This window comes from Anoplopoma fimbria, chromosome 19 (assembly GCF_027596085.1).
Source record: "Anoplopoma fimbria isolate UVic2021 breed Golden Eagle Sablefish chromosome 19, Afim_UVic_2022, whole genome shotgun sequence".
Taxonomy (NCBI): Eukaryota; Metazoa; Chordata; class Actinopteri; order Perciformes; family Anoplopomatidae; genus Anoplopoma; species Anoplopoma fimbria.
Genome location: NC_072467.1, coordinates 26,812,606 through 26,884,694, shown reverse-complemented (window position 1 = coordinate 26,884,694; position 72,089 = coordinate 26,812,606). Strand labels below are relative to the sequence as shown.

Here is a 72,089-nt window from a genome sequence, read left to right as displayed (position 1 = left end):
ACAAACTTCTCTTCATTCTGAAAAAAAGGTATTTTTAAGAAGTGACTCGAATATAAGCGGTCCAAAATGTCTTAACAAATTGTTAAAAAATGAACAAAAATAAAGATTTCTCTACTTAGAAAAAGAGATTTTTAAACTTCTTACTTGACAATTAAAGAAAAAAACTTTTGTAGTGCGTTTGTATTAACCTAATAATAGTTATGTCAAAAACCACAAATACTGATTTTCATATTAAATTAAATTAAGTAAACCACTCCTAATAGGCCCATAATAATAATAAATAAAATTTAAAAAAGAAATTCTCATATATACCAACTTAATATAGTTTTAGAAATACTTCATAAATACACACATTTATAAATAACCCAGATTTTACCGTGTAGGCTATTTGTCGTACAGTATTTGTACACAGTAGTATCCCTGCGACGTGTATTATTTTAGAGTATTATTAAAGAGTTTGAATCAATCAATCATCAAAAATATACCAGCATGCCTCCGCAGTTTCTGCAGAAATACAACACAAGTTCAACGAAATATTCGAAGGGAAGTTCAATGAATTCGATGTCGGAGCAAAAATACTCACAGGTTTTGTCCTCCATCGAGCTCAAAGTCTGGGTATTACACCAACAGTCTGCTGCTCTGGTGTGATCTGTAACAGTAAACTACAAGAGAACATTTGAGAGTTTAACTGAAGAGAAACAGATTTTAAATTTTATAGAATTTGAATCTCTCATGACTAGTGGCAAGTGACTAAGTACTTCTGTTCAAATATTGTACTTAGATATATGAGTAAAAAGTACTTTACTTGAGTATTTCCATGTTATGCATTTTCATACTTCTCCTCCACTAAATCTCTCTCCTCTCCACTACATGTACTTTTTACTCCACTACATCTCAGAGGTACATATTGTACTTTTTACTACATTTGTCTGACAGCTTTAGTTTCTTCTCAGGTGACAGTTTTTCATCCCCTTCCTGTCCAGGTAAAACCACGTATCTCCAGATGTGTTGATGTTGAATGTTTGTGATGAACTGAAGGATGAAGTGTTTCCTTTATGTGTTGAGAAAATCCTCCTACTTCTTCAGATAAATAAACTCTTTAAAAAGCCTCTTGGATCAGCTGGAAAATGCATCGTCACAAAGCTGAAAACAGGCTGTTTGTTCTTTTTAGAGATACGAGGTTCTCACACAAACAGATGATCTTATAGAACATGATGATCTTATAAACATGATGATCTTATAGAACATGATGATCTTATAGAACATGATGATCTTATAGAACATGATGATCTTATAGAACATGATGATCTTATAGAATATGATGATCTTATAGAACATGATGATCTTATAGAATATGATGCATTGATGTAGATTAAACTAACAAACAGGATATAAAGGAGTTAAAAACATGCAACACACACTTTAATACAGCAGGAATATTAATCCAGAACATCAGATGTAACAATAAAACATTTACAGGGAACATTTTACTGCTCTACAAATAGTTTTTCTTTTCATACTACAAGTACATTTAGCTGATAATACTTAAACTTAAGTTAGGTTTAAATGCAGTAAGTACTTTCACAGTGTGGTATTAGTACTTTTACTTCAGTGAAGGATCTGCATACTTCCTCCACCCCTCCCTCACTGAGAGGAGGAGCAACACTGAAAGAGGAGAGCTGCAGAACCACATTTCCTGAAATGAAAGTTAAAGTTTGTCTGATCAACAGCAGAGCTGCAGTCGAGACAAGTCTCTCTGTTTCTCTGTAAAGAAACATTCAACTGAATCCAGCAGCTTTTTCTCAACAACACAGCAGAATCTCTGACAAACACTGGTGAGTACTCTGTTCTACAAAGACACAATACACTAACTAAATATTTGATCCAAGTTGAGTTCAAACTATATCTGAATGTTTAACATCTAGTTTTATCATATAAAGAATATTACATCATAGAAATGTGTCATTTTAGATAAAAACAGAGGTAGAAACCAAACCACAGTGACTGAACTCTGTCTAGTTAAAGGTTAGACAGAATACAGTCACAGCTAGCATTAGCTTAAGATAATTCAAAGATCTGTTTCCTGTTTGAACTCAAACCCTCAGCTCTATTCAAACAGGACTTTGGACAGAGAAAGGGATTTTATATTGCTCTGCTCCTTCAGAGGCTGCAATAAACAAACAATAAAGTCAGATACTGTCTCTATATTTAATTATAGTTCACTGTGATACATAATGTGTTAAGTTGAATATTTGAAATACTTCCCATACTTTCACTTTCATAACAAAATAAACAGCAGGGTAGCAGTAGTATTCTATTATTTACAGCGTGATGTAACAGTAGGTGAGGGATCACATTGTAGGTTTCTTTTGGGTTTAAATCAAATTCTTTGGTGACTTCACAAATTTAAGTTTAGAGAGTTTAGTATGTTATCACTGCAATGCTTAAGACATCAGATGAGTTTAACATTGTGATCTTATTTTTTTTTTCTTACTATTCTTTGAATAACAAACAAGCAGCTAATTCCCAAATGCAACAGTCATATAAGTGACTGGCAGCAGGCAGAGATCAGCCAGAGGCAGCCTTAAGAAATGTTGTTAAACCAGTTTGAACAAAAGGCAGAGTGATCCACCTCCACTAGTTATATGCTACCAATCCTAGTATGATTTTATGTAACAAATAATCAAAAGATATGTTGTAACAGTTTTTCACACCTTTTGTCCTCAGAGTGTAGACATGTCTGCTGCCAGCTGTCTGCTGACTGAAGATCAGTTTCTGTGCTCCATCTGTCTGGATGTGTTCACTGATCCAGTCAGCACACCATGTGGACACAACTTCTGTAAAACCTGCATCACTCAACACTGGGACGTTAAGGTCCAGTGTCAGTGTCCAAACTGTAAAAAGGTTTTTAACACCAGACCTGAGCTGCAGATCAATACTTTCATCTCTGAGATGGCTGCTCAGTTCAGACAGTCAGCTCAACAGAAAGCCAGAAACAGCAGCTCAGAGCAACAAGCTGATAAACCAGGAGAAGTTCCCTGTGACGTCTGCACTGGAACCAAACTGAAGGCCATGAAGTCCTGCCTGGTGTGTCTGGCCTCCTACTGTGAGACTCACCTGGAGCCTCATCTGACAATGTCAGGTCTGAAAAGACATCAGCAGATCGACCCTGTGGAGAACCTGGAAGACAGGATGTGTACGGAGCACGATAAACTGATGGAGCTGTTCTGTAAGACCGACCAGATGTGTGTCTGCATACTCTGCAGTCTTTCAGACCACAAGACACATGATGTTGTTCCTCTGAAAAAAGAATATGAAGGAAAGAAGGCCAAGCTGGGGAAGACTGAGACTGAAATCCAGCAGATGATCCAGAAGAGACGACTGAAGATTCAGGAGATCAAACACTCAGTGGAGCTCAGTGAGGAAGATGCAGACAGAGAGATAGCAGATGGTGTTCAGGTCTTCACCGCTCTGAAGGAGTCTGTTGAGAGAAGCCAGGCCGAGCTCATCGACACGATCAAAGAGAAGCAGAGAAAGACAGAGAAACAGGCTGAAGGCTTCATCAAAGAGCTGGAACAGGAAATCTGTGAGCTGAAGAAGAGAAGCACTGAGGTGGAGCAGCTCTCACGCTCTGAAGACCACCTCCACCTTCTACAGAGCTTCACGTCCCTTAAAGCTGCTCCACCCACCAAGAACTGGACAGGAGTCAGAGTCAGTCCACCTTCATATGAGGGGACTGTGGTGAGAGCTGTGAACCAGCTGGAGGAGACGCTCAGTAAACAGATGAAGAAGCTGTTTGAGGCCGAGCTGAAGAGAGTCCAGCAGTCTGCAGTGGATGTGACACTTGATCCTGATACAGCTCATCCCGATCTCATCCTGTCTGATGATGGAAAACAAGTATATGATAGTGATGTAAGGAAGAATGTCCCAGACAATCCAGAAAGATTTGATTATTGTGTTAATGTCTTAGCAAAGCAGAGTTTCTCTTCAGGAAGATTTTACTACGAGGTTCAGCTTAAAGGGAAGACTGAGTGGGTTTTAGGAGTGGCCAGAGAGTCGATCAACAGGAAGGGAAAAATCACACTGACTCCTCAGAAAGGTTACTGGACGATAAGGTTGAGGAATGAAAATGAGTACATAGTTTGTGCTGACCCATCAGTCCGTCTCTCTCTGAAGTCTCAGCCTGAGAAGGTGGGGGTGTTTGTGGATTATGAGGAGGGTCTGGTCTCATTTCATGACGTTGATGTTGCAGCTCTTATCTACTCCTTTACTGGCTGCTGCTTCACTGAGAAACTCTACCCATACTTTAGTCCATGTCTTAATGATGGTGGTAAAAACTCTGCCCCTCTGATCATCTCTCCTGTTAATCACACTGAGTAGAACAACCAGATGATTTTCTTCAGCAAGAATCCTTCATTTAATGTAACAAATTTATATTATTGGTGATGTACGAGGTAAACATTATTGATTTTTCACATTCTGATTAATGGGTTTTTGCTATTTTTTGCAAATGTTTTTCTATAAGTTGTAACATTGCTACTACTCCAACACACAGATTTTAACACAATGAATGATATTATCTAATGTTGTCTTAATAATTCTTATAACTGCATAACCTACCTTCAAGACTGTTTAATCAACAAAAACTAAATACTCATGAATAAGTACATTTGTACGTTGCTTATATATCCGGGTGCCAAATCCAAATGTTTTATTGTCTGATTATTGTAGATATAAGTTTTGCATGTATTGTTTTTTTTTTTACTTAATGGTTTTAGTTTTTATCATTTCCAATTGACATACAACTTTAGTGATCTCTGTCTGTTATGTATTTGGGGGTAAATATGAGATGAATTCTTAATTCATATTGGCACAAAATTAATCAACAAAATCAGATAATACAACATTCAGCTGCTGTGGTGTTTCAACGGAATAAAAAGTGAAAGTTTCCACTGGATTTGTCTCTTTTCTTTTTACTCAAGTAGATGCATTTACTTAACTTTAGTATTTCCATGTTCTGCTATTTTATACTCCTCCACTACATCTCAGAGGTACATATTGTACTTTTTATTACATTTGTCTGACAGCTTTAGTTTCTGACAGTCAGAGACGCTACAAACATGATGATCTTATAGAATATGATGCATTGATGTAGATTAAACTAGACAACATAAAGGATGTTAATGCACAATCAGTACTCTTACTTTATTTACTTTAAGTAGATTTTACTGATAATACTAAGGCTTTGTAATGCATCCATTAATAATATTTAGACCGACAGTAAATACTTTCTCTTTGGTTAATAATCGGTTTGTGCACCTTTAGACATTATTTTCTTAAAGGTTTACAAAACATTTGGCAATCATACAAACAAACAAATACATAATATAATATATTAAATGTTAGAATATGTGCAATAAACTGTTAATAAATAGTTGCTAATGTAATCAGAATGTTATCGTTAGCAGTTTATTAACTTGATAGAGATCAGAGAAGGTCCAACCTCCGGCCCATGAAGTTTCTGCTCACTCCGGAGCTGCTCTGAGGCCGAGAGAGCGAGGTGAAATGCGGAGTGAGCTCCGTCTGAGAGAAGGGAGAGGACCCGAGAGGAGGAGGAGGAAAGAGGGAGGGAGGGGGAGGAAGAGGACCCGAGAGGAGGAGGAGGAAAGAGGGAGGGAGGGGGAGGAAGGGGGAGTCATCTGTCAAACCTGCTCTGATCCTATAATAAACTGCTCAAACAACACTGAACTGTAATCTGTTTGGGATTATCATCATATCAAAACTGTTATTATCTTTTTGATCTGACAAACGTTTCTTCATTCAAAAGAATACATTTTGATGAAGTGACTCCAATATTAGCAGTCCTCACTTCCTAAACAATTTTAATAAAATAAGAAAAAGAAAGATAGAAGATTTCTCTATTTAGCAAAACACATTTTTAAACTTCTTACTTGACAATTAAGAAGTTTTAAGAGAATTTCAGTTTTGTAGTGCGTATAACCTAATAATAGTCATGTCATAAATCAACCAATACAAATTTTATATTAAATTAAGTAAACTGCTCCTACTGGGCCCAAACTAATTAAAAATAAAAATAAAATAATAATAATTCTTAATTTTATTTTTATCTCATATAAACCAATTTAATATTACTGTAGGTATACTTAAATACAAACATTTATTGATAAACTTGCGGCGTTTAGTTGTAAAGGCTACTCGTGGTACAGTATTTGTACACAGTAGTATCCCTGCAACGTGTATTATTTTACAAAGAGTTTACAGAGAGTTTGAATGAATCAATCATCAAAAATTTCCCAGCATGCCTCCGCAGTTTCTACAGAAATACAACACAAGTTCCAGTAACAAAATGTTCAAAGGGAAGTTCAATGAATTCAATGTCGGAGCAAAAATACTCACAGGTTTTGTCCTCCATCGAGCTCAAAGTCTGGGTATTACACCAACAGTCTGCTGCTCTGGTGTGATCTGTAACAGTAAACTACAAGAGAACATTTGAGAGTTTAACTGAAGAGAAACTTTATCTCCTGAACAACAGAGACAGATTTAGACTCAGTGTTTGTAAAAAGTACTTTTACTTTACTTGAGTATTTCCATGTTATGCATTTTCATACTTCTCCTCCACTAAATCTCTCTCCTCTCCACTACATGTACTTTTTACTCTACTACATCTCAGAGGTACATATTGTACTTTTTACTTAATTTGTCTGACAGCTTTAGTTTCTTCTCAGGTGACAGTTTTTCATCCCCTTCCTGTCCAGGTAAAACCACGTATCTCCAGATGTGTTGATGTTGAATGTTTGTGATGAACTGAAGGATGAAGTGTTTCCTTTATGTGTTGAGAAAATCCTCCTACTTCTTCAGATAAATAAACTCTTTAAAAAGCCTCTTGGATCAGCTGGAAAATGCATCGTCACAAAGCTGAAAACAGACTGTTTGTTCTTTTTAGAGATACGAGGTTCTCACAGGACAGAGACGCTACAAACATGATGATCTTATAGAACATGATGATCTTATAGAACATGATGATCTTATAGAACATGATGATCTCATGATGATCTTATAGAACATGATGATGTTCTTATAGAACATGATGGTGTTATAGAATATGATGCATTGATGTAGATTAAACATAAATATGATATTATGTAGTTAAAAACAAACAGGATATTAAGTAGTTAAAAACATCATTAATACAGCAGAATATTAATCCAGAACATGTTACAGGGAACATTTTACTGCTCTATGAATAGTTTTTCTTTTCATACTACAAGTACATTTAGCTGATAATACTTAAACTTAAGTTAGGTTTAAATGCAGTAAGTACTTTCACAGTGTGGTATTAGTACTTTTACTTCAGTGAAGGATCTGCATACTTCCTCCACCCTCCCTCACTGAGAGGAGGAGCAACACTGAATGAGGAGAGCTGCAGAGTCACTGTTCCTGAAATGCAGAGCTGCAGTCGAGACAAGTCTCTCTGTTTCTCTGTAAAGAAACATTCAACTGAATCCAGCAGCTTTTTCTCAACAACACAGCAGAATCTCTGACAAACACTGGTGAGTACTCTGTTCTACAAAGACACAATACACTAACTAAATATTTGATCCAAGTTGAGTTCAAACTATATCTGAATGTTTAACATCTTGTTTTATCTTATAAAGAATATTAAGCCATAGAAATGTGTCATTTTAGATAAAAGTTAACTGTAATTAACTGTAAAGATTAATATTTCAAATATAAATACTTTCACTTTCATAACAATACAAACATCAGGGTAGCAGTAGTATTCTATTATTTTATGTGTGATGTGACAGTAGGTGAGGGATCACATTGTAGGTTTCTTTTGGGTTTTAAATACAATTCTTTGATGATTTCATAAATTTAAATTATGATATTGTTACGTGTCAGGCAGGGCGAAGCGTCTGTGGGTGCATCCTAAGTCTCTTAAATTGCCTCCTCGATTCCCTCACTTGCGTCTCTTCATGCATTCCTGGTGGGAGGGACTAAGACGCAAGGAAACCAATCGAGGACAGAGGAAACAAGGAAATGTGTTTTAAGAGACATGAGACCTCCTTTCCTCTCAAGCGACACATAAAAGCGATGCCTGTTTCTGATGACGGCGGCCGCGGATCAGTCGGCTCTAACAGTTGGAGAGACTTCTGATTTTATGTCTGCACACATGATCTCTGTACTAATATTAATAATGACACAAAGTAATCATCACTGTACTAATGTTAATAATGAAACACAGTAATCATCTCTGTATTAATATTAATAATGAAACACAGTAATCATCACTGTACTAATATTAATAATGACACAAAGTAATCATAACTGTAATAATATTAATAATGACACACAGTATCATCACTGTACTAATGTTAATAATGACCCAAAGTAATCATAACTGTACTAATATTAATGACACAAAGTAATCATAGCTGTACTAATATTAATAATGACCCAAAGTAATCATCAATGTACTAATATTAATAATGAAACACAGCAATCATCACTGTACTAATATTAATAATGACACAAAGTCATCATCACTGTCAGAGTAGAAATGTGTTTTTCTCTGCAGCCTGTTACCTGTTTAACAAACTGCATTGAGTATTTATACTGTGTTCTGTGTATTTATACTGTGTTCTGTGTATTTATACTGTGTTCTGTGTATTTATACTGTGTTCTGTGTAGTTATACTGTGTTCTGTGTATTTATACTGTGTTCTTAGTATTTATACTGTGTTCTGTGTATCTATACTGTGTTCTGTGTCCTGCTCATAAGCGCAGGACCGATTTCTACCGGCGAAATACGTTTGTCTTATTTATTAATTATTAACGTCTGTATGTTTTGAAGTTTGGATTGTGATGTCATAATTAAATAATCCAGCATATGATTATGCTTTCTCCTAAACACTGGAATTAATTTATTAGGCTCAATGTTTCGGGGTAAATTGGAATTACATAACTCATCAAACCGACACTCAGGAAATATCAGCCTCATGGGACTGAATGGAAATGACAAGTGTTTCTACTGACAGACAGACAGACAGACTCTCCAACTCTTTAACTCTCTCTGACTGTTCAATCTGTGATCTGTCATCAGTCTGGTATAAAAACTCCAGTGATGATGAGCTATATCAGATCAGTACGATCGGCTGCAGCGTCCAATTAGATAACTGATGAACAATGAGGGGGCGTGTCAGCCCTCACAACACTTCCTGGAAGGATGATCTAGTGCATCCTCGCTCATGGCTCCTCGGAGATCCCTCCTCGCTCCTCGATCCTCGCTCCTCGCTTCTCGGTGCTGAAATAAGAGGTTCGTTCGAGTTGAGCCAGTCCTGATCAGAATCGATCACCGGCGATCGCCACACAATGCATGCTGGGTAGATTTGTGTCCGACTTGATCCCGACTTCATGAACACGTGGGCAACGATAACCTCACGAGAGCGAGGCGGCTGCAGGTTTTAGAGTCAGGCGCCGCAGTTGCTCTCCACCGACTGCATGGCCCACTGCATGATGGGAAATGCCTGGCTGTCTCCTGATCAAAGAGCTGATTGGCTCTTAGGTTTGACAACAAACACCACGTTTTGTTGAAAATTCTTATTTTCTGTGTAAATGTAAGATTTGATGCTAGATTGTTGGCTAGTGGACTCATGTTGTGCAATGATGTGGCTGATAATAATAATTAAGGTTATTTATTTAGTATCTGTAAATAAAGATATTTATTGAGAAAGCTTAATTCCAACTTGATGTCAACATGTTTTCAGTCCATAGATTAACGATGTGAAGCATCAGAAAACCTTTTAAAAGGACAGCACAATGGTCACTGATGGACACGCCATAGAATCCAAACGTAGTCTGCAAACTACAGGTAGCCTACAAATGTAACGAATAGGATGTAAACATTTCAATGACTTCCTGTGTTTTCATTGAAGGCGGCTGAAAACTGTCCGACTCGACGGCAGTTTCGTTCAACGCCCCCTGCTGCTGCCGCCTAGGTGAGTTTTGGGGTACCCTGTACATTCTTTCATTCACGTACCTCACTAGGTTTAGTTAGCCAGGCCTCCTTTTGTTATATTCATTTCTATTGGTTTGGCTCGACCATTTTTGTCCCATCCGCTCCCACATTTGTTTGAGAACCTTTGTTTGCACCTGAGTTTTTGAATAAATCCTATTTTTCTTCTATTATTTTCTCGTTATTTTTGGTTGTTATCATCACCACCTTTTCACCTAGACGTAAAAGGGTACGTAACACTATCAACAAAAAAACAGAGGGTTTAGGATGTTATCACTACAATGCTTAAGTCATCAGATAAGTTTATCATTGTAATCTTATTTTTTCTTCCCTTTCTTTGAATAACAAACAAGCAGCTAATTCCCAAATGCAACAGTCATATAAGTGACTGGCAGCAGGCAGAGATCAGCCAGAGGCAGCCTTAAGAAATGTTGTTAAACCAGTTTAAACAAAAGGCAGAGTGATCCACCTCCACTAGTTATATGCTACCAATCCTAGTATGATTTTATGTAACAAATAATCAAAAGACATGTTATAAAAGTTTTTCACACTTTTTGTCCTCAGGGTGTAGACATGTCTGCTGCCAGCTGTCTGCTGACTGAAGATCAGTTTCTGTGCTCCATCTGTCTGGATGTGTTCACTGATCCAGTCGCCATACCATGTGGACACAACTTCTGTAAAACCTGCATCACCCAACACTGGGACGTTAATGTCCAGTGTCAGTGTCCAAACTGTAAAGACGTTTTTAACACCAGACCTGAGCTGCAGATCAATACTTTCATCTCTGAGATGGCTGCTCAGTTCAAACAGTCAGCTCAACAGAAAGCCAGAAACAGCAGCTCAGAGCAACAAGCTGCCAAACCAGGAGAAGTTCCCTGTGACGTCTGCACTGGAACCAAACTGAAGGCCATGAAGTCCTGCCTGGTGTGTCTGGTCTCCTACTGTGAGACTCACCTGGAGCCTCATCTGACAACGTCAGGTCTGAAAAGACATCAGCTGATCGACCCTGTGGAGAACCTGGAAGACAGGATGTGTACGGAGCATGATAAGCTGCTGGAGTTGTTCTGTAAGACCGACCAGATGTGTGTCTGCATGCTCTGTACTGTTTCAGACCATAAGACACATGATGTTGTTCCTCTGAAAAAAGAATATGAAGGAAAGAAGGCAGAGCTGGGGAAGACTGAGACTGAAATCCAGCAGATGATCCAGAAGAGACGACTGAAGATTCAGGAGATCAAACACTCAGTGGAGCTCAGTGAGGAAGATGCAGACAGAGAGATAGCAGATGGTGTTCAGGTCTTCACCGCTCTGAAGGAGTCTGTTGAGAGAAGCCAGGCCGAGCTCATCGACACGATCAAAGAGAAGCAGAGAAAGACAGAGAAACAGGCTGAAGGCTTCATCAAAGAGCTGGAACAGGAAATCTGTGAGCTGAAGAAGAGAAGCACTGAGGTGGAGCAGCTCTCATGCTCTGAAGACCACTTCCACCTTCTACAGAGCTTCACGTCCCTTAAAGCCGCTCCACCAACCAAGAACTGGACAGGAGTCAGAGTCAGTCCACCTTCATATGAGGGGACTGTGGTGAGAGCTGTGAACCAGCTGGAGGAGACGCTCAGTAAACAGATGTTTGAGGCCGAGCTGAAGAGAGTCCAGCAGTCTGCAGTGGATGTGACACTTGATCCTGATACAGCTCATCCCAAACTCATCCTGTCTGATGATGGAAAACAAGTTAAACATGGTGATGTAAGGAAGAATCTTCCAGACAATCCAGAGAGATTTGATTTTTGTGCTAATGTCTTAGCAAAGCAGAGTTTCTCTTCAGGAAGATTTTACTACGAGGTTCAGGTTAAAGGGAAGACTAACTGGGATTTAGGAGTGGTCAGAGAGTCGATCAACAGGAAGGGAAGCATCACACTGTCTCCTCAGGATGGTTACTGGACGATATGTTTGAGGAATGAGAATGAGTACACAGCTTGTGCTGACCCATCAGTCCATATCTCTCTGAAGTCTCAGCCTGAGAAGGTGGGGGTGTTGGTGGATTATGAGGAGGGTCTGGTCTCCTTTTATGACGTTGATGCTGCAGCTCTTATCTACTCCTTTACTGGCTGCTGCTTCACTGAGAAACTCTACCCATACTTTAGTCCATGTAATAATGATGGTGGTAAAAACTCTGCCCCCCTGATCATCTCTCCTGTCAATCACACTGAGTAGAACAACCAGTTGATTTTCTTCAGCAAGACTCCTTCATTTAATGTAATAAATCTATATTATTGGTGATATACGAGGTAAACATTATTGATTTTTCACATTCTGATCATTTTTTTTTTTTTTAAATGTTTTTCTATAATTTGTAACATTGCTACTACTCCAACACACAGATTTTAACACAATGAATGATATTATCTAATGTTGTCTTAATAATTCTTATAACTGCATAACCTACCTTTAAGACTGTTTAATCAACAAAAACGAAATACTGATGAATAAGTACATTTGTACGTTGCTTAAATATCTGGGTGCCAAATCAAAATGTTTTATTGTCTGATTATTTTAGATATAAGTTTTGCATGTATTGTTTTTTTTTTTTTACTTAATGGTTTTAGTTTTCATCATTTCCAATTTACATACAACTTGAGTGATCTCTGTCTGTTATGTATTTGGGGGTAAATATGAGATGATTTCTTAATTCATATTGGCACAAAATTAATCAACAAAATCGGATAATACAACATTCAGCTGCTGTGGTGTTTCAACGGAATAAAACTTAAAGTTTCCACTGGATTTGTTTCTTTTCTTTTTACTCAAGTAGATGCATTTACTTAACTTTACTATTTCCATGTTCTGATACTTAATACTCCTCCACTACATCTCAGAGGTACATATTGTACTTTCTACTTCATTTGTCTGACAGCTTTAGTTTCTTCTCAGGTGACAGTTTTTCATCCCCTTCCTGTCCAGGTAAAACCACGTATCTCCAGATGTGTTGATGTTGAATGTTTGTGATGAACTGAAGGATGAAGTGTTTCCTTTATTTGTTGAGAAAATCCTCCTACTTCTTCAGATAAATAAACTCTTTAAAAAGCCTCTTGGATCAGCTGGAAAATGCATCGTCACAAAGCTGAAAACAGGCTGTTTGTTCTTTTTAGAGATACGAGGTTCTCACAGGACAGAGACGCTACAAACATGATGATCTTATAGAACATGATGATCTTCTTATGACTTTAGAATATGATGATCTGCTATTTTAGAATATGATACATCTTAGAGGAACATGATGATCTTTTTATCTTATAGAATATGATGCAGTGATTTGTCTGACAGCTTTAGATTTCTGCTCAGATGACAGTAGTTTTCATCCCCTTTAAGTACAGGTAAAAAGTATCTCCAGATTGTTGATGTTGAATGTTTGTGATGAACTGAAGGAAATGTTTCCTTTTGTGTGAGATCAATACTTTTACTTCAAAAAGAAGACAATAAACTGCAGCAGAAGTCTCAACATAATCTCAGTGGACAACAAACAGGACAGGGTGCTTCCTGCTTTAAAGGGTGTGTATAAATAAATATAATATATATAACAATATGATTTCAATGGACATCTACTTACCATTTGTGTTTGTCCTATTTATATATTATTCAAGGATGAAAACAAGTCTTATATGAAGTTCATCATGTTGTCTGATGACCAGCAGATGGAGCAGTAACATCACAGATTATCACTATAAAAGTACTCTGAGTGAAGAGTTTGTAGTAAAAAGTAAATGAGTTTATGGAAACATTTTTGCAGCAATATTTTTATGAACATTTATTTTTGTTTTCAGTAATAAATATAAATAAAATCCACAAAGAACAGTTTTTTCTTCTTCTTTCTCGCAGGACTCAACCGGTGACCTTTGACCTGCAGCTGGTTCAGGCGGGGTTGGAGTGCGTGGAGGTGGAGGTGGTGACGGTGCTGTTGCAGATCTGGTAGCAGGTTTGATTCTGTCCGGAGTCATCGTCTGCTCGGTACGAAGTCAGACACAAATCCATCCACGGACGCTCACCTGACCCAAACACAAGAACGACAAAATAATGATGAAAAAATATATATATATCATATATGAAGAAGAAGAATGAGTAGCAGCAGAAGATGGAAAAGAAGAAGAAAAAGGGGAAGAGCAAGGAGTAGAAGAAGGAGAAAAGGAGAAGAAGAAGAAGGAGCAGAAGGAGATGAAGAAGAAGAGGAGAAAAAGGAGCGGAAGGAGAAGACGAAGAAGAAGAAGAAAGAGATGAAGAAAAACAAGAAAGAGAAGAAGGAGAAGAAGAAGAAGAAAGAGAAGAAGAAGAAGCAGGAGAAGAAGAAGAAGAAGAAGAAGAAGAAGAAGAAGCAGGAGAAGAAGAAGAAGAAGAAGAAGAAGAAGAAGAAGAATGAGAATGAGAAGGAGAAGAAGAAGAAGAAGAAGAAGAAGAAAGAAAAGAAGAAGAAAGAGAAGAAGAAGAAGAAGAAGAAGAAGAAGAAGAAGAAGAAGAAGAAGAAGAAGAAGAAGAAGAAGAAGAAACAGTATGAGAAGAAGAAGGTTGAAAGTCTTGCTCCAGATGTTGGTGGGTTTGGACAGATGTACCTGTGCTGCCCCCTGGTGGACAGAGGGAGTCCATCGTTTGTTGGATGCTGTTCTGAGCCTCCTGATTGGTCGCTACGTCCTCCGCCGACACGCCAAAGAACAACTCCTGATGAAAGAAACAAACCATCATCATCATCATCATCATCATCATCATCATCATTAAACCTATAATCATGTTGTACAAACTGTTTCAGGAGGTTTCATCATGTCATGTTTCTTTACTTTTAAGATGTTTATTTGATGTCGGTGTTCTCAACACAATATATCAGAGTTCTGATAGACTTCATTTATCAAAAGTTTGAGTTTGAGCCACAGAAAATAATATAATTATATCAGATGAAGGATCGCTGCTGTTTTTTTTTCAGCTGAAACAAATGTTAATGTGCCTTTAGAAGTGTTGCTGATGGATTCAGGACACTTTGGTGCAAATTATTTTAACCTTTTTTGTTCTTCTTTTTTTATTTTGGAAACTTTTATGCTGCCTTCTTTTCCTGGACTCCCTCTGAAAAGAGATGTTTAAGTCTCAATGGGGGAAACCTGGTTATATAAATAATAATTTTAAATTATTCTGATGATATTTTTATATCTCAGTTATTCTCACATAATCGTGAATTATTTTAAACGTGAGAAAATACTATAAACTGCAGTAACAATTTCCAAAAGCCAAAATTGTTGCTCAAAAAGATGCAATAAACTGTTAAAAAAAGGCTCCTTATTATTGATTTACTATGAAACAAAACAAAGAATAACTGTACATATACAAAATTGAAATTACCTATTGTGACCTCATGTTTACAGATTACTTTTCAGATGATCCATCACTTGATTAATCGACTAATTTCAGCTCTGAATCACAATTTAAGGTCCAATAAAAATGCTGCAGTAACTCATATGTTTTTCTTTTTGAATCACCTGGTGTTTTATGAACTTTTATTTAAGTTTAAATAACATTATTAATCCCCAGAGAGGAACAATAGTTTGGTCACAAAAGTCATTCAGGTCACAGCAGACGTCTCATTAAAGACACTCTGCAGCCACAGCGGTAAAGTTCAGACAGATGGAAACAGACTCTGTGAAGTCTGATCCCCTCTGATCCAGAGTCAGCAGCTTTTTAAATCCCAAACTCACGGCGTCTCTGCACAGGAAGACGTCCAGCGTGTCGGTGGCGTCCTGCAGCTCCAGCTTCATCAGCAGGACGAACTGCAGCAGCTGAACGCCGAGAGCTGCAGACAAGAGACGGTGACACTGTGTGATTTATTTCAGAACAGACCCGAGATCAGCCAGGAGGCGTTCAGGAGCTTTAACAAAACCTGCTGAATCAGGAGGAAGGAAAAGGAGAAAGAGCTGCTTGAGGGTTTTTAAACGAAGACAACAGGACGAGACATCAGACATTATCTTAATTTCCCAAAGCTTAAAGGTGACGTCTTCAAATGTCCATAACCCAAACATATTCAGTTTAATGTGATATAAAAATTATATTTTTTAGAGACAGATGATTGATGATTGTTGACCGCCAGATAAAGCGTTTATTCTGTTCATTGGTTGTGGAAAGAAATAACGTGTAGAAGGTCGGATTCCAAGATGGTGACGCCTAACTCGAGGCTTCAAAACAGCAGTCCACAAAGACCACGTCCACTTCTACAGAGGATGTCGTGTTTTCTACAGATTGTAAAGCCCTCTGAGGCAAATTTGTGATTTGTATATATATGAAATGAATTGAATAGAAGATAAAAACACCAAACTTCCTGTATGTTCTCCAGTCTACACATTCACACCAAACTCACCTTCTGCAATGACCTTCTCATCCATCATCTGGACTCCTTCAGAACATGAAGGTTCCCTCACTGAGACATCGGAGCACCGCTTACACCTGGAAACACATATAATATAATATATATAATATAAAGTCAGTCTGTACTCTATTGTTCTCAGTGGCATTTTCCCCACACAGCTGGTTAAAATACAACGACCTGTCAATCACAGTAAGCCCCGCCCTAAAATACTCTGTTAATGGTTGTTAATTGGTTTGGAAACTGTTTATATTACTATCATATTATATTATAACTGTTGTAAATGGTAAATGAATACTCTGTAAACTGTCTATAAACATTATTTGGATGTCTATTATAATGTTGCAACTGATTACTTTGTAATGCATCCATTAATAATATTTAGACCGACAGTAAATACTTTCTCTTTGGTTAATAATCGGTTTGTGCACCTTTAGACATTATTTTCTTAAAGGTTTACAAAACATTTGGCAATCATACAAACAAACAAATACATACTATAGTATATAAAATGTTATAATGTGTGCAATAAACTGTTAATAAATAGTTGCTAATGTAATCAGAATGTTATCGTTATCAGCTTATTAACTTGATAATACACAAACTCATGATAAAATAGCATTAATTATAGCATTTCTAATGATTAATAAGCATGATTAATTATTATGTTGACAGTAAAATAACTATAAACGACTTTTATTAATGACAGACAGTGTTCTAGGATTCATCAGAGTCTCTGACCCGTAGTATCTCTTCCTGCCTCTGAACAGGAAAGGTGCCGACAGGTCCAGCAGAGTCATGTGACCTCCCGATGACCTCACAGGGACGACGTTCTGGTAGCCGGCCGCCAGTCGACACGTTTCCTTCAGAGTCGAACCTGCGGGATAAAAAAAAAACTCCATCACCAGATGTCTGAAGTTTCACATTTTGTGACTGAGAAAAAAATAGTTTTTTTGTTACCCATGAGGAAGAGGAGCTCTCTGGTTTTGTCCTCACACAGCAGCTGCGTGGACATGTGGACGCTCACAGCTCGTCTCGGGGAGGACGGGGAACCTCCGGAGACGACGACCCGTCCAGAGAGCGCCCACGGCGGGGGACTGCAGGGCCCGGAGTCCTTCGACGCCTCGGAGAAGACACCCGCGACCAGCTCATCATCCGGGACGTCCTGCCTGAGATCAGAGGGAAATATCATTTCATTTAATAAATCTAATTAAAATTAAAATTAAATACACCCCAAAAAAATCCAGTTTGACCTCTGGTCATCTTCCATGACCCCTTGTGGGTACTGCGGCTCAAACAGTGGTGAGCTGGGCTTCTCCTGCTGGTTATTAGTTAGTTTTGACCAATTTAAACCCAAATTAAAACCCCAAAACAACAAAGGAAAACCAGTAAACTCAGCGTTTTCCTCCTTTAACACTTTCTTCAGCATATTACAAAAACAAAACCATTAACCAAAGAGAATCAAACTTTGTTTTAGTTTATAGGAAACAGAGAGCTTGATGATGATTTTACACTGTGATGCTTTGAAAGGACCGTGTGTGTGTGTGTGTGTGTGTGTGTGTGTGTGTGTGTGTGTGTGTGTGTGTGTGTGTGTGTGTGTGTGTGTGTGTGCTCCTACATGGTTGTGCACTTGCTGCAGTAGAGCTTCAGAGCCTGGTGGAGTCTGCGGGGCTCGTAGGATTTCATCTGGACTCTGAGGTGGTGAACTCGACCCGGATCGGACCGCTTCTGCTCGGACAGCGTCGTCGGCCGAGTGTCGTGATCACAGCTCCTCTCTGACACACACACAATAAACACAGCGACAGATTAACACACACACACACACACACACACACACACACACACACACACACACACACACACACACACACACACACACACACACACACACACACACACACACACACACACACACACACACACACACACAAGCAGAGGGACTTTAAAAGACTTTGAACGGTCTAAATGTTTTCCTTTAGAATAGTGCTGAAATAAAATCTACATTTTTAGACTTCTCAAACAAAAAGAAGCCCTACATTTGACTGCATCCTGGAACATTTGAAGGCACCATGAGTAGGATTTGTCAGTTGAGGTTTGTCAGAATCAGAAGCTATTTATTGCAAAGTACGTAAATAAAAAAAACACAGTGCAATAATAAAGATATCATTTAAAAATAGAAATGTGAAAATATACAATAAAATATACCCTCCCCTCTCCCCTCCTAGCTTGCTCATTGTGTGTTACGGTGCTCGCTAGAGGGGTCAAAAGTCGAGTGCGATTCACTCTACCAGAGATTGGCCTCGCTGTATTTGTGTTTCTTTCCGCGCTGTGTCTGACATTTACGTAGTTTCCTCGTGCTACGTTTTTTTAAAGAGGTCGACGTCTAGAAACTTACCGAACACAGAAAAAAATGAAAAAACACAAGTAGAGAGCAAAGTCTCTGCAGACACAGACACCAACATACTTATGGTGGGTCAGAAGATGATGGACAAAGATTATTTTTGTTTCGAGTCGATACATTTTTATTTTGGAAAAATAAATCCTACTCATTGTGCCTTTAAGGTGTTAAATATCATTAAAACATCATTTCAGAAGTGGGTAAGAAATCTCTAGGTGTTCAGACACCCTGCAAACAGGATTCTCTAATGACACAAATTTCTCATTTTTTCTTTTCTATATCATCTTAAACATCTCAGAGGTTTGATGTAAAATGACCCATTATCTCCATTCTTGGTTTGTGATGATATCAAAGTTCACCAAATTAAATCTAAGACCTTTAAAGACCTTTTAACAACACATAAAATGTATTGACATGCTTTCTCTATTAAATCTTCATATCGGTATATTACGAAAGTATGATGTAAAAGCAGGACGGGGAATGTGGCCTAGAATTATTAATTATTATACCACTTTTTATTCAGTGCTTCCCAGGAGTGTATAACAATAATTTCTAATGATATAATCAATTCAATTAATGCAACCTGGCATAAACTGGATCGATGAATCGATTTTTCCAACAACAAAAAATCGTTTCAGTGGTTTTTTTTCTGTTTCTGCAAAAATAAACACATATCCATGAGGAGGAAATGAGAATCTTGGCTGCAGACAGTGTTTAAACTCCATTATAAGAATTATGTGTTACACACTGTTATTAAGTGTGTAACGTCTGATAAAAAAAACAGTTTATAACATATATAAAGACCTTGTTATTACTTTCTGAGGCCTTTTTTCTAACTTAATTTGTTGTTTTTTAAAGATTTTGTAAGACGTGCAGATTCCCTGCATCACTTCACAGTCTATGGATCAACACAGCAAAACATTCAGAACACCGAGCTGAGTCTGATGCCATTCCAGCATAAGAAGCATCTTATTCTGATCCGCTGCAGCGTGTTGCGTTTCGTACCTGTGCTGCACTCCGTCGCTTCAGCCTCTAAAAACAGAAACACAGGAAACACAAATCAATACCAGACGGGGAACACGGGCCTTCAAACAATCTCAACTCTGCTGAGCTGCAGAAAAACAATCACCTGATCCCCAAAAAAGTGTTTTTAAACCCGACGGCGTCTGTGTCTGATCCTCACCGTCACCATGGATACATTACTGCTACTGAGCAGCAGCTTTAAATATATATCTAGAGATTAAAAACTGATGAAAGATTGCATTTTTGTATTTAGTTTTTAATGAAATACAGTCAATCTATTCATGCAAATAAAATCAAACAATATACAGAATACAAACAAGAAACTTCCAAAGAAAGAGAGAAAATCAGGACATACATTGAATTAAGGGTTAAAAATAAACTTTGAATTTGAGAGATTTGAGTTGTTTTTACATTTTATTTAGTTCTCTGGCTGAAAGAGTAGGGGAGATGTTTTTATATGTCAGAAACCTTAGTATGAAGCCAATAATATGTCAATCATATACTATGTTTTAGGTGCAATATTATAGTATGAAAACACTGGACACTATGCCAGCATTAATGTCCCACAATGCAAAGCGGTAGCGGCGACAATTTTCATAAAAAACAATACAAGACAAAATAAGATAATAACGAAGGAAATTCTTGTACCAAAGTTTCATTAAAGATTACAACAGAAGAATAGCAAAAAACAATAGAATACAATATAAACATATTTGAACAATAGAATAACAATTATTTATTGTAAAAAAAATAATACTGACACCATTGCAAAATAAAACACAATAGCAATGAGAGTAAGGTAAATAAATAATGTAAAAGAAAAGTTCAAGCTTTTTCTTTTTGACAGAGTTACACGTGACGTTATATTTTAAGCGGGCACTGTAGTAAGAGTTTACAAGTACTGAATTAATCTAAATGACATTTTCGAGCGGCAGATACGGACATTTTCAACGGCTGTAACGTTAAACTGTTGTCTGGTTATTCTAGAAATAAAATGGATTTTCTATGTCACATGGGCTTTTCTGGTCTAATTACACACATTTTCTTGCAGTATAACTTGTTTAAAACTACACATTTACTATTGTATGGCCCGTTACACATTTATACTTTTCTACATGTCCCCTAATGAGAAAGATTTGGCCACACCTGGTCTATATTATATAATAAGAATGGTTCATATCAGGGGCTTTATGTCATGAACTCTTCTCCTCCTGCTTACTATGGTAGGCAGTGAAGAAATTGTTGGGACAAGAAGTAAACTTCAAAAGAAGAACAGTCGTGCAAAGAAACTACTTCCCAAATATTTCGTCCACTCAGATTTCTACACAACAGACATCAGGCCTGCAGGCCTGAGCGCAGACACACAGCTGCAGCTTTAAAAGAAGAAAGAAGTGGAAACCTTCAGGTCACAGTCAACGTTTGGACTTTTTGTTTTATCCCCAGTGAAGCGAAGGCTTTCAGAAGAGACCAGACTAATGGAAACGGCTCCCTGCAGCTTCCACCCGTCCGTCCACCGTCGTCCGCGGTGCACAGACCGGTCCGTCTGAGCAGTCGGGTTCATATTTACGCTGCTGGCGAACACGTTTTTATTTTATTTTCATTTCATCACAGACCGGCGGGCGTCTACCACTCACACCGTTCTCTCTGCTTTCTGTGTTTCAGTTACGCAATGACAACATTTGGATCTTCTTTCTCAGTCGTCTTTTAGTCCTTTTTCTTTTTAAAGAAGGTTTACTAGATTTATTTCTATTTCCTGTCTGCAAAAGTCGATTCAAAACGCACATTGACGCAACATGAAGCCAATGCTAGCTCTCGATCGAAGACAATAACACAGAGATCATGGCAGACAGAAGACTAAAGAGGAAACAAATGTAGATTCAGTCAGATTATCAGGATAAAGACAGCTGTCAATCAAAGGAAATAAGTTCCAAGTTTATGAGCAACAGGTGCAACATATGACAAAGTAGTCAGACCCAATTGAATGCACACTGCATGCATCACACCATACTTTGTAAGAGCAGCTGCAGTATGTACTTAATATAAAAAATACAAATATGCATATTGTAATTTGTAATTTGAGTTCATCCACCTTTTGATATTTGATGGTTAACTCTCTGAAGCCCAAAACCTGCCGGCAGGATGGGAAAGCATTTTTCTTTTAACTACACAGTTTATCGTAGTCAGAAGCTGTAAAAACTATCATAATTTTTGGTCCTTTAACACATCATATGTGACAAACGTTTCCCTTAGAAAAAGCAACTGAATCTAACCTAAAATTATGATATCTCTCCAAAAACATTTTATTCTACACGTCTCATTTAAAATCAAATAAATTGTTTTAAGTGACCAGATTCTGTAAAAAACATTAAATTCTGAGCTCATCAGTGAAACTAGGAAGTTTTGATTGACTCGGCTGAGACCAACAGTCTTGTGACAACAATTCTGTGAAACTTCGACTGCAGACTGATGAACACAGAGCAGAGCAGAGAGGAGAGGCTGTGAGTGGAGGTAAAATCAATGATCAAATACATTTCTTTTATGATTTATGGCATTATACCTGTGTTATTCTGCACAAAATTATAATATTTCTTTCTCTCTACTTCTAGTCATGATTGATCTGTTTCCATAGAGGAGCAGGACTTTTATATTGCAGTGAAAATCAAGGCCACAGAGAGAAAAATGTGAAATGTGAGAAAAAATAGACCCCAAAACTGCATGGGGTTCAGAGGGTTGTGGAAAAAAATGATAATTCAAGACCCATTTAACATCGGTTCTTACCCAGAGACTCTGGTGGAGTGCTCCACTCCTCCAGCAGCTGAGAGTCATTGAGCTCGGAGAAGACGTCCTCTTCCTCCTTTGGGACGGCCTCCAACACTCTACAGGAACATTCACAAGAAGAGAAAGACATACACATATATAAGATTACATAAAAAACAGTGAAAACAGTAAAAAAAAAAGAATTGAAACTATTCAAATATTGCTGTACTTTTCCCATCAAAACAGGTCTTTTCTGGTCCAAAAAGCAGCAGAACCAGGAGCTCAGTCTGCAATATGAGCCATGTTTTCTACAAATACTTCATTTTTTTAGACTCGGTTCACTCAGAGGTATTTGTCCCTTGTCTCCTGCCGTACCTCTTCAGCTCCTGAACATCAGGGCTGTTCTCTGGGAGAACCCGGATCCCCCTGCCGAACGCCGTCCCCCCATGCAGGTGGAACGCCAGGGAATCCACCTCCTCCTCCACCTCCTGGCTGCTGGTGAGGCCCGGCACCTTACTGGATCCTGGGATGGCTCGTAGGTTGTAGATCCTCAGGAAGTCACCCGGCTGGTGAACGGACAAAAACGGGACAATTAACTCACAATTGCTTATTGCTTATTTATAATACTTGTTTTTTTTTATTTTCATTTTTTATTTTTTATCTTGTCTTTCTTCTACTATGTCTCTTGTGTGCACTTTACTCTCTGCTGCTGTAAGCCTGCAAATTTCCCCGCTGCGGGACTAATAAAGGATTATCAAAGAAAACACATCAAAGATAATAAACGATTAGTTAGAAATATTTTATTGTGAAACAAAGAAGCAGCAATAGAGAGGAAGATCTTGGAGTTCAGTTAATGAATAAAAGCTTTTCCAAGAAATACATAAAAAACAGTCTAGTCTTAGTCAGTCTTCAGTATGAGTTAAACTCCAAAAATGCTGCTGGATCCTTCATTTCCCATAATGCAACTGGATGATTTCCAATAGACTCCCAAGGCTTCTTAAACAGGCACATCATTCAAACTCCAAACCTCCAGTCTGTCTCTCAAACGTCCTGATGGAAACTCTGGGACTGAACCTGAAAGCAAAACGTGGCGAACGACCAAAACAAGGAGCTAAAAGCGGCTAAAAAAGCTCTGCAGGACTACAAAGATGGAGACAATTCCCTACAAGCAGCAACTTTTATATTAAACATTGTAATTTCTAATATATTGTTCCCAAATGTTCATACAGTTTCAAATCTAACCAGCCAGCAGCTCCATCAGCAGATGGCGCTGTTGCACCAAACTAACAGAGTCGGAGTGGTGACAGTGATTCAGCGGCGGCTCTAAGCACTTGGTTAGAAGGTTTGTCATTTATTTATTTATTTATTTTTTATTTTTTTCTTTCCCTCCAGCTCTCCGTCACGACGAAGCTGCAGTCAACAGAGAGCTCTTCCTCTTCCTCGTCATCATCAACATTCAACGCTTCAGTGATCAAGAGTCAGAGGCGTTCACTCTGCTCGAAAGCCTTTACACTGTTACACACACACACATACATATATATGATCACACACACACACACACACACACACACACACACACACACACACACACACACACACACACACACACACACACACACACACACACACACACACACACACACACACACACACACACATACATACATACATATATATATATATATGATCACACACACACACACACACACACGGTATATATGACCTTTAATTGCATTATAGCCGGAGAGCAGAAGAATGATTCAGAAAGTTAAATCCTCCATAAGCTTCCTTTAAATCCATTTTCTCCGTACAGTGAGTGAAGTTGGAGTCACGGTGGATTAACATCTGGTCTCCTGAGGCCTCGTCTCCTCCTCTGAAGACCCACAGGAGGAGCACAGGAGGAGCCCAGAGGTGAACTGGGAGGACTGGTAAACTCACATGGAGGTGTTTTATTATCTGGAATTATCCTTTTTATCTAGAATAACGTCCACATAACTGGGCGTTACTTTACTAACATTGGAATCTATATATCCAACATTTTTCCAAGTGTCCACAAGTGATACCAATGTTGGGGGGGAAAAAATGGAGGCTCAACATGTTGTATTCATTAAACAATTCACATTTGTTCAGCAGCCTGAAATTCAGTCCAAGTTTCACTGATTTGTTGTCACATGACTGTTGGTCTCAGATTAATCAATCATGGCTTCCTAGTTAGGCTGAAGAGCTCAGAATTTAATGTTTTTTTACAGAATCTGGTTACTTCAAACGGTTTATTCAGGGCACGATTTTAAATGAGACTTGTAGAATAAAATGTTTTTGAAGAAATTTCACAATTTTAAGCTTTGTTTTGGTTGCTTTTTCTGACGGAAGTGTGTTAAAAAAAAAGATAAAAATCTAATAAACACCATTAATCAAAGTCAACTTATGATGTTTTAGTGGAGTTTTGGCGATTGTTGAAAGAAAACAAGCCTTTTAGTCCCGCCTTCGGGTTTTGTGGTTCAAAAGGGGTTAAGAAATAAAAAAATAAATTCACCTGGTTGTCCGTGTGATTACCGGAGAAGAAGATAATTGTTGCAATCAAGAAAATAAATGATGAAAAGATGAGACAAAGCGTGAACATAGGGGGGAAATCTTTTTTCAAGATTTGATTGACAGAAGGATCCCTTACATCCCTGACAGTTGACACTTCTACTATCTATTTATGATGTTTTTTCAGACCCAGGGTACAAAATGACAGCACTGGTAGTTTACCAAACTCTCAAAACAACTTCAGTTTACAACCTAACAAGTGACTTCCTGTCGTGTGAATAATGACTGACCTCTCAAAAGCAAAGGAGGAGGTAGCGTGGCGTTGATTAGGCCTCACGGAACCACTCTGTTGGAACAAATTTGAATCTGTGCTTGTTTGTCGACTGTGTTTGTGGAGTGTTTGTGTGACAGATTAGACTCTAAATCAAATGTTCTTGTTAATCAGTGTGTCATATCAACATTAAGGCTGTCATTAAGGTTAATTATGACAACTCAACATTAAAATCTCAAACGGATTTTTAAAAATAATCTTCTCGCATTAATCAGGACATTTTAATTATATATGAGAGCACTAAACAAGAAGGCTGATGAAAACGTCCACATCTGGTTGAAATCCTTAACCTAACAACCTTCCAACAATCTTCTTCATCAGCTGAGAAAACTTAAGAAATTCTGCAAAGAAGGCAAAGAGCACTAGCCAATCAGAGGCAGGTTGGAATGTCGCTGGGTAAAAACAAACGTAATCTAATTTACATAAATAACCGGCCGAATTGGCTGTGAACATGAGTTTATGGTCTCAATCTCTAGTTTCAAGTCTTCTTCAATACAGCATGATGTTCATTTAGTAAATGATGCTCCATTTAGAGTCAAACAGACCATAAAGCAGGGGATGCTTTAGGGCGGGGCTACACACTGATTGACAGGTCTCTCTACCAGAGACGTATACGGCGTCTACACATTCCAAATAAGTTAACTACCGGTCGTTGGATGTGAAAAAAATACATGGCCATGACCGTATTCAAAGATGGCGACAGCGACGGCGAAATTGCCAAACTCAAGTCCAAAAACCAATGGGTGACGTAACCATGACTACGTCGACTTCTCATATACAGTCTATGGTTAAACTACAAGTGCCTAGGGTCAGTTAATATTGCCTTATGTTACTTATTGTTGTCTTTATATTATGTAGATGAACCATAGAGAATCTTAAAGTTGATTAAGGCAAAAATGTGTTAATCTTGGAGGCTTTTCGTATGCCTTTAAGATGGTAATGGCCAATAGACGTTGTCACTTAGATACAAGGACTTGATGAACATGAAAAACGTCACGCACTTGTTACAGATTTTAAACATCCCTAGAAACGGTAAAAGAAACGTGTCATCCATCAAACGATGGAGGACTCACCTCTTGTTATCTTGAGCCTACACATGAATTCTCTTTGCATCAATTGGAAACATACCGGCCTTTATTTTAACAAACTATTTATTCCCATCAAAAGACTGAATGGTTTTGTGCCATAATACTTAAAACAGCTTTACTGCTCTTAGAGGTGGTCTGTTTAGAACCCTCTTTATCTTAATTGAAATATAAATTGGTTTTCATGAAGTGAAAGCTAATGCAACAATGACAGACGTATCACTCTCCTTAGTTCTTCAGCAGCCCTTTAAGTATAAAAGAAAACATGTATAAATCATCATTAAGACCCTACGGACCCAGCTGTGGTGGGAAGCCAACCACGAGACCAGACTCAGTGTTTTTACGGTTGCAAAATCTCAGACTTGACAAACTCAGCGGAGACCTGGACGTTGATCCCAATGAGCCGAAAGAAAACCACGGAGAAGCACTCGGGCGTCTGGCTGTGTTTTCTCAGAGATACAGTTTAGAAGAATTTACCACAGTTTGTGTTTTCAGAAACAGGTGTAGAGCAAACGGACAGAGAGTGACTAATGCAGGGAGACTGTGAGGGGGAAAAAAAGAACAGCCAGCAGACGGCAGGGCGAATAAAGGCGGTGCCATGTGGCGTCGGCTCTGATCTCGCCGTTTTTTTCCCAGCTTCCTGTCGTTGCTCGCGTATTTAATCCTCTGCAGCGGGTTCCTGAGGGGCCAGGTGTGATTAGAACCAGCAGACATTCAGCTGAGAGAAGCAGCACTAAGTTTAGACCGGAACATGACTCATCTGATCTGAGGACCAAAGTCACACCATGTCCAAAAGCAGAGTCGCTGACGATCAGCTCGGAGGAGGATTTCAACACTTAGTGGACTTGTCGATGTAAAGACGATAAACGACTTCCGTATAATAACGTAGGAACAGAAACAGGTGCTTTATAACGTCCCCGTGCACAAACAGAGATCCATAACGAATCCCACAGTTTGGTGTGGAGGAACTTGACTGGTCTGCACAGAGTCCTGACCTCAACCCCATCAGACACCTTTAGGATGAACTGGAAGAGCCGACTATGAGCCAGACCTGATCCACCTAACATCAGTGTGGGACCTCTTTCAGACACAATGCTCTAGTGGCTAAATGGTAGCCAATCAGCAGCTTCAAACATCTGGTTTGAAAGACTTAAACCAGAAGAGTGGAGGCTGTAACTGTGTTTTTTTTTCAGTGGTTCCCCATAAGGAGTGATTTGAATCATGTTTGATGCCGGAGCTCAACACCTTCTTAGTAGCGACTAATGTCGGGTGGGATTCATAATCTTGTTTATTCTTTTATCATATATATAATGATTTAAATCAAACTTTTGCCAATTTTCAGGCTGTATTTCATTAAGACAAAAGGTCTTCTAAATCATTTTTGCCCATTAACTACCGATTATGTGTACTTTTCACGCCTGACAATTACATGAAAAGCACGCTCTTTTTTTTATTTCTAATATTCCTTAAAAGAAAGGTGTCATAAAGAGCATTTGGCATCAGTAGCAATACTAAGTTATAATATTGGCACTTGTATGTAATTAGTAACTTAAGCTGATTGGACACAGAGAGGTAGAAGCCTTGAAAATCTTACTTTAATGCTACAGATGTAGTTTAATAAAACTTTTACAAAAATACACAAACCACATTGGAGCATGGTGTTTGTATTATAAAGAGGGGTTATCTCTACTCTTTCTAGAAGGTATAAAGTCCTCATTAAAACGAGATCACCTCAGAATATTTCTTAAATAAAAACATTACTACAACTGTTGGCATAGCAACCAACTAAAAGGAGAGTCAGCGGTATCGTTACGGCCTTGTGACCATATTTTTGGACTCTTTGACCAATGAGATCCTTCAACTACGACCACATTGGGTATAATGGCCACATTATCACTATCAGCATGTGTACAGGGGGGGGAGCATTCAGGGGCCGTAGGAAACGCTGGTCCACAGCTCTGAGAACGATCGGCCTGTCTGAGGAGAAAATGGCTCCCTGCAGCTTCCCCTCCAAACAAACCATTTTCTTTCTAAAAGAGGCTGAGGGAGCAGAGTGGAGCAGCCTGTGGCGGCTTCTGTAAGTACTTGATCTGTATGAGAAAAAAAAAAGAAAACTAAACACTCCAGCGTCCGCCCACCGCCGACAGCCGAGACGCCGCTGCTGCTGTCTCATGGCATTAGTGCTGCTCGGCTGCTCAGTAAAAAAAAAGGGATTCCTTAAAAAATTCTCAAGATTGCTTTTGGGCTTCCATGCACGGCTTCTCGTCGGGCGGAGGCTCAATAAAAGCAGCCAAAAAGAAACTTGTGCCCTCGCCGAGAACAAGAAACTGTTCATTTCACACTGGCTCCTTTATGGAGCAGCAGGAAATGGGCTTTAAAAGCCAGCCAGCCTAACTCGACAGCGGGGCTCTTTGTGCTGGAAAATCAGCTCGATGGGGAACAGAGGACGTGACCGACTGAAGAACACCTCATTTCAGATTAAAACTCTCCACTGCACTCTGAGCCTTAAAATAAAACAATCAAGGGCAGAACATTAAATATTTCCACTATTGAATGATATTTCAACCATGTTTAAATTCATGAATCACTGCTAGATCCCAACAGATATATCGGCATGGCTTATGTTTTGGTCAAATAATAAAAAGAAAAGTAAAATATGTTTAAAGGGTTATTTAGAAGTTATTTAGTCATAATTCAAGCTTTTCTCATACAAAGTGCCTAGTTGTACCTACAAAAAGTAATGGACTAGTATTCGGACAGGTGACGTAGCCTAAAGACTGACAAAGTCAGCATAGGCAGGAGGTCAGGGTGGGTCGAAAAACACACGACTTTGACCCAGGAGACCGCTGTTTGTGTCGCTGATATATTTGTTACGTAACCAAAATACTTTCCCCGTTAATTGACAATAAAGTTGATCCGAAAACGAACAAAACAAAGAAACTCGCCGAGATGTTTCCTCGTCCGTAAAATGTTGTTAGCCACAAAGATCGGCAGGTCTTTCTTCTCTCCCTACATGATTCATCTCTACCTCGCATCGACATTTTTACTTCGGTAATAGCGTACCATAGCAACCAGACACAACCTAAGACATATAAAAGATATAAAAAGAGATCGGAGACTTCCTGATTAAATAAAGCTAATAACTAAAAAGAGAAAAATCCCTTCAAAGCTAAGACGATCCGTTTGACTGTGACGGTTGTTTGTTCATCAATCTTCAACATGACTCAACCACTAAACAAACCACTGGTTTATTTACTGAACTCTCTGGGAGGAAGATCAGAGAGGACCTCCTCTGGTTTCTTATCTCTCTTCATGAATAATAGAAGGAGGACGTCCTTGAGGGCGCCAGGGAGGTCCCGCCCCCCAAAACGTTTAAAATAAACCTTCAGCACAAGAGAATATTAAAAAATAAATATTCTGATTAAAAAGATTGATATAGAGCCAAAAGAGGTAAGAAAAACTGACAAAAGGAAAAAACGCTTGAAAAGAAAAGCTTGTCCTCAGAGTAGCCATTACACCCCCTCACACTCACACAGAGATAAATCTGTCCGGAGCTGTAATATCCAAAGAAATGATCTGTACATGAGATGAGGCTGCACACAGATAAGAGATGTGTAACGAAGCGTCCGTGTGAACGCGGATCTGAACTCTGGGGTTGTTTGAGCGGCCGACTCCTCCAACGCCGCCAGAAGATGAAGCAGCATTTCTGTTGCGGTCGGTGGTTGTTTGGAGGAGATTTGAGCCTGCGGGGCCGACATAAAAGTCTCATTTTACTCAGTGTGGTGTTCACTAAACAGGAAACAGTGTGGGAGTAAAGAGCGCGCTGCATTAGCCCCTGACCCCCCCAAATGAAATAACATCCAACGACATGGAAATATGCACTCGGTCGACCGTGAGTGCTAAAAATGAGATAATGAGCAGAAGCTGTCGGAGCTGAATGCAGTCTGAGGAGATCACGATGACAACGTGAACACAACAATCAACAGCTCAAACTTTCTCTGCAATATTTCAGAATAAGGCTATTAAACAAAATAAAAGAAGTTATGAAATACAACGGCCCTCCTTCTAGACCTTAAATTATACATCAAGTCCACAAGTACCAGTGTACGTTTGGAATTTTTTAATACATTGACTACAACTGAGAAAAGTTATGGCTGATACACACAGTATAACTTAACTTTCAAAGCAAAAATGCAGATTCTGAACAAATCCAGCTGCTAATTCACGCCTTTTGCTCTGAAGTGCTACGTTTATATGCACCAAAAATTCAGTCTTTTGTCCTTATTCCGGAAAAATAAGATAAGATAAGATAAGATAAGATAAAATAATCCTTTATTAGTCCCACAGCGGGGAAATTTGCAGGATTACAGCAGCAGAGAGGATAGTGCAAACAAGAGACAAAAGTAAAAACAAGATCAAAAAAAGCATTAAAAATAAGTAAATAAGTAATCACACAGTAAAGAATAGTAAAAAATTGTAAAAAAGCAAAACATCCACAATAACTGAAAATATTATATATACAGACAGAATAATTATTGTATTGCACAGATTGATATATTTCTATATCTAAGGAGCAGATGACGTGGCTAATACGTCCTCTAATATTCCCGTTTACATGCAGCTGTGTATATTCTGATTAACGTGAAACGACCCCATGCCGCATCATCATCACCCGGGCCAGTGAACCCGACGCCAACGCCTTCCTCAGTTGTGTTTGATGGTTCGCTGCCCTGACATGTTGTGTGTCACATCAAAATATGGAAAATTGGAACGACAGGAGATGCTTGTGCCATTTTGCGTCGAAACCTGTTTTTCTCAATTTGTCCCACCAGTGGCGGATTTTGTAGAGGGTGTGAACTCATCCTCCCTCTTTCATTCCTTCAACCACCTTCTTGAAAAGGTCAGCGTTGAAATATTTAACCCTCATATCAAAAAACCTGTTGATATCCAAGTCCTTCATCATTTTTTTGAAAAGTTTCCCTGACCAGAAATGTGGGCTTTTCTTTTGGGCATCTCTACTCCAGTTTTGCAAATTATGAGCTAGTAGATTTGCGTATAACGCACATAGTTGTTCATAAACAGGAAGAGGCCGTGTGTCTCAAAGTGCCATAAAATCCCCCATTAAGACGCATATTTTGAATAACCTGTATTCATGTCCAAAAAATGGTCTTTAAACCTGAATAGTGTCAGCATATCCCACATGTCTTAGTCGGAATAAGGACGAATTCAGAATAAGGCCTAATTCAAAATATCCAAACGGAACATAAACCATATCAAATTCTGAATATTTGGAATAATAGTGGAATATTAGTAAGCATGTAAACGTAGCCACTGGCATTAGTCACTTTTCCATTCAGTTGTCAGACGAATTTTAAGCAAACCTTTGAAATGTCGCAAGAAAAAAAATATGTGATTCCATCAACTGGTTTGGAGCGAATAAACAACGCTGCGTAGTTTCGTCAGAAGTTGGAGGTTGCTTACTCTTTACACACGGCTGTAATCTGCCAGTAAACAACGTAGAAGAAGAAGTAGAGGTTGCGAACTGGAAATGAAACAAGTCACCCTGGCCGATGTACGAACAAAAAATGGAGAAAAGTGTTTTATCGTTCTTTCATGCCAGCTAGTATCGGCCACGTTTCATGTCGTCCAGAGACGAAGACTTACAAATATATATCGGGGAAGACACCAACTGTCAGAATCTATTCGGCAAAGACATTACCATATCTTGATGCCATCAATTCTGTTTCGACAAAGGCAAGTGTTGTGTTATGTGAAAGACCAAAATAGCAAACTATAAATTCATTTTTACTGATGCCTCAGTATAAAGCAGATTGAAGGATATTCCTAAACGCCCACATCAACTCCAACACTTGTGTTTAGAATTTGTTTAGAAGAAACAACAGATATGTGTTGGGGGGTTTTTTCAGAGACAGCTGGAGGGGCGAGGATTCAGACTGGAGACGCTTGCGGGTTCAGCAGGAAGAGAAAAATGAGGCGCCTGTAGAGGTAACCAGGTAAACATCTGTGCTGCAGATTCTGCTGAGGCGGAGAGAGAGAGACTGCAGGGGGGTTGGAGAGATAAATGGATACATGAAGAACAGTAGAGTCAGGAGAAACAGTAGGAGACAGAGAGAGAGAGAGAGAGAGAGAGAGAGAGAGAGAGTCAGTGTGAATAATGACGAGTGACTCTGAGGCTAGAAACAGGCGAGAAAGAGAAGAAAAACTATGAGTTCATCAGAGTTTTTGTTTAAAATCCAGTGGAGCTGAATTCAGAACTAAACACTCTGGACCGGAGAGACTGTGAGAGCTAATCGAGTATTTCTGGATTTACTCACCAAGAAATATCTGGTTGTAATCTGAGAAACCCTCTAAATGGATCTATTACTGTGGAAAGTTAATTTAGGAGAAACTGTATATTCTGTAGTTAATGGTTGCAATGACTTGCAGTGAACTTTGCATGTGTCCTGAGGAGTTATGGCATTTATTCACCCACAAATAAACATTCACAGCTGTGACGTTACCGTATCGTAGGCTGCTTGAAGATTCAGGTTATTGTTCAGACGGGTCTCATTCAGCGTTCGTAGCAAAGGCTATGAAAAATGATAATTCGTAGCTATCCCACAAAATCATTCCGTATGTTATGCACGTAATCATGAACTGCCCCCTCCTCTTCATCCCCCACATTCTCCCCTTTGGTAACATAATACGCCACCATGGTCTCCACTTCCACTGCTATGCTGACGACACCCAGCTCTACATCTCCACCAAATCCATCACCCCCACCACCCACTCCACCATCACCAACTGCCTCACAGACATAGTGACCTGGATCACCACTTTATTATTTATCCTAGTAGACATTTATGTGAAATTATTATAATAAGCACACTCATTCTTGAGTTATGGCCAGAAATGTATTGTGGGCGGTCACAGTCACACATTTAAACCTCGACTCCGAGTGGATGTTTTGTGCCAAATTTGAAGTAATTCCCCCAACAGATGAACGAGTGTTTCTGCAGATGAAGGTGGTGTAAGATTGACGGTGAAATGTGACATTTTGCTGCTTTGAATAACTCCGCAGAAGGTTGCTTCTTTCTGAAACATATATTATTGAAATAAACACATTGTAATCCATGTGTGTGTTTGTTTGTTATCCAGGAGGCAACACCACCTCCACTGCAGCACTCCTACTCCTCCTCACTCCCCTTGTTCTCGGCTTCTTTTCATGACAATGCACTCCTTTCTCTCCTAATGGCCTCCTTCTCTCAGAAACGCCTCAGTCACTTTTACACAATAGCACTGATGACTCACCAGAGGGGCCCGGTAATTGGAGGAAATACTCCTGTTTAAACACGTCTTTAGTGGAAAGGGCTCTCAGTGTGAGTCTCACACTGGTGAGTTTATTGATGGCTGTTAAGAGTCACATGTTAAAAAAAACCATCTAATCAAAGAGACATTTAACCGACGATGCATCATTCCACCATTTAAGAGTTCTGATTAGGCTTTGTGTGACCGTGAGGATCCTCCTGTCAGCCAAATGTTCAAAAGTTTCATCCGTTGTTATATTAATTATTTCTTCTTTTTCCCTACAATAGCTTTGTAAACCGTGATAAACATATTCGAAATGTCTAAAGGTTTTTATTCAAAAAGTAGTTTTTACCCCAAAAGATTTTAATGATTCAAACTTCCATTTAGTGGATGTAACTGTCATGTAACAGTGTTACATGACAGGAAGAATACTGTTGAATTTGGAAGTTAGAGAAGTTAGAAGTTAGAGAAGCATCAGTGACCCTCGGTCAGCTTTGAACTGTAAATATTGGGTTATTGTCTCTGATTGAAGAGGTTTGAACTGGGATTTGTTCAGCTGACTTTCCAACAGTGCTAACCTTAGACTGACCTTCTGTTTCTATTGTGAAGTTTGAACATTAGCTCTGAAGGAGCAATACATTGTCTCCTAATTCCAGTTTTTATTTTTATTGTGAAACACTGAAACAGGAAGCTGTTCCCGTTTAAATCTAAGCTTCCAGTTTCATTTTCTTCTCTTATTATTCAACTGTTGTTCAGAGGGATCTTTGTCTCTTTCAGCTGTCAGTCTGGTTGAACCTCTCTCCATGTTCTAAACTAAACATCTGTTAGTAAAGAGGACTTTCTGCAAATGCTAAAGCCTTCTTTTTGTTTCTCTACTATGAAACATATCCAGAAAATAGTAAAAAGTTCACCTATAGTCTGGATCTTTTTTCGTAGTCTTATATGCAACTCATATAGTGACGCTTCACATTTATCTTGGGACCCCATGTGGAACGTTGGGGACCACTGATTGTGACCAGACTTTAACTAATGGTACAATACATTAAGTGTACAAGTGGGTTTAGTGTCTCTTTAAGTTCCTTTTTTTGAGGCAGAGTTGGTTGTGTTGGCATGGTAGCATTAAACCACGGCCATGAGGTAATCTCCTGATCCTTCAGCCTTATTTCAAATCTCCAAACCTCAAAAACAATCACAATCACTGCGGCACTGTGGGTACCAATTATGGCTTCTATCCGATTAGATAAACGACAGCAATTATCAAATTAAAATCTGAGTTTACACATCATGATCAAACATGTCCTCTTATCACCTTATAAGGAGCAACAGCAGAATCTAAAATTAACCTGATCCTCATTTAAATTGGAACACTTCAGCTTTGATTTCCCACACATCAGACAGTCTTCTTCTCATACAGAAAAAAACGAAGTCTGAGCTCCCTCACATGGTGCCTATATAATTCTGTTTTTTCAGGTTTTGTGTGTCTGTTGTTATCTCTGTCTGAGTTCACACTCCACTGATCAACTCACTGACGCAATACATCAGACACTGCTTATACTCAACACATCTGAAAGTGGATGAGGACACATGCTGGATGAAGAGTAAACAAAACCAGATACTGAGCTCTGAAGTTTGAGGGAACAGCTACCTGATCAGGCTCTAAGGACTGTTAAGTTAATTTATCCAAAAGATACAAGTTGAGAAGTTTGTTCGGCATGTTACAAAAACATTGCATGTCTAAAAGATCAAATCCTATAAAACATTATTATAGACAAAATATATGGCCAGAGTATGTCCGTAACCTGGTCCGTATACCAAAGAAACAACAACAAACTGTTCATCTATACAAACCTAGTCCTAACCAGGATCCTCCAAAAACACAATTCTAGCCGTCATACTCCAAAAACTCGATCCTAAACAGGCTACTCCCCAGAACCCAATAATAGTCAGAATACTCCCCCGACCGATATTTCAAAAACTGGAAAAAGCTCCCAAAAATCTGATCCTATTAGGGATAATCCAAAAAAAACATATCCTATTTGGTATAGTCCAAAAACCTGATCCTATTTGGTATAGTCCAAAAAAACCTAATCCTATTGGGGATATTCAAAAAAAAAAAACCATTCCAATCAGAATCAGGTTTTTGGAGTATGCCTGATGGATAACGTTTTGGGAGTATTCCTAACTAGTGTATAAGAAAGAAAAAATACATATAAGGATACTCCAAAAACCTGGTTGTTTTTAAGATACCCCTGAAACCAGATCCTAAACAGGATACTCCAAAAACCAGATTGTTACTTGAACACTCTAAAATCGTGATGCTTATCCGAATACTCCAAAAGCACATTCCTAAACGGTACCTTCCAAAAAGAAAAAAAACAAACAAACACTGTATTACAGTTATCCCAATATTAATGGAATATTTTCCCAATACTGACACTTATGTACAGATGGCATATGGATGCATGATCACGTAAAATATATTCACGTTGATGTTAAATGCAATGAGCTGTCCTCAGCTGGTATCCATCACATTCAAAAATCATTACAATGTTATTGCACTCAAAGTTGATAATCAATTTGAATTACTGTCCCGCCTTAATTAACACCAGTGAATCTAAGAAGTGACTGATGGAAAAAAAAAACTACAAACAATTAAATGATTTGCTTCTAATTGAACAGTAAAAGATGACTTGTTTCCACTTACTTTGAGCTAATTGTTGTGCATACATTTTACACGGTAAAATGCAATCAAGACCATTACAAAATATTACAGTTCCTCCTGTAATATTTCTTATTTTTGCTCAGAAACGGAGTCTGGTTTTGGGTTTTGTTGAGGGAAAGAGAGGATTGGTTATTTTTTCCAGACAACTGCATCCTGCTTCTGTCTGTTGTTACAGTGACCTCGTCCTTATGCTGATGACTCATCATCATTCACGTAATAACATGTTGACAAGGTAGGTGGAGAAAAAAACCCGACAAACTCACGCCGCTGCATCGTGTACCTGAATGTGTCACTCAGTAAAATACAGAAAGCTCTCCTCCAGCTCTGAAGCTTCAGGTGGAGGTCATGGTATTTAAACCAGTGACCTCCAGATGAACTCATTTTACACATGAATCCAATCTCATTAGCTCGACTGTTGTTTTAAGCCGAATAAAGCCTCGATGATTGTGTATTTACCGCATTTAGATGTGATTAAAGATATTCATGGTGATGAACCGGCTGCGTTTTATTGTGAAGAGCTCTTGAACGCCTCCAGGGTGGAGGGTAGATGTGCGTCACGAGGAGCCAACATTTAACCGACTACATAACGATAACTGACGCATGATCACTGCACACTTCAGCGGTAATTAAGAAAATGAACGAGAAGAAATTAACTTCACTTAGGCAAACGAAGCAAATATGGAAGTGTTAACATCTGGGTGATGAGTGGTTTTTTATATCACCATTTAGAAGTGTAAACTCACGGATGAATTCTCAGCGGGAAGAAGAAGAAGAAGCTCCAACTGTCTTCTGAACAACTTCAAAACATTAAACTGGACTAAAAATATAAGTTTGTCAACATTATTCTTATTATTCTTTTTGGGTGTGTTGATTTATTAGATGGACACACACACACACACACACACACACACACACACACACACACACACACACACACACACACACACACACACACACACACACACACACACACACACACACACACACACACACACACACACACGACTAAACTACGACTGAACGATATAGAAATATAGGGCTTGGGCGATATTACAAGATTATCTGTCAACACAATGCTGGTTGGTCATGATAATGTTCCTTATGTTTCCACGGTAACAGAAAGATATTCAATTATTCAACGACAGTTGTTCATTTTGCGCCATATTCAGTGTCTCCTGTTTTCTCTTGCTTTTTATATGCTTGTTGTTGCATATATAAAAAGTCACAACACAACAGTATATGTCTGACACTGTACATAATTACCAAGGCTGATCCGAATTCTTTGCAGCCTCGACTGTTGCCGTGGTAATCAACGTCAAAATCAGTATTTGAATACATCGTTTTTGGGGGGATTTCTGGGGCAATGCATATACATAAGGAATAGTAATCCCACATAATTCATTAAGTTTCAACATTAATTATTCTTTGTTATTCTCAGAGGGGAAGCACTGGTTGTTGTGTGTAGAAAGTGTGTGTGTGTGTGTGTGTGTGTGTGTGTGTGTGTGTGTGTGTGTGTGTGTGTGTGTGTGCGTGTGTGTCGCTGTCCCTGGTGCTGAAACACAGCGGAGGAGAATGATGGACAGTCTCAACAAACCCTGTTTTTTTATTTTATACGCCGACATAAGCTGCTGTTTATTGATATATTAAAGGGTATTTCAAATTTTCCCTTCTTGGACACTTTCTAATTTTGATAATAAGTGAAACTATTCATCGATTATTTTATTAGCTGATCTATAGAAGCGAGCCGAGACATTTGAAGACTTTGACTCAGAGGCTATTTAACACTATTTTACTACATTTTTAGTAATGTACATTTTCAGAGCCATTAAAGTGACTAATTCTAGAATACTTTTTCCATTACCCTGCCCTTGAATGCACCATCACACACTGCTGTTATGTAGCTGTAAGCATCTGAACAAGACGTTTTGACAAACAGAAAAGCAACTGAAAACATCAACTGAGAGATTATGCCAAGGCCTCGAGGGTTTAAAAATCTAAGGATGTTTTAAACTTTCTGTGATGTTTAAGTCAAGGTTTATTTACTCTAGTAAACAAGATGCAGCAGAACAAGTAAAAGAAACAACAGAAAAGTACCCAGAGGTCAATGCAGACTCATTTATCCTTCAACGGTTTCAGAGTCCTTTGAGTGAAGTCAAACGGCGTCTGTGGCTGCGTGGGATGAGCTCCGCAGCAGAGGTCAGGAAAGTGTGGTTTTCCATACATATAATTCTGTGAATTCTGCCATTAGAGCATTTATGTCATTTTGTGATTATTACAGGGTGGACGTCCTTGGACTGTGAAGAAACAGTGAAAAGGACAGAATGAGCTGCCGGTTTCCTGCCAGCTCTCCCGTGTCGCTACAGCTCCGCAGACGACGCGATACTGATTACCCAGGTTTTGAAAATGAAAAGAGGACAAAGGCCTCAGGGTGCCGAGACACCGAGAATAACGTGAGAAAAAGTAAGAAAAGGGCATTTAGGGCTCTATTTAAAGACCTATTTGAAAAGAGAGTTTTCACACTGGAGGGGAACTTAAAGACAGCGATTTCATGAACGATTCATGTAAGAGAGTCTTTCTAAGTATCCGTTCTTTTTATCCAAGGATTTATTACTGAGCCGAGGATTGTATGTTCAGCACATGGTCGTGTCAATGATCATTGCCATCTACACAAAATAATTACAAAACCACACTCACTTGCATTCGTAAGTACGAGACGTATGTGAAAAAAAAGCTACACGATCACATTTCGAGAGCAATATCAACAGGAAGTAAACCAAAAGAGAAGGACAAATTTAAAAAGAATGAAATGATTCATTTGAATAAGATTGACGGAATAGGAACGTATCACAGATCTTTCTTAGTTGACAAATTGCATCATACCTGTCCTTTAAGATAATGCTTTTCCTTTCCAAATGTAATGAACCGGTGATATCACAGAGCCACATCTTGGGGGAACGGAACTGTTGCTTCTTTCCTTGACATCAGGGAGAGAGGAATTGCTGCCGGGTCTTCTTAATGCTTCAGCGGTATCAAGGATAATCTACCAAGGTTCTGTTTTTACTGGAGTGTTAACAGTTCATAGACTGATACAACCTTGGGGGAAAATAAAAAGCTATGAGAAAAGATTTGATCTTTATGAAACAAACATATCCAAACTCTGAAATCATCACATTTAGAGTTTAAGTGTTCTCTTGGGGCAGGACTACTAATTCGGTGCACCAAATGGAAATAAGAAGAAGGTACGCTGCATCTCCACTGTATAGAGCTGCTCTACGCAACTCTTTTTGGGGGTTTCCATTAGCAAACGTTGTGGATAGTATCTGTCTATCTAGTAATCCGCCATAAACAGCCAAGCTACCACCGATAGCCACCGCAATTTCTATATTTACTCAACCTCGACTGCTAAACTACACTGTACATTTGACTGTGTTTGGTTGCCGGTGAAACGATTCAGCGTGTTTCGCGTTACGTTGCTATGGCGATGGGTTGATAATCCCGCCTTTAACTGAGGGGGAACTATCTGCAGTGGAAAAAGGAAATGAAGGAAAGGACCTGGTACCAAAGTCAGTCGAGCACGTTCATGTTTTTCTTTCATGTATATGTTAAAGTTGTTGTTACAGGATAAGAAAATAACATTTGAATGTATCTCAGAGTCTCCAGGAGGCGTTACGGTCTTTGCTCGTGGAATGTGGAAGACGTATGTCTCCTAAGCGAAAGCTCTTTAAGCCTTGAGACAGCTGAGGCTTCTGCAGCCGGTTATTCCAGGCGCAGATTTGAAGCATTCTTCTCCAGACACGTGCAGTTTATTTAACCAGCAGTCTGGAGTCACAGTTCAGAGAGTAATAAAGCTCTTTTGTACAGAAATGACACACCACGAAAATATCCAAAGAGCTCTAATGCAATTCAATACAACAGCCCTGCATTACCATACGTCCCTATGAAGCTCATAATCAACAAATGTGTAAATGTATAAAGTCAACTATATATAAATTATTAAGGTCATGGTTAAATGTGAAATTGTACTGGAGATACTTATATTGCGACGTCCTTTACATTAATAATAAGGCTGTGTTTTAGCAAGAATCTGAAGATAGACATCATGATACATAGGATATGATTCGATGTATTGCACATATTGTGATACTGTAAGCAACACGTTACAGTGCAACTTTTTAAAATCTTATTTAAGAATAACGGTCATAGTATAAAGAACATACTGTCATCCGCGTAAAATCGGAGTTGAAAATGGTTTCCTGATTTTTGCAATCAGAACGGTGGGATTTGTATTTCCATTTATTTTATATATCCAGTCACTGTAACATCAAAACATGACACAAACATGATCCGCTGTCTGCCACCAATCTTTGAATGTAAACTATTCAACATCTGAAACCCAAAACTCGGCGGCAGGATTTTTTTAAACAATTGCCAAAGCTACACCGTTAATCGCAGCCAGAAGCTGTAAACAATGTCATTATCGTCAGATATTAGTCTTTCCAACGGTCCTTGAACACATCATGTGTGACGAACGGTTCCTTTGGATAAAAGCGAAACTGAGCTTACAAATGTGATAATTCATTTAAAAATATATATATTTATACATTTTTGAGTTCTCTCTCTACTCCTAGTCATGGTTTTTCTGTTTCCATAGAGGAGCAGGACTTTTATATTGCAGTGAAATTCAAGGCCACAGAGAGAAAAATGTGACAGGAGAGAAAAACGCCTCAAAACTGCTTTAGGGTTAAGAGGGTTAGTTAAAAAGCGATAGTGTTTGTGAAAAAATATGCAGTATCACAAAACATCAAACTGCAATACTAAAGTGTATGGATATATTTCTTACAGCTGTCATACATAAGGCAAAATCTTAGTAACTGCTCTGAATATCATGCAGATCAGTTCAGCAAATTTCCCCGCTGCGGGACTAATAAAGGATTATCTTATCTAACATCATCACCCACTACAAACTCAACGCTAAAACATATAATTTAGGTAAAAAGTCACATAACAGGAATAATTAAAGTAGTTTGTATGGGATAACAGTTGTATTTGATGTATGGGATAACAGTTGTATTTGATTGTATTTGATTGCATTAGACTGTACATATGTACCTCGCACTAACAACAACATGATGTTCCATTATGTGTAAAATCCCTGCAGACAAACTTTGCTTTATGATGATTAAACATTTATATGCTTTCTTTGTGGACTAATCTGACAACAATTTTTTACAATATATCAATTAGTAATTTGTTTGAGTAAATGAAAATCACATTTTCCCAAATTCATGCTGCAAAGTATTTTATTTAGTCCAACCCAAAGTGATTGAATCACTGGAAAGTGATCGCCAACAAGCAGTAAGCGGCTTAAAATATTGAGATATGAACGTCTGCAGGTGAACATGGGAAACAAAAGAACAAAAGAAAAGCACGAGGGGTCACATGAAGTTTTCATCCTTTTACGTCTGTTTGGACTTTATCTGTTAAATGTGACAGAAAAGTAAAATAAACTGGTGTCGGCATCAACTGTCCTAAATGATGCATTCAGGGTTTGATGTGTTCAACGCAGTTTTGTAATAAAAACCTGTCGGAGATAAACGGCACCGACAGCAGTCACAACAGTGTGTGTGTGTGTGTGTGTGTGTGTGTGTGTGTGTGTGTGTGTGTGTGTGTGTGTGTGTGTGTGTGTGTGGTTTGTAATTCAAAGCAACCGACATGATGTAATTTATGTCTCAGGGACCTGAACAAAGATTGATGTGTTGCCCCGCTACAGTCACACACACAATTACACACAAGACACACATTCACACTCTCTCACACACACACACACACACACACACACACACACACACACACACACACACACACACACACACACACACACACACACACACACACACACACACACACACACACACACACACACACACGTAGATGTAACAAACACTTTTTCTGTGTAATGTGGGATTAAGAATGACATTTCAGGTGAATTTACTTTCAGTTTAACCTCCAAATAAAGTGCTTTACATAATCTGGATACATTGTTGGCTTGTTTCCGACCCCTTTGATTGTTCCCAGTTCTCCAGCCTGGGAACCAGTGCACCAAACCACCACAGGAGCTACATTTCAAAACACTATAAACTGTAAATCCCATGAAGCAAAAGAAAAGTTCTGCTGAGTGTTTATGATGATAATTAGCTGAGAAGAAAAGAGGAACAAAGCAGCAGTTTGACTTTCCAACGAACGAGGAGGAGAGACGGAGCGAGATGAAAATGAGCAAACGGAGATCACAGATATCACCCTTTTTATAAAAATACACACTGATTATTGTGTGGAGTTTGATCCGTGGTGAGCCTGAGGCGCAACCAGCTGCAGAGAGTTTTGCAGTACAGAGGGTGAAATAAACGTTAAAGACTAGAAAAAGTGCTCTTAGTAGAGAGCAGATCAGTCTCGCTCCCCTCTCCCAAACTAAGAAGAGGTGAATCTCTCAAGTGGAACAAAACATATTGGGTATGGAATTAATCTGCAGATGCTCTGGTTCAAAATGAGACCAAACTTTTCTATAGATGTCAGTTTTCTAGCCACGACAAAGGCCAGAAAGCGGCCTCCAACAGACACTGCAAGGCTTGTTTTCAGCCTAGAGGGAAATTACTTTTGACTGTCGATAAAATATGCTTTTCAAATATGTATGAATGACCGCAACAACGAGAAGTCCTCAAGTGTACAGTCATTAATGAGCACAAAAAATATTAGTCTAATGGGTCTGGGAATATGCGAGATTAGGCGTGGACAGATAGAGAGATACACACGCTCACAAACACGGCCAAACGCATGATCTCCCCACAGGCGTACACCTGCTAATAAAGACAGAAGTAAATGGTGTGCTATATATAAATATATAAATATATATATATATATATAAATATATAAATATATATATATATATATATATATATAATATATATATATATATATATATATATATATATATATATATAAATATATATATATATATATATTTATATATAATAGGCCAGAAAGTGGCCTATTATATAAATATAAATTTATATATAAATATATAACGCAGAAATTAGCAGACAAAAAAGTAGACCGTTATTGATGAAGCGATGTAGACATGGAGGTTTAGGGGCCTCCTCTTCTAGACACATTTAGCCAGTAACACCATGTGAAAGCATGCGTCCCGTTTGGTGTGAAGACAGCATTAGGGAAACGACATCAGATGCAAAATGCATTGCTGTAACTGAAGGTTTCTAGATTGTGCACAATATTACATTTTCTTTGCTCTGACCTTGAGCTTCCCGGCGAGCTCCACGTGGTTGTCGTAGACGAGGATGTTGGCGACGAGGCTCTCTCTCTCTTTGGAGAAGGAGGACGGTCCCTCCATGAGGTCCGGATCCACGATCACCTTCAGCAGAGGGTGAGCACACCTGGTCCCGTCCCACACCTGGGAGAGAAAAACAACACAGAAACACATGACGTAGAAGATAAGACGGTAAACCAGGCCACTGATATATTCTACGTATTAAAAAACAAAGAAATGGTGGTGGAGGCCAATTCATGCATTTCTGTTCAATAATCATGTCAAAGCTGCAGTGCGAAGCTTCAGGCAATATAGTTTCATATATTCACAATATGGCTGCAACTAAAGACTATTCTTATAATCAATGAATCAGTCGTTTATAACTAAATAAATTAATTGATTATTAATTGGATATAAAGCAGGCTTTTCTGATGTTTTTATTCAAAAACATAATCGATTCTTCGTGTTTTTGTACAACTCTCTTTGACTTCACATTGTGGATGCACTCCCACTGAGAATAGAAGGAATAAAGGGTTCTTTTCACTGATTGCATGAAATATTCTAGTTATGTTTTAGGCCGTCTAAACAGAATTGCATTGCAACAGATTGAGCCCTCCTTTTTCTCTTGTATTGCTGCTCAAGAAAGACTATTTGTTTACATACAAGAATAAAATAAGCAATGTTGATTCTTTTCTTCTCATAATTGTCCTTTTTTCTCACAATATAATAAAAAAGAACAGATAAAAGTATCAATAACATCCTAATAATAGCCGTTGGGCTTGGGTGTAATATCTATTTCCAGACTCAGATTTAATGATGTCAACGCTGGCTGTCGTACAGTGAGCCGTCTGTTCGATGATGATCTAAGGTGCTCGAGGAGAAGTATTACTAATCCGTTCTCCGTCTCATAAACTGTTGTGATTTCTGGAGAACATCCTCTCCTGGTTGAATGTGTTGTTGTGTAACAAGCAGGAATAACCCCTCGGAGCAGCTTTAGAAATCAGAGCGGGCCGACTGGCTGCAGACCAACGCTCTGCTGCCAAATCCCGTTCAAATTTAACTCCTCCATCAGCCTCGCTGGCAGGAAACCAGCCTTCGGTTTCTGTTGTGAAAAAACTGGAGGATGCTGGTAAAACAGCTCAGGACCAAGATAAAACCACACGAGACCTCCTCCCCGAGACAGACCAAGACCAAACAGCTCCATTAATCCAGAGGGAAAACAACTAAATCAACTATTTCAGTTTCCAAATCAAAGCTGGTGGTAGTTAAAAAATAACAGAAAGCACAGAAACACAGCTTTCTTACAAGAAGTCATGTTGACATCGACAACAGAGTAAACAAAAACCGACTAAAATGACTAAAATGAAGGGACCAGCCCCCGTCTTTTTAACCTGTTTTCACTTCTGAATCTGTTTCACATCCTGGATTTATCCTTAAAACACATTTAAAAATGGCCAACAGAGAACGAGAAGTTTTCTAATACAGTTCACTGAATGACAATCACACTTCTTAGTTTAAACACTAGGTATCATGTCATTATTAACAACTACAAGGCCTTCAATGATTACTGGTCGATGAAAACATTCACCTCAGTTGATAAGTTAAATTTAAATTTCATAAACGTTTGGAAAATCATTGCTTTGTTTATATAATGCAGCTTTTTTTTTAATGAAATAAAAAAAAAAACACAACAAAATGAGTTATTTGTCCTTTAAGTGTAGCTCATATGCATTAACAGCCCAAAAGAGTGAAAAATTAGGGTTAAAAAAACGGTGTTGAATCATGGCAGCAGTCTTTTTTGGGAGACACAAACAAATCTGGTGCTTCTAGAATCAGTTTCTCTCATTTCTATTTAGTCAACTGTCCAAACATAAAACCGGTTCAATTTAATTCCACAAAAAAAAAAAAAAAAAAAAAAAAAAAAAACATTTTGGCAGGCCGACATACAATCAGTGTAGTTATATGTGTTAAACGCTGCACTACGTATATTAATATATGAATAAATACTTGCATGTATACACTTACACACATATATACACATACATACAGTGCAGTGTTTCACACACTGATTGTATGTTTTCCTGCCAAAACACTAGTAACCTACACAGTAGTACTGCGCCTGAACACATCCTGATAAAACCTGATAAAATAAACTTTCTGCAACAAGAAAGTGCATTTATGGATCTCCAACCATCTCTAACGCACATAAATAAAAGCTGCAGAGGCGACACAGACACACTTCAGCTTAACTGATTATTTGTAGAATTCCCTCGTCTGAAAAAGGTTAAGCGTTGCCGTCTTTGTTTCATTCTTACAAAAATACAGGTCTTAATAAATATTGATCAAGAACACTTGGCTTGTTTTTCTGTAGAAATGCACCACGTATCCAATTCATCTTGTTCTGCAGTGTCTCTGTACATCGCGTGGCGTTCTCACCCTCAGCAGGGTGCAGGTGGTGTCGATGGGGGCTTTGGCCAGCAGCTGGCAGGTCAGGTCGAAGTAAGCTTTGGGCTGAGCGGCAGACAGAGGGGTGGTGGGAGTCGGGGGGAGGAGGTCCTGGCTGGCCGCCCAGGACCTCAGCTCCTCCACGGTCCGACGGTCCTCCTGGTCCAAGTGGAAGGAGCGGCTGGAGGTCCGCGGCTCCATGGATCCGCCCTCCGCCCCGTCGAACGCCAGCACGGAGAAACCGAAGGTGTTGACCAGCGTCATGGAGTTATTGAAGAACTGAACCTGTGAGGAGAAACGTGGAAACCTCTGTCACTTATCTCTTTCGCATTGGCCTTTACATCCAAAACCATCTTTAATCCAGGCTGGACCTTGACTCTGTGCAGGCGGACGATGTCCCCGACTTGAAAGACTTTGGGATGGTCCTCCAGCTTCTCACAGAAGATGGTGCAGCCGATCTTCTGGTTGGACTGATCGGTGATCTTCAGGGTGGAGCAGAAGTCTGTGGAAAGAAAACTTCCTGTGGTTAAGATCTCATCATCTGTTGAAAGTGATGGAGCACAGGAAACCAATACTGCAAGCTCCAGTTCTGCAAGGTGAAGTCGATGCTTCCTGTCTTAAAGCTGCATTCTCTCTAGTGTCCATCAGGGGGCGACTCCTCTGGTTCTTCAATACAGCATGATGATCATTTAGTCAATGATGCTCCATTTAGAGTCAAACAGACCATAAAGCAGGGTATGCTTTGTGTATATATATATATATATATATATATATATATATATATATATATATATATATATATATATATATATATATATATATATATATATGTTTGAGTGTTTCCATGTTTGTGAATATCTGATTTGTGGGAATATGATGTATGTCATATCTTATGTCTATCTTTGCTGGTGTGTGTGTGTGTGTGTGTGTGTGTGTGTGTGTGTGTGTGTGTGTGTGTGTGTGTTTGTCCAGTGTCTGATCAGATGGATTTTTCTAACATCTATGTTTATTTCAAAGATGCCTGAAGGGTCCAATATAAATATGATGACAGAGTCTGGACATTTTCTACCCTGGATGGAGCTTTTTCTCTCTCATCCTTCCCCCGAAAACACAATAAACACACACACACACACACACACACATAAACACACACACACACACACACACACACACACACACACACACACACACACACACACACACACACACACACACACACACACACACACACACACTTCATCATCCTGTTCTGCGTGGCTGCGGGTCGACTCAGACTGAACGCTCCGGTGTTTATTATCTCATCATCTTTTCCATCGTTCCTCTTTCTTAATGCTTTTCCTGCTCTTCACCGCGCTATCGGCTGCAGTGTGTTAACAGGCAAAAGAAGTTAAGAGATTAAACGTGATTCCAGAGGTTCAGTGGATTCCATTAAAGCGCCTTCTTACGTGATGTTGACGAGTACTGAGGCTGTTGAAGCCCGAGCAGCCACTCTCCGGGGCTTTAACAAGCTCCAGTGCTCGTCAACAGAAATCCACACCTTTCTGAGTTTGTTTTAAGAATAATCTGAGACGTTTCCATCCAGACAAAACTGTGTGTGAGCTCCCGCTCTGCACTGATGCAGCTTATATCTCTTCATGACAGATTTTCTCTTATTTGGTCTGTCAGCGGGTCTCACAGGAGGTGATGTGGTTTATGTGTCCGGGTCCTTTTAAACCCATAACTATCAATCTTTCCTGCATTTTTAAAACACAACTGCTGCCGAGCATCTTAACGTCTCTGTCCGTGGTGCTGAATGGAGCTGACGAGGAGTTAATGTTCTAAAACTAATCCAGTCAGTTGCACTTTGAGTTTGGTGCTAATTCGAAAACGTGACAAACATTACACCTGCCAACATCAGCATTTATGAAACTATTTATTTAAAGGGGACAGTGTGTGAGATTGTGTGATATCTAGTGCTGATGCTGCAGATTGCAACCAACGACAAACCCCACAGCTCAGCCTTCCCTTCCTAAGCGTGTCTGAGAACTACAACGGTCTTCAGGTAGGGAGAGTTATCTTTAGGAGTATTTTCATGACTAAATAATTGCTTTGAAAAACAAAAAACTAATTCAAAAACGATTAGAAGTAGTGATCCGTACTGATCCCCCCCTCACCGGAACAAGAATTAATTACACAGTTTAACGTTAATCATCACAGCGTGAAATAAAGTTTTAACTGACGGTTGTTATCTGCCAATATTCAGTAAAATATGAGATCAGAAAATCTGCATTTTCCAAACAACCAATCTGTGTTTAAATCAACAGCAGGAGAACGGAGGTTCAGTTCAGTTACATTGTGATGCGTTCAGGCTCTGTTCAGTGAAAACAAGTATTGGTTGAAGTTATCAGGATGTGTTCACATGTAATCTGGTAAATTGTAGTGTTGGTGATAAACGAGAATAAATCCAGTAGTTTGAAGATTTTTTCACATTAATATAAATCGATATTAGAGATGAATTATGAGCTGTTTAACTTCCTAACACTAGCTCTAAGCAGGTTATAATACATCAAGACAACTGATAATGACTAGATCTGTTTTATTCCATACAAATATAGAATATTTTATTTCCTTATCATTTGAATTGAGTGTTTTTATGAAGAAAAAAACACTTTAAATTACTATAACCAAGTAAATGATCACATTTAGAATTGTTGATGGTTTACAGACTTCAGTGTTGAAATGATTTTTGGCACTGTGGCTAAAACAAAACAAAAATAAAGAATTGCCTGCTGCCTTGCAAATCAGCTGTTATATTCAAACAACAAAGGGATCTATATCTGGTAATATGGATCATCAATGATCGGCAATAATTGGCGGGAAAAAAACATTGGGAGGATCTCTAAAAGTTATATTTGCTCCAATAAGTGATCCGATCCAAACCCGCGAGTTTCACAATCGGTTGCACCACTAACAAGACATTACTTAAAATGAAGACATATCTAAATATTGTTTATAGAGCAGCAACAGTTATGTTAACAGCAAACTCACTATATAAAGTCATTAATATGTTACTGGAAACAAATGTAAAATGCAAATAAAAGCGTGAAGTTTATAAAGAATGAAGAGCACGGACATCAGATATAGTTTGGGGCTGTTTCGTCCATCTCTCGGTTCCGGACTGACCTGTGCCGCGGCTCTTGAACGGCTGTTTGAAGAAGACCACCACTCCGTACGCGTTGACCACGGTTCCGGCCTTCAGGTCGTCCAGTCGACTGTACGTGTATTTTGGAGCCTTGGTCGTCCTGGAAACCTGAAGAGAAACGAAGCGGGAGTTAAAAACAAAAGCATAGCAAGCTTTGTGATGAGCAATGTGAACGAGGATCCTCTAGATCTCATCACCACCTCGTTTGACTTCATCACTGCGGACTGCGATGTTTCAAACAACCAACAGTAGTGTTTTTCTGAGATTGACAGATTACGTAAATCTGGCATTTAACGAAACAAATGTCATCTCTGATAATTGTTAAAAGCTTCGCAAACCACTGCCTGAAGTTTCCTACTTCCTCCGTCTGTCAGACGTGATTTTCAGATGAAGATAATGAAGAGAAAACCAGAGAGGCAGTCTGTCCAAAATGTATTTTTACCAGCATTTGTTCTACAGCGCGGATCAAACTCAAAGAGTCTGAATTAAAATCAAGCCTTTACATTTTGATCACAGGCTTCAGAAAACATTAAATCTCCTTTTGTATATATACTCTTATTCTGTGAGTGTTATTCCGTCTGTTTATGTATTCTGTTCTAAAAATGTTTATCAAAGCTCCACCTCACGGTTACTCCTTTTTATTGATCCGTCCTTTGCTTCAAATTTTATTTAAAGCCGTCTGAGTTTTACTATATTAAGATGATCTTGAACAGTGGCAGAAGATGACTTCCATATTTGCTCTCATGTGTTCCTGCATGTTGACAGTCCGACGGCTAGTAAGAATAACTTCATTACTTAAAAGGACAAGTCAATTATTATCACTATTATACATTTTTGGAGGTTTTTGGCTCGTATCAAACAGTGACAATCCTCCTCTCCACATCACCAACCACATCGAGGCCCCGATCCTGACAGATACAAGACCTCCACGACACACAGACCCTCCCCAGCTAACAGGGTCGTCTGACTCTGACCTCAGCGGGGAGATCGGAGCTCCTCTTGGCGGCCGGCGAGGATCCCGGATCAGGAGGAGGCGGCGACGGCGACGGGCGGGACACCTGGAGGACGAAGACGGAACAGAGACGTTACGGTGAGAAGTAGAGTCATTTTCTCATAGGCTTCTATACAACCAGAGGAGTCGCCCCCTGGTGGACAGGAGAGAGAATGCAGCTTTAAAACATGAAGCATTGACTTCACTTTGCAGAACCGTAAGTAATGTTACGGTAATGTTGCAGTTGATGGAGATACAAAGCATGCATTCTCTGGGTTATGTGCACTTGAAATGAATAGAAGTTAAAGTTTGGACTGTGCTAAAATCACATAACTAAAATGGCCAAAATAAAGCTGCTGGTTTTCCCGGAGACTCTCCTTTTTCAAGCGGCCCTCTTGTTTGGTCCACACCAGAGATCTGATTAACGGCCTTGACACCGGCGCCAACGCACCTTTGTGCAAGACTAACACTGAGAAAGAGCCTATTTATATGAAGCACACACACACACACACAATATGAATATGGTGAATATCTCTAAAGAGTCCTCACGTAAACACAGGCGTCGTCCCCAGACAGCAGCAGGTTAAAGGGGTGCAGCTTGTCCTTGTGAACCGTGGGAGATCTGCCCACGGAGAACCCAGAGGCCACGACCACGTCCTGCAGGAAAGAAACACAAGAGCAACAACAAGCAGAGGAATCGGGGATTAAAAACAAAAACTGAGGGCAAACAGAGATAAATACACATCTCTTCTTCCCAGAGGGAGGACAGATTGAAGTCGCATCCTCTGAGACGTTAAAGGAAGACATCACAACAAGTCGCAGAAGATAAGCCGGTGTGAAAATGGAGATTGTCTTTTGTTAGGCGTGTGTCAGCTGCTCCTGGGACAGCTTTTTAAAGCCCGGTGCTCAGAGGCTGACAAAGGGAGCCGCAGAAAGTCTGAATAATCACGTTACGGAGCGACGAACATCCTGACAGGAACCTCTGTGATCTGCAGCCGCGCTATGAGGCGCCTTCAATGAACTTTACGGCGCTTTGAGTTCCATCAAGATGCTGCTGACGGGGAGGATTATCCCCGATGCGTTCACTGTCCCCCGTCCAGGTTAAAAGAACTCTGTAAACACTTTGTTTGTAGAGTTCAAGGGAGCCGTCACACCAGAGCCCCGAGGCACCGAAAGGTCCACGGACTCTCAGAAGAGAGACGTTTAAAGGTTTCGGTCGCACTTGATGTTGTTGACACTAGTGGTTACCGCGGTAACGGCAATGTGTGGGTTAATAACACATATCAGAGAACTCTGGAGGAAGCAATCAGTTTTGGATTTGGCTACTTTGTCAGAAACAACAGAAGAGCAACTGGTGACCAAATACAGTGCGTTTCCTGTGACTTCTTTTCACAATAAAAGCCAGTTAAAAACTTTTAATATGAAACAGCTGCAGTAAAGAAATGTTTCAGCTTTCACTAGCATCATTAGCACTATGTTACAGTTCCCATGACACGGCTAGAAGAGTGTGAATTGATTCCACATATTTACGCATTTCCTGTAAAAAAACAGAACGGGATATTGATTGGCGTTTAAAGAAGCCAAAAGCGCTGAATGTGCATTCATTTAAACGTTAGGCATAATACTGAACTTTTCAAAATACAAAAAATACAAGACAATATAAAATATCATAGTGGGGTAGAGCAAAATATACATAAACTGCAGGTATACAAAGGTAGTCGAAGTAGAATGAAGTGTCTGAAGTCTGAATGTGCAAAGTAATGAAAGTTATCAGATAAATAAAGAGTTAAAAGGCACAATAATAATTCCCTCTGAGATAAACTGGAGCAGCAGTATAAAGTAGCAGAAAATGAAAAATAGTAAAGAAAAAGTAAGTACTTGAGTAAATGTACTTAGTTCTTTTCCACCACTGGGTTAAGTGTGGATACACAGTTTTGTAGATTCTTCATTCAGGATTTTCTGTCACTACAAAACCATCAGAATCTTGACTGAATCATTCAAACGCACCATATGTAAATGAATTAATTTCATCCTAGAGAATAAAAGGTCACACTCGTCAACAAACCACACAATCACTCAGCACATTGCCTCGTTCAAATCACAGGCTTTATGATGCGGAAAATTACTATTTCCACGGACACGCCTTCTAAATAGCCTCTTGTTTTTTTGTATTTATGAAAGTGACATAATGAAATGATGGCATGAATATTTATATCAAATAAAGGCTTTCAAAGCGTTCTTCATTCAAATCCTTCACGAGCTTAAATGGAGAAACATCTCTGAATTCCTCCTGTGTGACATAAATCAGTTTAAATGTAATAAATCATGTTATTCCAGCAGAGTGACGGGTTTGGGTGAAAAAAATAAATAATCAGAGTTGGTTAATTGTCTGTGCCAGATGTGTAGAAGAACAAAAAAAAGGCAGTTTGGGAAAGCAAAGACATCCAAGGAAACAAACAATGTGAATATGCATTCGCTCACAGCTTCTTAACGACTCCATTAAAACTAATTTAGAGGGAAAACAACCGTGAAAAGATGTCTGCTTGTTTGTTTTTGTCTCGCATGAAGAATCAGAATCACTTTTACGGACGAGACGGAGATATAACTCCAGAAAGTGCAATTATCACAACCATTATGTGCTGTTGGCTTATTTCTCATTAGGTAGAATTAAATAGTTTTATAGACTTGATCACATTTTATGAATTTTGTTTAAAGATGGGAAACTATCTTCATTCGGCATGACATAAAAGCTACATTGAGGGAACAAACCATTATTTTTGTTTTTAAAAAAGGCGCATACACACTCTTTTCCAGCATTGAATAAAGGGAGCGGTTTCTGGCTGTTTGTGTGCAGTCTGTGACAATACGTAGTTAGAAAGACTTCACGCCCAAAAGTTACGTAAGTGACGTCCTTGTCTTTAGCTACGATGCCTGTGTGTTTAGTACCAGGATGTAGGCACACCAACATTGGGGCTTGTTCGTTCTTTGATGAAAAGAGCTCCATTTGTAGCAGCAGTGACCTGTCAATCACAGTGTAGCCCCGCCCTAAAGCATCCCCTGCTTTATGGTCTGTTTGACTCTAAATGGAGCATCATTTACTAAATGAACATCATGCTGTATTGAAGAAGACTTGAAACTAGAGATTGAGACCATAAACTCATGTTTACAATGTTTACTGAGGGAATAAATCAAGAGAGAAGTAGAGTCATTTTCTCATAGACTTCTATACAACCAGAGGAGTCGCCCCCTGGTGGACAGGAGAGAGAATGCAGGTTTAAGGAACTTCTGCGTCTGTTCCAGTGGGGACATCGCACTTTGCTTCTCTAGGACATTTGTTAACAAAAATTGAACATGTTAGCTATAAGTTAGATATAAGTTACAACACTCCTTTCTCATTTGTATTACACCTAAAACTTTCCCAAAACAGGGCTGTGGACAACAGGTCAATAACGTATGAATAATTGCGATCATGTCCATATATTGTACGATAAGTCGGTATAGCAGTTATTGTGAAATATCTAGTTAAGTATACCTGAGAAACAATCAAATGTCATTAATACTATACTATATTGTAAGTAGCTTTGCATGATGGGTAACTAATATCAGAGTTATGGATTTTTAAAAAATGTTGTGTTTATTTTTCTTATTTTTTGTCATGTGTGCCTGTTTGTTTTGTTGTTTTATTGGGTAACTGTTTTATAAAAGAGGGAGAGGAAGAGTGTGTTTGATTAGGTGTGAGGAGGAAAGTGGAGGTGAAGGTGGCAGGAAAGGAGACAGGGAAGTAAGCGACATCTATATGGGCTACAAGTTTATGATTTCTATTCAGGAGAATTTGAAGAAAAAAAAAAAGAAGAAAGTTGTAATCATTTTAAAGCTGTGATTGTTTATCTTTGTCCAAGAAACCTAAAAGTTGAAAAGACCAACAACAATGTTATGGAGATGTCTGTGAAGGTAGGAATGGAGGAAACAGACACAGCAGCAGGAGTTGTTGACACTGAGATGACACCGAGGAGAGACAAGGAATCAGAAAAGCTGTAAATTAGATTCAGCAGCCAGACGCCTTCATCATCGTCATCGTCATCTCCATTCACACTTTTTCACAACAGCATGTCTGCACAGGCTAAATATAGATCTGTATGATACACGATTCATATTTCTGGACTGAGTTGCTGATGGCACTTCTTCACTTCTTCCAGGACAATAAGAAACATTGAGGAGTCATCAATGCTAGTTATAATGTGGTGGAAGTCATATTCTATATAAGAAATGTGAAGATATTTCTCATCATTTTATCTAATGTAAATAACACCCGCTTCAAGAAGGAAAAAAATCATGAAAAACAAGCTGTTAATGGTGTGAAAGCAAACAAACCAACCCCAGGCTTCTTTTTTTAACAGAAATGTGATTATGGCCTGATTTAAAAACCTAAACTCATCATAAATCTATCTGCCGATTGTGAAATCTGTTCGGGAAACAATCTTATTGATTTTTCTCGCCTGATTAATAGAGCAAACGCTGTAAAAACTGCTGAGCTTGTATCCGACTCTGTGTACTTTGTCAGTTCATTAACTCCATGAAACAGTGTGTGAGAGCGATCCCACAGCGACAAGACGCGAATCATTACAGCGAGAGACGCCTCGAGGGCTTCTTCTGATAGAACTAACAATGCTTATGATCAGATATTAATCAAAGAACATAAATACACACATCAGAAGCATTATAGTGCTGACTGACGATCCAATCAATGAGTTACCCGTCAGTCTGTATGAATTCATGTTTAATCCTCTTGTTCGTTTGTAAAAAGTCAATGTGAACCAGGCAGCAACCTCCAGTTCTGACGAGTGAAGCCGATGCTGAAGTGTCTTAAAACCTGCATTCTCTCTCCTGTCCACCAGGGGGCGACTCCTCTGGTTGTATAGAAGTCTATGAGAAAATGACTCTACTTCTCTCTTGATTTATTCCCTCAGTAAACATTGTAAACATGAGTTTATGGTCTCAATCTCTAGTTTCAAGTCTTCTTCAATACAGCATGATGTTCATTTAGTAAATGATGCTCCATTTAGAGTCAAACAGACCATAAAGCAGGGGATGCTTTAGGGCGGGGCTACACACTGATTGACAGGTCGACACCAGAGACGTATACGGCGTCTCTACGTCACTCCTCTGCATTCCAAATATGGTCACTTCCCTGCATTGGATGCAGTCCACAAACCAATGGGTGACAACACCAGACTACGTCCACTTCTTATATACAGTCTATGGTTTGTACAGGAACTGGACCAGAACTAAAATGCAACAATGTACAATTTCTTCCCTTTGATCTGGACCAAACCAACCTATCTCCAGGTGTTTCAACCACCCTGATCTTCATATATTTGACGGGCCGGGTGAACCTACCCCTTGATTGACATGTTGACTGAAGTCCTTGGCCAGCGCTCCGAACAGGACGACGTTGATCGACAGGTTCTGGGACGAGGTGTTCGGCGAGGAATCTTCTTCTGCAAAAGACGACAATGACGAGAGGTTCAGGGGACGATCTCTGAAAACGTTAAGTCACAAAGACAGCGAACTCTGGATTGTTTCAGCTCATGAAAACTGTAAAACAATCAATCCTATTATTCAATTAGACAATCTACAGAAATATTTTGGACATTAACCAATTGTTCAAGTTATATTTCCAAGCAAAATTCAAACAACTATCTAATTACAGTCATGCATTTGTGAGAATTTGCTGGTTTTCTTTGTCTTTTGTGTTAATGACCTGAATATCTTTTGGTTCATGGCAGGTGGACAAAAAAAACGGAATTTCAATTACTGACACAACAAGCCATTTAAAGACAACACATTGGGCCATAGGAGTCGGAAATGTTTCAATTCTAAACTAGTTTCTCTCTTCTATCTGGGAAACTGACGGACGACATTCAAACCCTCGGCGGTCCAATAACTTGTTGCTCACTAACCAATATTGAAAGCTGAAAAAAGAGACATCGACTCCTCTCGTCAGAACCGGAGGTTGACTTCTGCTCCAGACACAAATGCATAACTTGAATCTTGACAAGATTCTCTCTTGATCTGCAGAAAATCAGGCTGTGCAAGGTAAGATATGAACTCTCTACCCTACACTAGACCTGTCACTTCCAATGATGGAGAAGTAACGTGTAATTTGTTTGTAAAATGTACGAGGTTATGTTCACTGGTGGTGCCTCGAACGCCTCACATGAGCAGCAGCTTAACAGAACAGTAAGGCGGCTGCATTTTTAATGAGGCATCTGCGGTGTTTAATCCAGAAACGCTTCCACACGTTGCTTCTGCGACGGCTCGGCGTCACGCTTATCTGTTCAGCACCGCTCACTTGTTTTCTCCATGCTGTGGTAACGGAGAACAACAACAACAGCAGACCTGTATGACAGATTGATTTTGAAAATGCTTTTTTTCTAAGAAAATCCGCAACAAAAGAAACAGAAATAGGAGAAACATTAGCGAGACCGTCGCAAATCAAACCCCACAATGCACCAGCAGGACAAAACACTGCAACAAAACCGACAGACGACCTATAAAACCAACAATACAGGAGAGGTGGACCGGGAGACACAGGCGGAGTGTCAGTGAGTTTAAAAGAATAAAAGGAAGGATGCCCCCCCGCCACAATGAGAGTCTCAGCTCTCCGTGGCCCTTTAATCAGGCTGCTCGGAGATAAGGAGGCCACAGACGAGGCAACAATGAGACACTCTTGCCTCCTTTGAGCTCTTGGTTTTGGTTTCGCAGCACATTTACTGTCTCGTTTGTTCCCATTTTCCAGCAACACGAGCTCTGATAAACCTTCTGAAACCATCTAGCCTTTGTGAAAGACCTCTAAAGGAACAGACACCGAGAAGTTCCTGCTTTTGAACAGAGCCGAAATAAAAAACACCTGGAAATAAACGTTTCCGCCGCGCTGCCTCTCTCTCTCTCTCTCTCTCTATTCTACCTCTCAAACTCTCAGCTCGCTCGCATGTTGTCTTTATTTTTTCCTCTATTCTTTTTTTTAAATGAGTTGTTAAGCTGTGGTAAAGCCTAACTTTACATAAAATGTCATAAAACATGAAGAAGCGCTCTCCCATCATCTTCAAACGTTCCTAGATGACTTCGTTGTTTGTGGTGAATGGAGCGATACACGTGTTGAGTGTGTTTGACCAATCAGCGACGGCCTTCACTCACCAATAGTCTTCTTTTTGGATATTAAAAAAGTACAGAATTTGCTCTGACTGGTGTTTGTGACATGAATGCATTTAATTCACATTTCCACCACGAAAAAAATGCTCCTAACTGACTTACCATTAGCATTATTTGTGCCTTAAGAAAAACAGACAATTATTGTCCCTGTACATTAAACCAATTTCACAACCTTTCATGATACTGGGCTGATCGATAATGATTAATCACAAAAAATGTATTAAACTAAAAATGCACAAAAGAATATTCCCCGCTGTGACTGACAGGTTGCTGGTTTGATTGCCCTTTAAAAAGTGCAACCTCACTTTAACATCATTCAGGAACAATCACACAGCTGATGCACAGAGACAAGATTGACGCTTGAGTGTTACCTTGAATGACAGTCTTCAGGAGGAAGTTGTCAGACGCTAACGACACCAGCGGGCCTTTACGAACCACTTTCCCCTGGAGAAATGAACAACAACAACAAAAAAACAAAACACTTTAGAGACTAAATGGAAAGCATTTTAGGTCCTACTGAAGAATTTCACTGAGGGGCCTGTCAGCTGATCAAAGCCACATCAGAGAATCAAGCAGCGTTGATGAGCGCCTCGGGGAAAATGAGCTGCGAGACAGAAGGTGGATTATTCTGCCGCTCTGGTTTTTCATTAATATATTCCAGAGAACGAGAAAATAGCCGAGTGTGAAAAAGAAACTAGTGAACAGGTGACAGATTAATGAAAAGGGAATACTGATCAGTGAGGGAAAGTCTTCAGAAATGACGTGGTGCCACTGAGCTGCACAAATCATCTTTTAGCTCATCGGTTTCCTTAAAGGAACAGGGTGTAGGTTTTAGTGGCCTCTAGTGGTTTGTGGTTGGAGCCAACTAAAAAACCCTGAGCTAAGCCCCTCCCCTTCCCAAGCGTGTCGGAGAACTACGGTGGCCTACAAGTATGGATTGGTATCTTTAGGACTGAATACAACTAGGAACTACTTTTATCAATACCAATTAGTTGTTTTTAAAAAAGATATATACAATTTTAAAAACAAATAAATTCAGAAAAGGATTAGAAGTATATTAATAATCTAGATATAAATCTATAAATATTGTTTTCTAGAGTTATGTTTACAACAGTCTAGTCACTATATAAAGTAATTAATATCTCACTGGAAACAAATGTTAAATGTCAATAAATTAAATACAATTTCTGAGTGAAGCTTATTTTTTATTTTATTTATTTTATTGATTTATTTGGTAGGGTTTGTGCACATTAATAAAACATTTCTGTAAATGCGCCAGAGTTAGCCAAGAGGCTATTTTTCATCTGTAGTCCCTACACAGATGTTTTGAAAGTCCCCCTAAAAACAGAATATTAAGATTAGAATTACAAAGTTATGCATTATTTACCCTTTACAAAAGGTTACAGAAACAATAAAAGAAGAGAGAATATTTATATAAGTAGTAACATAATTCAGGACACCCTTGTACATAGTGAAGTACTATTAAGACATGCCACACAGAGGCTCGTTAAACAACTCATACGAAGCAAATAAATGAGGGAAAATTATGTTAAATAGAACATGGACTAGAAACAAGATTATGTTGCATTGTTAGACACTAAAAATACGTATATGTCAGAAGCAGAATACATAATAAAAGCATGCAGAGTATGTAAAACAGTGTCATTTCAGTCTGACACGACTAAACAACAATAAAAGACATGCATGCAGGTAGATGAGTGTTACTATGGAAACACTTAAGTAAAGTGAAAGTACGTTAAAAGCGTACTGTGGACATTTTGGGCCGCTGTAAACAAACCTTGACTGTTTTGTCGGAGAAGTCGCCGTTGGTAACGATGAGCGAGATGGGAACCCTGGTCAGGTGTGCTGGTACCTGGGCGTCTGGCCCCGCCCCCTCCAGCATCACTCCCCGAGGCATGACGTCACCTGAGGGGCATGAATGAAGACAAATGTTCCAACAAACTTAATTCGAAGTTGGTGAATCGTGTGAAAAGGTTGAGTTCAGGTTCATCTGGTTTCGGTTTCAACATGTGATCTCTGGGTTTTTTTCCCAGGTATTTGGTTTCCAGTGCGGTCTGACGGACTCATTACCAGGATAAACCCTCCGACAGGAAACTCCCAGATCCGTGTCGACAGCGCGGCGGGGATGGTTAAAGTCTGCGAGGCGTTTTCTCCACAGAGGAACCCCGGAAAAAGGGCAGGCCGCGTTCCCAGCAGGTAGCGCGTTGCTTCCTGTCACAGCTCGTTAAGTTTGATTTTGGGCGGATCTGACCGGCGAGTCCCTCGGTGGTTAATCTCTGGTTTCCACCAGAGGACGAGGCGCAGAGCGGGAACAGCCTGCGAGGTACGACGAGCTGTTCACTCGGCCGTGCAGTCAGCTGCTCGGTCAGGCGGAAAACCCCCCCGACCAGGAGAGTAAAAATAAATAGAAATCAAATAAACCTCTCTGATTTAGACCGCGGGGGGGGATGGAGGAACCCGAGGCCTGAATTAGAGCACGATGAGTGATTCATTCATGAGCTGCTCTGTTTGAAGGTACCACGGATGGTTTTGGGGGGGATCTGACCTACAGCTGCTTCACGTCACTCCGTCTGACCCTAAAACCTCACAGAGCTGCTGGTTCACAGACTCTACTACACCTGCAGCTCAGAAGGACTTCAAATAGTCCTGTTTTTATATTGGGTGAACACAAGAGTTATACAAAAACCGTAAAAGACCAAAAGCTGACATCAAGAGTCTGGACACAGATGGTTCAGATAGTCACTTTTTTTTGTCTATTTAGAGAGTTTTGGCAATTGAGTGCCAATGTAAGGGCCAAACGGGAAGTCATATCATTTATGATTGGTCACATTATGGCGTTTAACATTAAATTATTGAGCAACAAATCCAGCTGTTTGCAGATGAGGCTGATCACTTTCTGTCCCCCTAGATCAGAGATTTCCTGAAACCTTTCCTTCATGTTTCGTGGTGTTTTTTCCGTCTCACCTGCACAATCAATTGCTGAGTTTTCCATAGAAATTGCTAACTTTAGCTAACAGCGCTAGCATTAATGACTCGCTAGGCTCCGCTAGTTACCGTGCAACCAGTGGTCTTCTACAAGTTGTTATTCCAAATCAGGCGGCAACCTCTGGGTCTGAAAAGTGAAGCGAATCAAGTGTATTCAAACTTGCATTCTCTCTGATGTCCACCAGGGGGCGACTCCTCTGGTTGTATAGAAGTCTATGAGAAAATGACTCTACTTCTCTCTTGATTTATTCCCTCAGTAAACATTGTAAACATGAGTTTATGGTCTCAATCTCTAGTTTCAAGTCTTCTTCAATACAGCATGATGTTCATTTAGTAAATGATGCTCCATTTAGAGTCAAACAGACCATAAAGCAGGGGATGCTTTAGGGCGGGGCTACTGTGATTGAGATGCCGACACCAAAATGCCGAATTCGAGGCTTCAAAACTTCAGTCCACAAATCAATGTGTGACGTCTTTGGTCCTGATAGATGCTTGTTAGAGGCTCGCAGTTAGTAGTTTAATCAATGTGAGCCATTAAGATTGAGGTATAGAAACAGACCGGCGATAATTAAAATATAATGCATGTGTTTCATTGCAAAAAACTATTCCTAACAACACTGTATTGCCCGTTAGGAATTCAAATACAGAAATGAGAACATATTAGGACTTTACAACTATTTATTTATTGCCCGGCAACATGTGCAATAAACATGAATTAGTGGAAATTATTCTCAATAATAAGAAATACAGTTGTGAAAGTCAAATTTGGCATTATATCTAATGACAACAGCTGGTGTTTATGACAAACTATTGGTTTAAGTCTGTTGTTTTGTGGCGAATGTTGAATGCATTTTTGTATATCTGACTGAAGACCCTAAATGCTTCTGTTGACAGCTCTGCACTTCAGCTGGTTAAGCTGGCGTAAACTTCTCACCCTGAACCAATAAATAAGCTCCAAAGGATGTGTGCGTTAAAGTTCCACTTTGGAGTAACATCAGTGAGTTGCATCGTATATTAACTTGCTGCCAGTGATGTTTTCCAATAAAATATACGAAAATAGACAAATTCAATAAGAGAGATTTATTAGCTGAAGAGCTGATGGAATGAAGGTATTTTGGAGAAGGGGAAACCAGCTATGAGAATACAGCCTGAACCAAGATGGCATACTGTAATATACAACTATAATGTGTCTTATCATTCAAAGAAATCTTTCAAATGTTGATTGACAACGATAAAAAAATGCCGCTGGAGATTAGAACCCACCTGTGTGATAGAACCCTGACTCCTGGACCCAGCAGGACCTCATCTACACCTGCAGCCAGCTGACCTTTGTCCTCCAGCAGCTGATTTGTTTGTCAGCTTCAGTAGATGAATGGTAGACTAAGTCCCTCCCTAAACAGTCAGCTGATCCCCTCCGCCGCGGGACGGCAGCTGATCCCCGCCAAATGTCGACCAGACCACCCGGAGCAGACGGTCGGCCTTCCCGCTCCTCCAAGCGTCACCGACAAAAAAGCCACCGCTCAGCTGCTCTGGGACGCTCGTTAACTGGGAGGGGTTACTCAAGTTCATCCCAACAACACGGTTCACGAGGACGATGAGAGGCTGAGCTCTGAAAACCAGACATGACTGCTGGGGACGGAGGACGCCCGGTGGTCCAACAGACAGATCTGTTCCCCTCACAGGACAGAGCGACCTGCTGGAGTGCCACTGAGCAAGACACAGAGTCCCTACCAGCTTGAAAAAGTCCCATCTATTGATGTCCTTAAATGTCATTCAATTTTTTTTCAAAACACTGGCAAAAGCAGCTAAAAAATACACTTCACTTACATGATTATTCGACTGATGCAATTAATAAACAATATGCATCATATATCAAACAGAGGAAATTTAAATCATTTTCTTAATGCATCTTCTCCTAGGTGAGGATTTCTGTCACTGTACTCCCAAAAACATTAAACTTTTTGGTGTCATAATCATGACACCAAAAAGAGTGAATTGACGTATGAAGCATTTTTGATTGGACACCATAGATTGGTTAAATCGATGACAGGTTGTTAGCAGTTTTTGTAAAGCGTAAGTGCCGCAAAGTTACCACGGCAACAAAGCCTGGGCGTCACCTGATGGCTCTTAAACTTCAACAAGAGGATCATCTTTAAACCTCATCAGAAAATCCAATGATGAGTTGAAAATACAAGACTAAATGGGATGATATAAAGTCATTTTCAGGTTGGATTTTGCAATAAATGTTTTATTTTGTGATGGGCCCAGAGACGGTAAATAAGGAGTGGACATAGTCAATGTGACGACACCAGTTGGTTTGTGAACTGATGTTTTGAAGCGTAGAGTTCGGCATTTTGGTCGTCGCCATCTTGTATTATGGCAACCAGAGGTGAAACCAGAGGGTGGAGCTAAGTACAACCACACACTGAACATTCTTAGGCAACCAATATAAAAGCTGCTTTATGGTCTGTTTGACTCTAAATGGAGCATCATTTACTAAATGAACATCATGCTGTATTGAAGAAGACTTGAAACTAGAGATTGAGACCATAAACTCATGTTTACAATGTTTACTGAGGGAATAAATCAAGAGAGAAGTAGAGTCATTTTCTCATAGACTTCTATACAACTAGACCTGGAGGAGCCGTATGCATTTTTGCAGAGTGGATCTTGAAACCTGTGCCGGTAGTGTTAGGCCTTGATCACACATATCGAGGGTTTGGGAAACAATAACGTCACAACTTAAATGTGCACACGCCCACCGTTGCTTTGTGTTATGAGTATACGCCTGACGGAGGATTTACGGCAACGCTCAGACGCAACTTGTCATCCTTCCAAACATTTGAATCATATTTTACTTTCGGTTTCGCCACAGCACCTCTTTCCTTGTGCCAGAAAGGTGTTAATAAAAGAAAAAAAGGTGAAGAAAGAGCCAAATGATAGTCTTTAACTGTAAATAAATAAATCATTAGTTACTGTTTTTTATGCAAAGAAAATTAGTTTGAAAAGTTGGTATCATTTTCAGGTTGTCCTGTGGAGAAATGAATGAACAAACACTAAACTCTACATGGCTCTCTCTCCACTGAGAGACAAAACGAACCTCTAAACGTTCCTGAGCGCTCTCATTCATTATGAACAGAGGTGAACTCTCCACACACTCCGCTCAGTGCTGCCTGCCACCTGAAGGTTCATTTGGCTCGGCATAAAACCTCCAGCTGCCACGGGCGCACGCTCCAGCGGTTTCACCTATTGAATTAATAAAAAAAAAAGAAAAAGTCACACGGCTCAGCGGGTGATTTGGGGGTTTTATTATCAGGTACGGAGCAGCTTGCGAGCGCAGAGCGGAGGGAGTGTGTCGAGGGAGAGCAGCTCTGCAGCGCTCAGAGAACCCCATTTATTAAAAACCATTTAAAAAAAAACACACTTCAGCTCTGGTCAGAAAAACAGACAGACCCTGGACACAAACTCCTGTTTAAAATGTCTCCCATCCGCATTCAATGTCCTCCAGGAAAACTTTATCAAAAGGTATTTTTTTTTTATTTTTTTTGAGGTGCTGCTTCAACCTTCAGCTACACAAACGCCAAGTACAAACATTAAGACGCACAGAATCACAGACCACAGTTCTGACCTGCTCTTTATGTTAAAAATGCATTAAATTACTATGCATAACGTAAAAAAATGCAACATTTCCTCATGCAACGGTTCGTATGATATACTATACCTAAAGTTAATATTTTTCTGTGCATTTTCCATTCCAGCAACACGTGTCAATGCTGCGCTTGTATTATACATAAGAACATAGGTTAAGGGAAAGATTGTCGTTTGGGTTAAAATAACCACGGAAGTGCCGTTACTGAAGTACGCAAATTACGTGACAAGAACATGAACGTGTGATTTAGCGGTCTTTATATTTGGTGTTCAAGATTACGAGGATATATCAGAAAAAAATGAGGGCACATTATTTTTCGTATTGATTTAAAGCATGAAATTTACTCGAAGTAATTGAATTCTTACAAACTCTTACAAAGTTTCCGTTTAACAAAAAACTTTTCGGATAAACCTACCCGCTCAGCACCAAACAGTCTCTCACTGCGTCTGTCTGTCTAACCGGCGTAGAAAGCTAAACATCTGGTAGCTAAAGAGACTGTTTTCTTTCCCCTCAGGGGGTGGTGGAGACCAAACCAGAGCTAAAAAGGTGAGTGAGTATTGGACCTTTATTTTTCTGTAGGACACAGACACTACTCCACCACTGTAACAACACACAACTTGTTGCTAACATCTGGTGTTCACAGTTTGTTGTGGCCACTAAATTAGAAACCATCATCATTAACGCAGGTTTAAATTCTGCTTTCCTGGTCAGCGTAGTGTGACTTTAATCATCTTTAAGACGTCTTTGCAGACGAGCATGTTACACGTTGGTTTATCAGTAACCTGGGAATTGAACCTCTAACCCTGACAGTGTTGGTGCCTTGTTGAAGTTACCATGAATCCAGACCAGAATGAACTGCGGAATTAAATAATATGTTTTTCTTTTTGTGCCGTTTGATCTGTTTCATATCAGAGGAGAGGCTTAACATAGTCAGATGAACTGGAGGAGGTACAATGATACACACCGTCTGTGCAGCAGAGATATGTTTTTGGCTATGAATCCACACAAATCATCTGTCTTATCTCCTCACAACCCCCCGGGGTAGAAGACACAGATCTAAATAAAGGATATTTCCATGCAGACTGGAAGAGTTTCCTCTGCACTAGTAATCCTCCCAGAGGGCAGCGAGAGATGAACCGACTTTCACCGGCAGCAGCTGATAAGAAGAAGCTGACACGGGCTCGAAAATACGAAACATCAACACTGTACAGGGAGAAAGAGGACAGCAGTCAGCTGTTCATTAAAGCCAAAGATATGCATAAACAACACAGCGTTTGGGGCACCACCTCGGGCTGTAATGGATCATGAATTTGTGCTGAACCATCAGGGTCTGGTGCACGCAGAATACACAGTATTAGACTGGATTGGTGTACGTTATGTGTAATCGAAGTTTTAGCTATACAAAAAAAATGTAATGAGGTTATTGGCGGGGGAGTCCGTCAGTGTGTTGGGTGTAAATGAACCGGCCAAGCTGGAAGACCGGCCTTTAGGTTCCGATCCATGAGTCCAAAACCAGGGTATGAACTGAAGCCGAACTTCAATTGATGGATTTATTGTGTCTTCTATGAAACCTTAACAGTTTTAAGTCGACGTCCCTAACCCATGAAGAAACTGTACAAGGCTGGATGCAATCCATACGAGTCTACTGATGTCTGATTTAACGTTAAACTAAACTGTGATGATCAGAACTATCCTCGGCCGTGTGTGAAAGGAGCTCCGAGATGCTTGTTTTCTTCCTGACTTAGCGACACGCTGTTCTAATCAACAAAAAAAAGGCAAATGCACAATGATCCGAACGCATCTCACGTCATAATCCATTCACACAATGTCCAAACAATCACAAGCCTCCACAAATACGTGGCCTTTGCTGTGTGATTTTCCCCTGAAGGTTAATGTCATATTTCATAATGGGGATTAGCCGTCCATGTGGCATTTATTTTATATTTCTAAAAGCTGTTTTGTTCACAAAATTACACATTTTTTTGTGGTTCTCTGATCGCATTTTCTTTTATCTATGTGTATAAAAGTAACTGTGATTCTTGTTTTTTTTCTTGGATACACCTATGCAACCATTATAAGAAATCCATAATTCATGGCATCCACTTAGTTACAGAACAGTCCAGCCTTCCAGATGTTTAACAGTTAAAACCCAATTTCTAACACTTTGACTGGAAAAGAAGAAGTTCACTGCTGCTGCTGACCTTTGAAAAGTTTCTCTAAAGATGCAGAGTTAAAAAAAACTAAACGATGTCGTACATTTCTGTGCTTATAGGAGAAGACTTTGTAGACACTGTAGAGTTTCTGACTGCAGACCCCACATTGACCGGCTTTATCGGATTAAAGCTGTCAGATAAGAAGACAGAATCAGCAGGTCTGTAAATACTGCGTCAGAGAAGATGACAACTTAATAATATAATTTAAAATTGCACAGAGGTTATTTGAATAAAAACATACCTCACAGCGATGTAAGGTACCAGGAAAGTACTGCAGGGCTAGTAGAGACATTAAAATGACTTCACGTAATGGTGAGAAAGTCAAGGACGGCATAATCCATTCTTAAACTTCACCTGAATACATCCTATAAATTCTCAAATAAAAAAGACGTTATTATGAAAAGTTTGGTACAAATCATTGAAGTGGATCTTAATTACCTGCAATATAATGTCTCACTTGATAAATTCATGAATAATGTCCATTTCCACAGCACTAATCCCGTCAGTACAACGGAGTCATACTCTCCACTCTGCTGATGTTAATACTCTCATTCAACAATTAATTCCAACTGCTTCTTTTTCTTTTTTTGCGGTTTATGGTCAGTGTTACAGCGCCGTCAATAAAACTGAACACCGTCGTGCAGATGTTTCACATTAAAGGCCAAACAGTAAGAGGGTAGAGTGCGACCTTTGAGTTGCTTTTATTGTGAAAGCTTCATAAAATAAACTTGATTTTGCCCTTCGCTAAGCCCCGCCCCCCGCTGATGGAGCTGGCATGGAGCCCACACTGTCACTAATTGCACTCAATGCATATAAATTATCACATTTTTGGAAAAACAATTTCCTAGAGCAACAAACAGAAGGGTCTTCAATGAAAAATGTAAACATAAAGATAGATGCTACAATAAAATAAAATGATTATTTATGCTAAATAAAGTTATTTCGAATTTGAATTGTGTTTTTTTATGCAGAAAAAAAACAGCTTCTGTAATCCAACAACAAAGGGACTCGTATCTGCCAATATGGATCATCAATGATCGGCAATAAAAAGAATATGATCAGGGATCTCTAAAAGTTAGATTTGCTCCCTTTTTTTCCTTTTCCTTTTGTGCTGACCCGATCTGTGACTCTGATCTGAGATTTTATGATCCATTGCAACACTAGTTATCTATATTATTCTATCTATATTATTATTATTATATATATAGTAGCAGGCTGTTTGTGAAGCCTTCAGTCACAGCCGGAAACCAGACAACTTTCTTTCGTCTCCTACTTTTGTGATCACGCCGCTCGTAGTTTTTTTGTTTGCCAACCGAAAAGGGGATGAAGAAGAAGAGATTTCAAACAAACAACAGCATGGAATGTGAAGGCAAATCATTGAAAAATATCAGATTAATAACATCTTAAAACAATGATTTATATTATCGCCCAAGTAGAGTTTCTCTTCACTACAAATAAGTGAAGTAATCCCCGCTTCTCTCCCCGGGACATCGTGATCAATAAGACAAACGACGTAAGCGATCAATCACCTGCTGAGCTGAATCAGGTCCTGACGCAGGCGATGACATCATCACTGTGGTCTCTAGATGAGAGTTTAATGAGTCACTTCATTCTTTAAATAAGTGTCCTTCATTGTGTGATGACCATCAGGCACAATGAAGACACAGAAGGAGCTCATTTGAGTAAAGTAGAGAATATAAATGGCTCGCAGTGCGAGTACAGGTCAGCAATGTTTTTCAAAGTTCTCCTTGTTAAAGATTTAATTTGTACAAAGAACCCCAAGTCTAATTGTTCATCATTGCGGCCTTCGTTTCTTTAGTGCCTTTTGAAACATCAGCCAGGGAAATATAATTTAACGATGATTTTAATAAAAAAAAGAATTATAGGAAATATTAGAGCTTTAACTTCTACAATTATGATTGCTTTGATTCAGAAATATATTATATTAAACTAATTCTCCAGCGCTTTACGTGAATTATCAGAAACATTATTTGGAGTCCAGAGTATGGGATCCTTCATTTCCCATCATGCAACAGGTGAGCAACAGGTGAGTACTGTAATGTTGCGTTTTAAGTCACCTGTTTTCCAGTTTGTAGACAATGATGACGTACGCAAGTGTGCAGCAGCTAAAGAGGATAAACAAGAGCTTTACCCAGAAAAGATGGAGAATGTGAACCTAAACAAATAGACCTTCCAGGTCCGTGTGCTGTTAGTGGGCGGGTAGAATACATAACAAGGGTTCCAGTATTTAGTGTCCAGATATAAAGATGTGTTTGGTGGAGAAACCTTGAGTGTAACGTGACACCAGGGAGAAATTACAAGCTACAAGTCACTAAATGCTTCCAGATATGTAAAGAATGAAACCGTCGCAATCCTGTCTGTGCTCTGTAGAACTTCAGTCCAATTTTGGAATACTGAACATGCAACAACCAGACATTTTGATGCTGGTAACAGTTTAATTCAGTGTTGCTTACTCATCTGGATGACTGGACCAAGACGTCACTTCAGTTGCCAACATGCGCACACATATTTTGGTTGACGTTTGCTGTATGACTGTGCGCTGACAACAGCACACCATATTCAATGTTGGTTTCATTACAATAAACGACCGTCTCGGCTGATGTGAGGCATTCCTTTTCTGTCTGGAGCTTGTATTAGATAGTTCCAAGTGGGATATCTTTTAGTGACGTTTTACAAGTCATGAACCTATAATTAAGGAACCTCCAACAGAACATGAACGAGGCATAAAACACAAACACAAAAGCTCCGTATTCAGTATAAAACAGCTCAACAGGAAATCACCATAACATTTCTTATAGCCGTCACTATTATCAAACCTGCAGAATTTGGAAAGTAGAGTCGCTTGTGATGCAATGTTCAATCATTCAATCCAAAATAAACACTGTAAAATAGCAAAGAATCCATTTTACGAGTCGTTAGGCCTCAAACCGTCATCCCCACGTCTGATTAACCAAGCAGCAGCTCAATAAAACGTCAGCGGTAAAACCCTGGCAGTGCTGTTCCCTCACACAATCACATCCTATTTGAATGTGGAAGAAATAAAGAGGGGGGGGGATAAGCTTTAAAGTGGCCCCATAATGGCAGAGACATGTAACAGTGATGTCTTCTTCTTCTTCTTCTGCTGCTCAAAGGTCGTTTACTTTTATTTTGAAAGAATTTAGATAACAAACGAACTATAAGGGAACTATAGTGTGGTTAACAAGCTATAGACAGATACAGCAAGATAATCAACAGACTATAATACATCCAAAACTCTGCTGCCCGTCTGCTCTCCCACTCCCGCACCAGAGACCACGTCACCCCAGTCCTTCAAAACCTCCACTGGCTCCCCGTACAACAAAGAATACAGTTCAAGATTCTCCTCATCACATTCAAAGCCCTTCACAACCCCTTCATACCTCGCCGATCTCCCACACCGACACACTCCCACCCGCAACCTCAGATCCACCGACGCCAACCTCCTCACCCCCCTACTCGGTCTAAACACCGAGCCCGGACGGACAGGGCCTTCTCCATTGTTGCCCCCTCCCTCTGGAACTCTCTCCCCGTCACTCGCCACTTTCAAAACTGCCACTTAAAACTCATCTATTTAAATCTGCTTTCAAGCTGTGACACTGGCTCAAACTATATCTTTTGTTTTGTTGCTGATTCGTTTACTACTGTTATAAATATCATCTCTTGTTAACATTTTAAATGTGTTTTGTTTCTGTTTTTAACATGTAAATGCAATACAACACACTGTGCAATTATAGTTATAATAGTTTTTCTGTCTGTACATATAATATTTCAGTTATTGTGGATTCTTTACTGTTTTCATTGTTTTTATTGCTTATTTATAATTCTTATTTTTTCTTTTCTTTTACTATGTCTCTTGTTTGCACTATAACCTATGCTGCTGTAATCCGCTGCAGGACTAATAAAGGATTATCTTATCTTATCTTAAAAAAGTACCTTTTAAAGTGCTATAAATAAAATGTATTATTATTATTATTATTATTATTATTATTATTATTATATTACTGCAAATTATGAATCACTAAAAGAATAAATACATGCTTACATTACTTATTCAGCAGCCCAGCAATGCACAATAACACTATTATGAACATACTGGTCACCTCTAATGTTTGTAAACACAGACTCCCATGATGCATTGCGATACAAGCTCTCAAAAAAGAACTCCTATCCAAAAATCGGTCAACTTTGGTTTAAAGTTGCAGCAATTCTCTGTCGCGTTGCATTGCATGTAATAACAATGTCATTCTATATTAAACAGGCTCCATTGGTGAATTCGGCTGGAAAAAAACACAACATGCATGTCGTTATTTTATAGGATTTCAACTTTTTGGGGACCAGAAAGCAACATAACAAAACCAATAACACAGCCACGTGTGTTTATTCAGTGAGGGATGTCTATTAAGTGTCAGCCGAATACTAAAAGGGAATGTACAGATTTGTAAAATGTTTGAACCCATACTGTATATATACGCATGCATGTGGTAATAAGCACTTTAACCTAAAACACAAGGGTTTTTAGACGGAGTCTGGACACACATTATCCTGCAAAGAACTCAGATGTTTGAGCGCCTCTACAAACGAATGCACCACCTTTATAAAGTGACAGACTGTGTGTGTGTGTATATGTATGTATAGACTGAAATGCACAGCTTATATGGACGCAAACACGACATCACATGCAGGAAATAAGGAAACTTACTTTGTTTTCCCTCGCGTGGTTTCGAATTGACAGGCTGCTCTTCCGCGCATGCGTGTTAGGAACCGGATAGCACGACAGAGGAAGTACACAGGAGAACAATATCCATTTAAAGTTGCAGAAATAATGACTTTAAATCCTCAAAACATGGTATAAAATGTTTTTTATGACATTAAAGTAAAAAACACATTAATATATCAATAATATATATTCCAATAATGTAATGTACAGTACCAGTCAAAAGTTTGGACACACCTTCTCATTCAATGGTTTTTATTTATTTATTTTTTTCTACATTGTAGATTAATATTGAAGACATCCAAACTATGAAGGAACACAAATTATGGTAAACAAACAAATTATATTTTTTATTTTATTTTTTTATTTATTTTATTTATTTTATTTATTTTATTTATTTTATTTATTTTATTTATTTTATTTATTTTATTTATTTTATTTTTTATTTTATTTTATTTATACAGTACCAGTCAAAATTTTGGACACACCTTCTCATTCAATGGTTTTTTTTTTTTTTTTTCTTTATTTTTTTCTACATTGTAGATTAATATTGAAGACATCCAAACTATGAAGGAACACATATGGAATTATGTGGTAAACAAACAAATGCTCAACAAACCAGAATATGTTTTATATTTTAGATTCTTCAAAGTAGTTGAATTTGAAGGTGTGTCCAAACTTTTGACTGGTAGTGTAGATTTTATTTATTCATTTTTAATCGTTGTGGTTCCGGATACATACATACATT

The 72,089-nt window shown here is 39.2% G+C and overlaps 3 protein-coding genes across 5 annotated transcripts; 2 read left to right on the top strand and 1 right to left on the bottom strand.

The window, feature by feature from the left end:
- The first annotated feature begins 2,485 nt into the window (after positions 1-2,485).
- On the top strand, positions 2,486-4,945 carry LOC129107725 (E3 ubiquitin-protein ligase TRIM21-like). Its single transcript, XM_054619233.1, has one exon. The coding sequence runs from the start codon at positions 2,737-2,739 to the stop codon at positions 4,378-4,380; it is 1,644 nt and encodes a 547-aa protein (XP_054475208.1). The 5' UTR covers positions 2,486-2,736; the 3' UTR covers positions 4,381-4,945.
- A 5,654-nt stretch (positions 4,946-10,599) lies between these two features.
- On the top strand, positions 10,600-12,312 carry LOC129107866 (E3 ubiquitin-protein ligase TRIM39-like). 3 transcript variants are annotated; one of them, XM_054619456.1, is made up of 2 exons: positions 10,607-10,835; positions 10,872-12,312. In XM_054619456.1, the coding sequence occupies exons 1-2, from the start codon at positions 10,609-10,611 to the stop codon at positions 12,241-12,243; spliced, it is 1,599 nt and encodes a 532-aa protein (XP_054475431.1). In that variant the 5' UTR covers positions 10,607-10,608; the 3' UTR covers positions 12,244-12,312. The 3 variants fall into 3 exon arrangements, with proteins under 3 accessions (XP_054475434.1, XP_054475431.1, XP_054475432.1); XM_054619457.1 differs by having other exon boundaries at positions 10,607-11,290; positions 11,414-12,312; XM_054619459.1 differs by having other exon boundaries at positions 10,600-12,312.
- A 1,533-nt stretch (positions 12,313-13,845) lies between these two features.
- pot1 (protection of telomeres 1 homolog) lies at positions 13,846-71,398 on the bottom strand. The gene is made up of 20 exons (XM_054620175.1): positions 71,327-71,398; positions 59,519-59,646; positions 58,092-58,164; positions 55,906-56,006; positions 51,058-51,165; positions 50,492-50,575; positions 49,499-49,625; positions 46,708-46,838; positions 46,328-46,621; positions 43,880-44,035; positions 22,974-23,164; positions 22,620-22,717; positions 19,824-19,850; positions 18,039-18,195; positions 17,381-17,589; positions 17,162-17,297; positions 16,415-16,500; positions 15,759-15,853; positions 14,631-14,736; positions 13,846-14,072 (listed from the first exon to the last, which is right to left on the bottom strand). Exons 2-20 carry the CDS (start codon positions 59,636-59,638, stop codon positions 13,939-13,941), a joined length of 2,433 nt encoding a protein of 810 aa, XP_054476150.1. The 5' UTR covers positions 59,639-59,646; positions 71,327-71,398; the 3' UTR covers positions 13,846-13,938.
- Between the last annotated feature and the right edge of the window lie 691 nt (positions 71,399-72,089).

What these genes read in the sequence shown, in the direction of transcription:
- LOC129107866 (XM_054619459.1), top strand. Translation starts at nt 10,609, where the DNA reads ATGTCTGCTGCCAGCTGTCTGCTGACTGAAGATCAGTTTCTGTGCTCC.
- pot1 (XM_054620175.1), bottom strand. Translation starts at nt 59,638, where the DNA reads ATGCCTCGGGGAGTGATGCTGGAGGGGGCGGGGCCAGACGCCCAGGTA. An exon ending in TCTCCGACAAAACAGTCAAG is followed by an intron (nt 58,165 to 59,518) that starts GTTTGTTTACAG and finishes TCATTTCTCCAG; the next exon opens with GGGAAAGTGGTTCGTAAAGG. An exon ending in GGGACGACGCCTGTGTTTAC is followed by an intron (nt 50,576 to 51,057) that starts GTGAGGACTCTT and finishes TTCGTCCTCCAG; the next exon opens with GTGTCCCGCCCGTCGCCGTC.
- LOC129107725 (XM_054619233.1), top strand. Translation starts at nt 2,737, where the DNA reads ATGTCTGCTGCCAGCTGTCTGCTGACTGAAGATCAGTTTCTGTGCTCC.